Genomic DNA, 72,089 nt, shown 5'->3' with positions numbered 1-72,089 from the left:
TATTCCTGTCTTCCTATGGCTGCAAACGTATGGATTCCACCAAGGAAATTGGCCGCAAAGAGGTAGGTGTTGCCTGTCTGCAAGTCGGTGCTGGATGAAGCTTAATTATTTTTTAATAGCTCGTAATGGGACTTTGTGAAATTACGCAGAGGCGGAATTAAAAACAACCAACACCGAGCAAAAGGTCCGGGGGTGGGTGTTTGGGTGGGAGGAAGGGGAATTATGGGAGGGAAGGATCCTGGCAAGATTTGCTCCACACAGAGGCAATGGCATTTATTGGTTCTTCTTGCAGGAAATGGGTTGCTCAACTCTGACACGCACCGAGTAAAGCAGAAGTTGACAACATAGCTGCATCACAGGCCAACCTGGAGGTTTCGGCTGCTACCTGTGATCAACCGGCCAGCCCTACAGAAATCTCTGAAGCATTCATTAAAAAGCTACGGGGCACCTTCGTTCTAAAATAACGAGAGCCTAAGAAGAGCCTGCAGGATCAGGCCAATAGGCCACCTGGTACAGCATCCTGTTCTCACAGTGGCCAACTAGATGCCCCTGTGGGAAACCAGGAAGCAAGATTTGAGCGTAAGAGCAGCTCTCTCCTCTTCTGCAGTTTCCAGCAACTGGTTGTTGTTGTTGTTTAGTCATTTAGTCGTGTCCGCCTCTTCGTGACCCCCTGGACCAGAGCACGCCAGACCCTCCTGTCTTCCACTGCCTCCCGCAGTTTGGTCAAACTCATGCTGGTAGCTTCGAGAACACCATCCAACCATCTTGTCCTCCGTCGTCCTCTTCTCCTTGTGCCCTCCATCTTTCTCAACATCAGGGTCTTTTCCAGGGAGTCTTCTCTTCTCATGAGGTGGCCAAAATCTTGGACCCTCATCTTCAGGATCTGTCCTTCCAGTGAGCACTCAGGGCTGATTTCCTTCAGAATGGAGAGGTTTGATCTTTTTGCAGTCCATGGGACTCTCCAGAGTCTCCTCCAGCACCACAATTCAAAAGCATCCATTCTTCGGCGATCAGCCTTCTTTATGGTCCAGCTCTCACTTCCATACATCACTACTGGGAAAACCATAGCTTTAACTATCTGGGCCTTTGTCGGCAAGGTGATGTCTCTGCTTTTTAAGATGCTGTCTAATGTTGTCTCCAGCTGTGGAGGCAGAACATAACCATCCCTTAGTAAACTTGAGTATCTGGAGGTCTTACATCAATGCCACTTGTATTTACATAGTTGGTGTATATGGGCCATACCTTATCTAAGTGATGGCGCTTCGCTTGTCCTCTTAAGAACCCTTCTGCGTTGCATTGGGATTGAGTTTTCTCTAAGCATCCAAACTTTCCCTTTCCGTCCAGTCAGAGATGGGGTTTCCAAAACCTGGGCGCCAGAGTGAAACACATGCCAACATTCTACACATCTGGATAGGCTTGCCCAAACAAGCAAACAAACATTTATATCAGGTGCTGAGAAAGTACAGAAAAAGTGCTTGCCAGATGTCAATAAGCAGGGAGTTCCAAAGTGTGGGTGCTGCCACATTAAAAGATTGATTTTTTATTTATTTATTTTTTACAAATGCATGTCTCCTGTAATGGTGCCAGTTCCACAAATTGAAGTGGTCAGCTGGGCTTCAATCTTATAGGGTAAGGTAACCAGAGATAGATTAGATTAGATTAGATGGAAAGATAGATAGATATAGATAGATGATAGATAGATGATAGATAGATAGATGATAGATTGATAGATAGATAGATAGATGATAGATAGATAGATAGATGATAGATAGATAGATAGATAGATAGATAGATAGATAGATAGATAGATGATAGATAGATAGATGATGATAGATAGATAGATGATAGATATAGATAGATAGATAGATATAGATAGATGATAGATAGATAGATAGATAGATAGATAGATAGATAGATGATAGGTAGATAGATAGATAGATAGATATAGATAGATGATGACAGATAGGTGATAGATAGATAGATAGATAGATGATAGATAGATAGATAGATGATAGATAGATAGATAGATAGATAGATGATAGATAGATAGATAGATAGATAGATAGATATAGATAGATGATGATAGATAGGTGATAGATAGATAGATAGATAGATAGATGGATGATAGATAGATAGATAGATAGATAGATGATAGATAGATAGATAGATAGATGATAGATAGATAGATAGAGATAGAGATAGATGATAGAGATAGAGATAGAGATAGAGATAGAGATAGAGGTAGAGGTAGAGATAGAGATAGATAATGATAGATAGATAGATAGATGATAGATAGATAGATGATAGATAGATACAGATAGATGATAGATGATATAGATAGATAAATGATAGATGGATAGGTAGATAGAAATTTGTGAGACATGAGGTTACAGGGAACCAGGCAGAGGGCCTTCTCGGTAGTGGCACCTGCCCTGTGGAACGCACTCCCATCAGATGTCAAGGAAACTATCTGACTTTTAGGGGACATCTGAAGGCAGCCCTGTTGCCTAGGGAAGTTTTTGGTGTTTGATGTTTTGTTTTGTTTTGAATATTCTGTTAGGAGTGGCTGGGGTGACATACTAACAACAACAACAACAACAACAACCAGTTGTGATTGTAATTTATCTTTCACTATTTTTAATGTTGTATTTTACATTGTGACCTGGGTCTGAGAACATGTGTTGAAAGGCATTTAACGATGATGGTGGTGACGATAAACACTTGTGTGATTTCCTTTCCTAGCCGCCGATGAACGTGTGAATTGCAGCAGTTTCTGTTCTCATTTCTGACACTGTTCTCATCATCTGACAGTGCATATCTAAACTACCACAAAAGGTAGAAAGGGTCACTAACATGGATGGCTTCGAAGGAGAATTAGACAAATCCATGGAGGATAATAAGCCTATCAAGGGCTTCTCAACATGATGGTCATTTCTTACCTCCACAACTGGAGGCATTATGCTTCTTCTGATCACCTGTTGTTTGGAATCACAGGCGGGGAGAGGTGAGGTTGCACTCAGGTCCTACTTGAGGGCTTCCCATTAGGGCATCTTGTTGACCCACTAAGAGAACAGGACTCTGGATTAGGTGGACCTTTGACCAGATCCAGCAGAGCTCTTCTTGGTGGGTTACAATAATAAAGATAAGTGGAAATTTTTACTTGATCATTTGAGTGTGTTGGTCTAGGACAGGCATGGCCAAATTTGACCCTCCAGCTGTCTTGGGACTACAACTCCCATCATCCCTGACCACCGGTCCTGTTAGCTAGGGATGATGGGAATTGTAGTCTCAAAACATCTGGAGGGCCAAGTTTGGCCATGCCTGGTCTAGGGGAAGAGAAGTGACAATGATGCCCCATGAACTAGACCTTTCCAAGTCTGTGGCTCCTACAGTGGGCATGGCAGTCTTCACCTGGCATTATAGTCTCTGGTCATGGTCAGTTTAGGAAGGACTCCAGAATGGCATTCCTGAACATTGACTAAAAGCAATGGGGGAGCTCCATAGCTCAGTGGTAGGGCATCTGCTTTGCATCAAGAAAGTCCCAGATTAATCCCCATCATCTCCAGGTAGGTCTGGGAAAGACTCCCTGCCTGCAACCCTGGAGAGCCAAGGCCAGTCAATGTAGACCATGTTAAGCTAGATAGACCAATGATTTGATTAAGTAGAAGGCAGCTTCCTACGTAAGTCTGCCCTTAGAACAGTATTTCCCAAACTCAGGTCTCCAGCTGCTTTTGGACTACAGTTCCCATCATCCCTGACCACTGGTCTTGCTAGCTAGGGATGATGGGAGTTGTAGTCCAAAAACTACTGGAGACCCAATTTTGGGAAACACTGCCTTAGAATAAGAAGGACTGGGATCTTACTGAGTCTATAGCTCAGTGCTTGCTTCACCTGTAGAAGGTCCAAGCTTCAAAACTCTGGCATCTCCAGGTTGGGTTGGGCAGGACAGCCTGTCTGAAACCTGGAGAGCCACTGACTGTTATCGTAGGTGATACTGAGCTTGATAGGCCAAGGGTTTGACTCAGTACTTGTCAACTCTCTATCCTTCCAAGGATCACAGTGGTAGAACACCTGCTTTGCATGCAGAAGGTCCCAGTTTCAGTCTCCGGCATCCTCAGGTAGGGTTGGGAATGTCTGGAGAGCTTCTGCCAGTCCGTTTATAGACTGGGAGCTAGGAGGACCAATGGCCTGACTCTGTCTGTTCCAACGTCTGTGCTGGAACACTGAAGTTTTGAAAGAAGTTCATGCAAGGCCCCAATTTCAATTAAAAAAACCAGTCTGTTGCAAGGATCCCTGTTCCCATTCAGATATTGTTGGATTGCAACCCTTATCAACACCCCTGAACATTGGCCATGCTGACTGCTGGCAGTGTTAGAAACTCAGGTATATAATCTAATCTTCAAACAGCATCTTAATTTTATTGCTATACTGTTTATATTTTAAAGAACAAATCTCAAAGCCGGTTACAGCACATTAAAATGTCAAACAATCCAGAATGAAACAAATTCAAGCTTCAAGAATTATTTCAGATCCTTCTCCAAGGGATCTTTTGCTTTCCCCCATCACCAACCTTGTATCCAGGGACCTCCATGCCTGTTGCAAAATGCACCTGGCGCCGGCTAATTTCTAACAGTGGCTTCTGGGGCTGCTGGAAGTTGGAGTCTAGCAGCATCTGAAGGGCCGCTTATATCCCTCATTTCTAGTATACTCTGCCGGGTTATTTTGACTCCAGAAAGGAAGAACGATGCAGAAATCAAAACCAGCAAATACTTACCTTTCTGGAAGCCGGTGGGTAGTTCCCATCAAATTAAGATTTTCCATTAAACATTGTGATGCAAGGGAACAATTTTGAGGATTAATGGCTAGAGCAAGGCTGAGTTCTTAATGTCAGGTTTTGGCTTCCCTGGGGCTCATTGTTTCCGGATCCCGGCTTGGTTGGTATTGTATAAAAGAGTCTGTGCTTCTTTGTTCCCTCATTTCCTCCTGGCCTCTCTGTCCATTTGGTCCTTTGAGATTTGGGGGTAAGCATTTAACCTATCTATGCATTTATCTTCTCCTCCATGAATTTATCTAACCTTCTCTTAAAGCAATGCAGGTGGTGGACACCCACTGCCTGCTGTGGCAGTGAGTTCCACAGTTTAACCATGCTTGTGTGGATGTGACACAAGCTTTCTTCTTCTTCTTCTTCTTCTTCTTCTTCTTCTTCTTCTTCTTCTTCTTCTTCTTCTTCTTCTTCCAGCAAATTCCTATAATGTCTCTTTCCCCCCTTCCCTGTCCTGCAGGTAAAGACAATTTCCTTTTCGGACAAGATGACTCATCAGTGCAAGCAGCCATGCGCGCCACCCCCATGTTGCGTGAAAGGGACCACTGTCAAGTGCGGAACCGCATCATGTGGCGCAACCAAGTGCGCCACCGACGTGTGCACAGCGCCTTGTCAAACCTCCTGCGGCGACGGCGTCAAGGTGGCCGCTACCAAGTGCGCTGACCCATGCACCAAGTGCGCAGACCCATGCACCAAGTGCGCTGACCCATGCACCAAGTGTGCCTCACCCTGCCAAAGCGTCTGCGGTGGCGTCAAAGCTGCGGCACCCTGCCAGGGCACCGTCTGTGTCACCCCTTGCCAAGGTCAGACCTGCGCCTCTGTCTGTGCCACCCCTTGCCAGGCTCAGACCTGCGTGCCTGTCTGCGCATCACCGTGCCAGGCGCAGACCTGCATCCCTGTCTGCATTCAGCGCTGCCCCTGTGGATGTGGCAGGCTTGTTTTGGTGCCCCAGACCTGTTGCGCAAGTCCCTGCAGCACGGTCTGTGCGGTGCCAGTCCAGGTCCAACCCTGCTGCTCTTCGACCTGCTGCAAGCCGACGTGCTGTTAATGCGCTGCGCATGACCATCGGTGTTTGGATTCGCGATCGATCCGTACATGACCCACACCGTGTTGCATATACCAGATGGTGTGTCCCTTCTCTCAGCTTCAACCTTTCGCTCTATTCCTTCCTGCTTATGACAACACACAGAATTCTGCGCCTTCTCTTGGAAGAGGAAGTATCAATGACACTTGGAGAGAGCAGCTGTGTGAACGGGCTATCGGTGGTGAACCTGGGACTGAGAGCTGAAAGATAAGAAAGGAATTGTCGATGACTCGGCATGCGAAATTCTGACATTTTAACTCCAGTTCTTGAAATCTTAAGTGCTTTAGGCTTGCTGGCATCTTTTGATCTCAGTGGCTCCTGGACAACAACCAGGTATGAAATCTCCTGTGCGGGTGCCATCCGATTTTACATGCCCCTGCATATCAGTTTTCTGAATATAATTAAATCCTATTTGCTGTTGCATGTTGGTCATGAAATGCTAAACACAATTGCGTGTCAGTTCCCACAGGAAAATGCTAAATGCCGTTGTGTGTAAGGTTTCCCAGATGGCCTCTGCAATTGCATTCATTCCATGTAATGTTGAAGTAATAGCTGGTTCATGTACGCTATTTGAGCCATCTTTCTTAATTGCTAGATGCATGGGAACATAAGAACAGAGAAAGCTGTCTTAGACTCTGTCAGACCAGCGTTGTCCAGGTTTCAGGCAGGTAGTCTTTCCCAGTCCTTCTGCATGCAAAGCAGATGCTCTATTACTGAGCTATGTTCTTTCTCCTAAAAAACGAAGTAAGATTCTAACCCACAGGGCTCTGACTAAAGCGCTGATTTAATTGCAAGCTGCCTTACATCAAGTCAGATTGTTGGACTCCATCTGGCTCAGTCTTGTCTACACGGACTGGCAGCAGCTCTCCAGGGATTCAGGGAAAGGAGATTCTCAGCCTTACCCACAGACCGAACCTGATATTTACCGTATTTTTCACTCTATAGGGCACACCGGACAATAGGGCGCACCTAGTTTTTTGGGGGGGAAATAAAGTAAATTTATGGATCCCGCTCGCTGTCTTGGCTTCGTTTTTAGCTGCGGGGCTGCGGCGGGGGAAGCCTGAGCTTTCCCCGACCCCAGCCCCCAGAACGGGTCCGGGAGCGGCGGTGAGGTTGCGTGCAACCTCGCCTTCACTTCCGGAGCTTGCTGCTATCCGCAAGCCTTTGGAGCCCGGCTCCAAAGGCTTGTGGATAGCTGCCTGAAGCCCAGGGTGCACAGCGGGAGTGCTCCCCGGGCTTCAGGCTTCAGACTGCTATCCACAAGCCTTTGGAGCCTGGCGGGAGCTCCTGCCGGGCTCCAAAGGCTTGCGGATAGCTGCCTGAAGCCTAGAGAGCAAGAGGGGTCTGTGAGCACCGACCCCTCTCGCTCTCCAGGCTTCAGCGAAAGCCTGCATTCGCTCCATAGGACGCACACACATTTCCCCATCATTTTTGGAGGGGAAAACGTGCATCCTATAGAGCGAAAAATACGGTATTTATTTATCTTGCATGCAAAGAATTTGCTCCTCTGCTGCCAAATGCCATTACACGTCAAATATCAGATACGGTTAATGATCAGCTGTCGAATTAAACAGGAAAAGCAATAATCTGGGATGAAATATCATGGAATGTCAGATGTGCGGACACCAATATGAAGCATGATCTATGTTGACTGTTGGTCGTCAGCATTCCGAGAAAGTAATGTCAAGATGAGAATTTCTGGGAGGAAAGTTGATCTTGCTGTGCTTGGAAATTCAGTTTCACTCTGCTTGGAGTCTTCCCCTTTGCAAAGCATCTCCCCCCACCCCCACCCCATGTATGTAAAGGTGTATCAAATAAAAAAATCTGTTCTCTGTGGCATTGCATGACTCTCTGGTCTTCCTCCATCTGCCTTAGCAGAGAGATGTCCCGGTAAGTCTCGTCAAAAGTCGCCCTTGGCGAAATCTGAAGCAGGGATGAAGGTTTGGCATCGAAGGCAGAACAGGGGGAACTTTGTGGCTCAGGGGCCACACTCCCTTCTGTGAAACCTTCCAGGGGCCACATCTTGGGTAGGCAAGGCCAGTGAATTAAAGGGGGTGAAGCAACAAAATGATATTATTACCTTTTGTACAGCAGGCTACTTCCTACACACACACACACACACACACACACACAAACACTGAAACTCCCCTCTCTATGTTCTTCTGGCATTGACTAGATGACTCTTGGGGTCTTTTCCAACTCTACAGTTCTATTGTAATAAACAAAATCTGCCCTTATTCCCTTATGGGGGACACAAAAGCCCTTATAGAGTCCTTTGCAAGTTCTCCATCGATCGGAGAAAATAACAGAGGCCAAGCAGAGAATGTTGAGAAGCAAAGCAGCTCGTAAGCCTGATCTTTATTGATCTGTTGCAACAGGGTGCTCCCCTCAAACACAGGAGTAGGAGGAGGACCCAGAACAAAGGTGTGCCCCCCCCATATAGACATTTTAAATTCCCTTCCCTGGAGCTCAGGACCACCCCCCACAAACATCATATCTACATCACAGAAAAGGCGGTCTACAACAGAAATTTGAGTGTGTTGTTGTTTTTCCTGTCTGCCAGATTATCTGATAATGCCTTATCTGATTGCCTTTCTTGGTGGTCTGCCCATTCCTTTGAAATGGTGATTACCCAATTCCTGAGACAATGGGAAGGTTCCCTCACCCGCTCCCTCCTTGCAGAGAAAACATTTGTTCAGTTTGAGGGTCAAAATGGTTTCAGGGTGGTCTTCCTGTGCTGCTCCAGACATGTGGTCCCCATATCTATGTATGTTCTAGCTTGGTACCTTTATGAACCTTTATTATATATATAAGACCTTAATTTTTTTATTTCAATATGATTCTTCCAACTCTACAATTCCGAGACTCTATTGTTCTCCCCGGACAAGGCAAGAAGCACTATCGGAATTGAAGGCTGCATTCCAACAAGCCGAAAACATTCAAGTGGGAGGGTGCAAAGCTGGGTTTGCAGAGGGATGTGGTCTAGGAGAGAGGGCCTGTTAGAGAAGGCATCCCCAAACTTGGCTCTCCAGATGTTTTGGGACTACAATTCCCATTATCCCTGACCACTGGTCCTGTTAGCTAGGGATGATGGGAGTTGTAGTCCCAAAGCATCTGGAGGACCGAGTTTGGGGATGCCTGTGTTGTTAGAGGAACCCCAAGCCTGAGCTCCCCACCCATCCATGATCTAGAGGATTTGGGGGAAATGAGAAGGAATTCAATAAACACTGCTGGCTTTCTCCGGTGGCAATGGATTCCTCACACCCAAAAGGTTACACATAGAATCATATAGGATTGGAAGGGACTGCCCAGGAGTAATCTAGTCCACCTCCAGTGCAGGAATCACAGCTGAAGAATCCCTGACAGATGATCATCCAACCTCTGTTAAAAATTTCCAAAGGAGGGTGGTCCACCACCTTCCAAGGGCGTCCATTCCACGGCTCTTATCACCAGAAAGTTCTTCCAAATGTTTAGTCAGAACTTCCTTTCTTGCAATTTGAATCCATTGGTTTGGGTCCCCCCCAACAGAGTGCATGCAGGAGCCAGGCCCTGGGACCAGTAGGGCTTTGCAGGACTGGGGCCTTCCTAAGTTTGTTCTGGAGAAGCAAGGTGCGGCCGTACAGGTGAGGCTGATTGGTAACTCACAGCACCTGGTGGCAAGAGCTGGGAAGGGATATAAGGTCAGCATTTCCCTTCGGCTCTTTGCCACAGCAACACGTTCCCTGCCTTGCTGCGTTTGGCTCCTTGACTCCTTGCTCCCTTGACCGCTTGCTTCTTGACCCTCAGACCCTTGACTTTGTGACTCCTTTCTTCTCAACCCTTGGACCCTTGACTTTGTGACTCCCTGCTTCCTGACCCTCGGACCCCTAGCTTCTGGACTCTCATTCCTGCTTCCACCCCGCCATCTTGCCCCCGGTCCTGACGTCCTCAGCCGGGACTCCGATCGCCCATAGACCGGACCGTGACACCCTCTCTGGAGCAGCAGAAAACAAGTTTGCTCCATCTTCCATGACAGATCTTCAGATATTTGAAGATGGTTATCATATCCCTTCTCAGTCTTCTTTTCTCATCCCCATGTCCCTCAACTGTTCCTCATAAGGCTTGGTTCTCAGGCCCTTTATCATCTCAGTCACCTTCCTCTGCACACATTTGAAGGTTGTCAATATCCTTCTTGAACTGTGGTTGGTGACCAGAACTGGGCAGAGGTGAATATGAGATATGGTCCTAACCATTGTTTAAGGGTGTGGCACTTTTCACCCATCCTTCCTCTAATGTGCTCATGACGTTCATTGTTCTCACTCCTAACCCCTCATCCAATTAATCCTCAACAAGTCTTGGAAGGTAGGCTAGGCTCAGAGTATGACTGTCTGAAGGTCACCCGGTTGCCTCATGGAAGCGAAGGGATTTGACCTTGAATCTCCTTAGTCCTTGCCCTATACTGTAGTCCTACACCACTGATGGATTGCACCGGTCAGAATACTGTATAAAAACCTTGCACACCCTCACAGTAACCAGCTTCTTCTGCCCCAACATAGCTTCCCACAAACTTCACAACTGATGACGAGCTTCCTCTGTTTGTCATATTCTTGCCACAGGTGCCATCTACTGGCCAGGTGTCCTCTGTGCATGACTGCTTTGCCCAAACACGTTCAAGCAGAAATTGGCACCCAGGAGGACTAGGAACTTGAAAGCTGAGGTGTTTCTGGAAGTTGAATGCTACGACCAATACCATATCCTTCTGCTCATCTGCCTTCCAACAGAATTTATGACATAGTCAGCCTTTTATGTTGAGAAGAACATATGTAGAGTCTGCTGGATCAAGCCGGAGGTCCATTGGTCCAGCAAAAAAATAAACTAAGTTTCTAGCCCTCAATGATCTGAATGAAGGGGTGATTTAATGGGAACTTAGGAAGCTACATTATACCAAGTCAGACCATTGGTCCATCAATTTCTATATTGTCTACACTGACCAGCAGTGGCTCTCCAGACTTTCAGGCACATATCTCTTCTAGCCCTAACTAGGGATGGAACCTGGGACCTTCTGCCCACAAATCAGTGTTATGGCCCTTTCCCAAAAGAACATAGGAAGATATCTTATACGGAGTCAGATCATGGGTCCACATGGCTCAGGATTTTATTTCGCAGGCAAAGCAGGTGTTGACCTACTGAGGTATGGTCCTTCCCTAAAAATGAAATAAGATTCCAGTCCTCATCGTTCTCAACCAAGGGCTGATTTAAATATTGGCTGAGGAAGCTTCCTCATACAGAGTCAGGTGATGGGTCCATGTAGCTCACCACTGTCGCTATCAAGACCTCTGGTCCGTCCTGTTCTGTATTGTCAAAGCTGACCAGCAGAACCTCTTCAGGGTTTCAGATGAGGGACGTTCCCAGCCCTACCTGAAGATGCCAGGGATTCAACTTGGGGCCTTCTGCACTCAAAGCAGGTGTTCTACCTCTGAGCTCCAGACCTTCCCAGGCGTGGATTCACAACCTGATCATTTGAACGAGGACACGCCCTTCTCCAGCACATCTTAGGCCAAATAATTATAGTTCCTCCAACTTTTTATGGACGGAAAATGAGGACACCATCCTAATAGCCACTCTGCTGTCACACTTGCCCCACTGTAGAGTCCTTAAGGGCTCTTCTCCAACTTAATAACACCTTCGCATGAAGACGGAGAAGGAACATATAATTCTGTGTTATTTTTCCATGTGGCTCAATTTTAGTTCCCTGGCTGAGTGTTAAACCTACATTCCTCACTCGCTCTTCTGCGTCTACTCTCTCTCTCTCTCTCTCTCTCTCTCTCTCTCTCTCTGGTTCCCCTGCCGCCCTTTAAATACAGGACGCTTCTGGACGATCACAATGCATGGAGCTTAATCATCTGCTGTGCTTAAAAGCCAGAGGCCCAGAATAGAAAACCCAAAAGAGCTTCATCATCTGAGGGGCATTGGTGTTACTGCCTGTGGATTGTGAAACGACACCTGGACATTGTGGATTCCAGAGCAGAAACCATAGATTCTCTAGATTCAGTTCCAAGCCACCCAGGGGGGTTTGACTTGACGTAATTAGGAGGCAAGATGTGGCCAAATCTGAATGTTGCATGTTTCAGGGTGTGTTTTTGTTTAAGGGCTCATCTAGATTTCAATTAGTGCTGTGATCTGTAGGCACAGATCCGTGCTTTCCAGACATGAGTCTGGAGTGGTTTTATTTAGTCCCACCATTTCCCCTGGGAAAATCTGCTGTTAACTGCTGAATGAGAGCAAGGATCCACCTGCAGAGAACCTGATTGTCATTTGTTTTGAATCAGATGTGGACTGCAGGTGGCTTTTTGTGTAAATACAAGAGCAACATAGAACTACAGTAAGAGGAAACACCCTTCTAAGATGGTGGCCTCTCCTTCCTTGGAGGTTATTAAGGAGAGTCTGGATGGCTGTCTGTCAGGGATTCTTCATCTGCGACTCCTGCAATGCAGGGGGTTGGACTAGATGACCCTCAGGGTCCCTTCCGATTCGAGAGTTCTATGATTCCAATTTGGGCAGGACCAAACATAAAACGCCCATTCAAATCTGCTTGATATCACTTGGAACAGTCATGGTTTTCGCCAAAGTGTCCTGAGTCCTGTGGTTTGGAAAGGATGCTGAGAGTAGTTAGGAGACCCTTAAACCATCATCATAGAATTGTAGAAGATGCCCCAAGGATCATCTGGCCCAAACCTCTGCAATGGAGGAACCTGCCCACAGCTTTTCCTGGGTGGCCTCAAAACACCAACCTTCTGTGGACTATATGGAGTTGGCGGAAATGACCGGCAGAATCCGAAACCAGGGAGAAGAGTTGGTGGAGGAAGATTGGAAGAAATTTAAAGACTATTTACAGAAATATTATAAAATCAACGAATGTTAGAATGATGTTGGATTGAGGTTAAGGGGCTTTTAGTAACAACGGGACGAAGGAATATGGAAAAATGGAATGTTAACAGATGAAAACTTAAAGGCATAATATATTAAGACCAAGATAAGGATAAGGTAGAGGGAAAGGATTTGCTGAATAAATAAATTGAACTGGAATACAAAGAGGGGAGGTGTGGGGAGGTCCGGGAAGCAAGCAAATGCAAGACATATTATGAAAATTGAATTGTTTTTAATTGTTTTTCTTTATTACTTTTGTATTTTTCTTTTTTCTTATGTGAAAATCTTAATAAAATATTATATATAAAAAAACAAACAAACCACCAACCTTCTGGTTAACAGCTAGAAACATTGACCCATTGTGCTACCTCACAGAGCTGCGGTTTCCAGAGTTCCCTGGGATGACAGAATGATTGTTGAACCACTCTGTGTTTGTAGCTCTGGGATGAAAATGGGGGTCTCCGAACAACGCGCAGCACCCTTAATGAATTACAACTGCTATGGCTGTTCTAAGTGGTGCTGTAGTGCTTTTGATGCACAGGGGAAAGGGACCTAGTTTTTATTAACTCATTCATAAGTTAATTATATATACAATGGCAAATGGTTCTTGAATGTAATCTGTTCTGGAAGACCGTTCGACTTCTGAAACTTTCGAAAACGGAGGCACAAAGGGCTGGCTGCAAGTTCAATTGGGAAAAATTTGGAAAACGCACAGCGGAAGCTGTTTGACTTCTGAGGCTCGTTCGAAAATGGAAGCAATTACTTCCGAGTTTTCGGCGTTCGAAAATTGAAACATTCGGCTTTTGATAAGCTCAAAAACCAAGGTACCACTTTGTGTCTGTCTGTCTGTCTGTCTGTCTGTCTGTCTGTGTATAAAACACACACATATAATAATTCTATTTATAATAATTAATAAGCTTTTATTAACTTATTTATTGATACTTTTTCATAGATATACACAAATACACACACATTACAAAGTATCTTTTGATAATATACTAAAAGAGCTACTTAGAAAGGAGAAAAGGAGACAACTAAAAAAGAGAGAAAGGGAGAGAAAAGGGAAAGAAAAACGACATAAAAGAATAAAGGACTTTCGGCTCTCTGTCCTGCAGCTACATATAATATTCATTCCTTAAGAGCCAACCATTCTATCTTGTATAAACCAGTATTCTTTCAATCGTCAAACTCAAAAGTAACACACCCACTTTTTTGCAATCAGATTTCCTCAATATAATGCTTCTTGTATGCTGCAGAAATAATTCCCAAGCATGGTTCATTACATGATTTCATGCGAAGAAGGCACTGATAAAGGTAAAGGGACTCCTGACCATTAGGTCCAGTCGTGACCGACTCTGGGGTTGCGGCGCTCATCTCACTTTACTGGCTGAGGGAGCCGGCGTACAGCTTCCAGGTCATGTGGCCAGCAGGACTAAGCCGCTTCTGGCAAACCAGAGCAGCGCACGGAAACGCCGTTTACCTTCCCGCCGGAGCGGTGCCTATCTATCTACTTGCACTTTGATGTGCTTTCGAACTGCTAGGTGGGCAGGAGCAGGGACCGAGCAATGGGAGCTCACCCCGTCGCGGGGATTTGAACTGCTGACCTTCTGATTGGCAAGTCCTAGGCTCTGTGGTTTAACCCACAGTGCCACCCACATCCCAAGGCACTGATAGTCATGTTCAGATCTCCATATTGCATAGCATAGTTTACTTGTAGCACCCCAACCTCATGGGAGCTGTGTGTTTTCAAAACTAGGGCAAGAGGGAAATGACTTTTTGTGATCATCGCCATCTCTGCAGGTGTTGGATTGCATTACAATATCTCCGTGGCACAGTGGAGCAGGTCTCTGAGGTACTTCCAAAGGCATGTGCCCAAGCATATAGGTTAATATTTTCCACTCCATAATTCCTAGGAATCATTTGTGATCTTGTTGGCAGTGGAGTCACCGGCTTGGTTTTCTTGCACAACCAATGGGTCATTTCTTTTTTTAGGAGCCTTGGGAAGCATATAAAAGTTCTCGCTTCCCTTGGCTCCAGACCACACTTCACTGTATTCCTCCTTTGGTCCTGGTGGGTGCATTGGTAAGTAATTTTCATCCTGGGCTTGCTGCTTCCTTCCTTTTTAGGGCTGTCTGAAGATGCTTCGAAGCTATCTGTGCCTGAAGATGTCCTTCGTCTGACGGGGTAGGACCGTAGCTCACCTGTAGAGCACCTGCTTTCATGCAGAGGGTGCTGGAACCAGCCCTCAGCATCTCCAGATAGGGATGGGAACCATGAGGACTAGCATCTTGTCTCCTTCTGGAAGAAGGGCCATAGCTCAGCAGTACAAACCCTCCAGCATTGCTCAGATGAAAACTGGGACTTCTTCTACATCAGTGCCCAAACCCACATGCCTCCTTTTCTGGGACGCAGACCAGTGGCTGAACAAAGCAAGCAGAGCCAAGGGACCATAATAGATGCTCTTCAGCACCCATGACCCCTTAGCACCCATCGCAGTCATGGTGGCAGTCTCATAGACCTCCACCTCCATCGTTCTGCACAGGCACTGAGGTCCAGCGCCAAAGGCCTTCTGGCAGTTCCCTTGCTGCGAGAAGCCAAGTTACAGGGAACCAGGCAGAGGGCCTTCTCGGTAGTGGCACCCGCCCTGTGGAACGCCCTCCCATCAGATGTCAAAGAGAACAACAACTACCAGACTTTTAGAAGACATCTGAAGGCAGCCCTGTTTAGGGAAGCTTTTAATGTTTAATAGGTTATTGTATTTTAGTGTTTTGTTGGAAGCTGCCCAGAGTGGCTGGGGAAACCCAGCTAGATGGGCGGGGTATAAATAATAAACTATTATATTATTATATTATATAGACAGGCCCCGTTCCCTTAGCTACCCCACCCAACTTTCCTTCTTCATGGGAGACCCATCAACTGAGGAGTGGAGAAACAGTGAAACATTCTCTGAGGGGCATTCAAGTGACCGGGATCTTCATGAAAGCAGGAAGTGGCGCCATATTGAGTGGTGGGAGGGAAGAAAGAGGGAGGCATTGTTCTAAGAAAGGTGTTAGATGCATGGATGTGAATTTTCAGTAACAGGTTGAAACGCTGTACAGAAGGGAATTCCTTGGGAATTTGGGACTCTGTATGAAAAAGTGAGAAGCTGTTATGGTAGACCCTATTTTCCAGGGACATCCCTGATTTAGAGAAGCCGGTTTCTGATCTGATCCTGGAATGTCCCACTTTTCCTTAGGACGTCCCTATTTTCACTGGAGAAATGTTGGAGGGTATGGAGTTATCCGACCCCAAGGTATCTCAAGGCAATCCTGCCCAGTGGTACCTTGGTAGTTGAACACCCTAGTTGTTGAGCAAATTGGCTCGACAACATCGCAAACCCTGAAGTGAGTTTTCCAGTTTGCGAATGTTTTTTGAAAGCCAAACGTCTGACGTGGCTTCTGCGGCTTCCGATTGGCTGCAGGAAGCTCATTCAAGATCTGCTAGGAGGTTTTTGCTATCACAGTAGTTCTTCAGATATTCCTTAAATATAATCCATTCTTGGTTTACTTTTTGCATTGAATATCCTCTTACCCTCCCTCTCATTTTTGCCATTTGCAGATATTCTTACCATTTAACTTGCCATTCTGATTTTGTAGGTATAGTTTCATTCTTCCACCACGTTGCAATTAGAATTCTAGCTGCGGATGTTGCATACATAAAGAGAGATCTTACTTCTTCTTTTTTTTTAATTTCAATTGACAATATCCCTAATAAGAAGGTTGTTTTGTGAATGGGGTTTCTAACATCTCTTTTATGTATTTCATCCCCAAACTTCCTGGTTTTTCCACATTCCCACCACATGTGCGTGTCTTTCTGTTGTCTTCCAGGGTTCGGCTTCCAGGCGCAGCAAAAATATGTCTTGCCATCAGCATCAGTGCAAGCAGGCTTGCCTGCCACCTCCATGTGTGAAGTCGTGTCAACCATGCGCACCTCAACAGTGTGTGAAGACCTGCTGCCCACCGTGTGGCCCTAAATGTGGCCCGGCCTGTGGGTCAGGCTGTGGCCCCAAATGTGGCCCAGCCTGTGGGTCAGGCTGTGGCCCCAAATGTGGCCCGGCCTGTGGGTCAGGCTGTGGCCCCAAATGTGCTCCGGCCTGTGGGTCAGGCTGTGGCCCCAAATGTGCTCCGGCCTGTGGGTCAGGCTGTGGCCCCAAATGTGCTCCAGCCTGTGGGTCAGGCTGTGGCCCCAAATGTGCCCCAACCTGTGCTCCGCCTTGTGCACCCCCCTGCGCTCCCCAATGTGTGAAGAAGTGTGCCACCAAATGCATGGAGCCCTGCACCCCTAAGTGTAAATAACCAACGAGATGCTGGCATCGCCTGAAAGCACAAAAGGCTTTTGTGAAAAGGGCGAACGGCTGGCAGGCCAGGCGCTGGGGACTGTGAAGCTTCATCAAATTTAGTCAGCAATGTAACCCAACTTCGTCGGCTAGTGAAAGCCGAGTTCTGCAACATGAATAAAAACATGTCAAATTAAGCTGATTTGTGTGGTGTTTCTTGCGCAGGATATACAGTATTTTTCGATCCATAAGACACACTTTTTTTCCTCCTAAAAAGTAAGGGGAAATGTCTTATGGAGGGAATGTTGGTCCCTGGAGCCGAATTGCCCAGGGGTGAAAAGCAGATCATGCTTTTTTTTTTTTTTTTTTGAAAGAGGGAAGGGGGTGTTGAAAGGAAGCAGCTGATCGGGCAAGTGATCGGGAGGGAGATAAGGGATGCTACAGATAAAGGAGACTGCCTGGGAGGGGAGAGGTAAAGACACCAGACTTGCAAAGGGGGGAAACAGGAAGACTAAAGCAATAAAGAGAGAAATTAGAAGAAAAGAAGGAGCAAAAAACTGCTCCAGCGGAGGAAAAGACACTAAGGCAAACAAGAGGGAAGGGAGTGTTGAAAGGAAACAGCTGATCGGTGGGATCGGAAGAGAGATAAGGGACGCTAGCGGAGGGGGGAGGTAAAAGCCCATGGATCCTCAGGACTTTTACATTGGGTCACCCCAAATTCACCTCAAATTCACCATCAGATCACATAGTATGTCCATGGCTACATCCTGCACAAAAAAAATCACGCACCCACTGTTTCCCGGGGCTGCAATGGTGCAAAAATGTGGTTACAAAGCATGGATCCACATGGGTCCTCAGGAATTTTACATTGGGTCACCCCAAATTCACCATCAGATCACATGTCTGTGGCTACAGCATGAACCACAAAAACCATACATCCGCTGCTGCGCTCAGAATATTTTTTTTTCTTGTTTTCCTCCTCTAAAAACTAGGTGCGTCTTATGGAGCGAAAAATATGGTAGTACATTTTCATCTGCTTTGCACTCCCCTCCCCTTTTCTGGTAGTTACAACTATGCGCAGGACCTGGCATAGGCAACCTAAGGCCCATGGGCCACAAGCGGCCCACAGGGCCATTTAACCAGCCCATGAGCCGCCCCCGAACTGAGCCACCCGCTCACTGAGTCCCCACGCACTGTGCTAAATTGGCACAGCGCAGCATGGGGACTTGCTTCTGCAGCGCTGAAAAGCGCATCTGTGCGTGGGGACCGAAAATCACATCTACACAGTTGCCGGAAATTGCAGGGTGTGTGTGTGTGTGTGAGAGAGAGAGAGAGCTCATACGCATGTGCAATCCAGCCCACAGAGGGATCTCTGCTGGAGTGGACCGGCCCAGGTGAGGTAAACCTTGCTGACCCCTGCTCAGGACTATTGGTATTTGAGCACTGATATTAAAGACACTTCTGGAGATAGCACAAATTTAACACTCATTCCTGTGCTATTTGATTTCTGGAAAAGATCCATCTGTTGCCTCGTTAACCTGGAAAAATGTGGGTGCAAAGGTGACTGAGAGCAGCCGACAGGACCATATAACACCAGTCCTAAAGGATCTACATTGGCTCCCAGTATGTTTCCTAGCCCAATTCAAAGTGTTGGTGCTGACTTTTAAAGCCCTAAATGGCCTCGGCCCAGTAGACCTAAAGGAGCGTCTCCACCCCCATCGTTCTGCCTGGACATTGAGGTCCAGCTCTGAGGGTCTTCTGATGGTTCCCTCCCTGCAATAAGTGACGTTACAGGGTCTTCTCGGTGGTGGCGCCCGCCCTGTGGAACGCCCTCCCATCAGATGCCAAGGAGATAAGTCATCATACAACCTTTAGAAGAGGTCTGAACAATCTTCTCACTTTCTCTTTTTTCTCTTTGTATTTATTGTTTGTTTGTGTGTTCCTGTTTTTTTTATTTTGTATGGTTTTGTCTTAAAAAGGAACCTAATAAAAAGAATTAAAAAAAAGAAAAGAAGAACAGGTCTGAACGAAGCCCTGTAAAAGGAAATTTTTCCATGTTAGATGTTTTTATTTCTGTTGGCAGCAGCCCAGGGTGGCTGGGGAAACCCAGTCAGATGGGCAGGATATAAATAATAAAATTATTGTTGTTGTTATTGGGGCACAGTTTGGGCGGACACACACCATTTCCCATGTACTGTTTACACAGTACATTTGTTACTGTTCCTGATACTTCTTGCACTCGATTATATGTAACATTCAGACCCAGAGGAGACAGTTTATCATTTTTTCTTCTTTAGTGACAGGGTGAATCATGAACCAAATCCAGTGGGTGTTTTTCTCTCTGAAATGTAAAGCACACTCTGAACATTTTGTTTTCTTTCCTGTTTGATGTGGTCAAAACAAATAAGGGGAGATGAAGGTTCTATGATCCTATTTTCCGGGGTTCAACCAGATGAGCTTTGAGGGGGGGTCCCATCCAACTCTATAATTCTGTGATTCTATGGATCTATGATTTTTTTGGAGGGAAGGGGGAATCCTGATATTTGGGTCTAGGGGGCTTAATTTGCTCAGAATTGAGTGTACAATTCCAGAGCTAATGCTAAACACATTACTTCTGGTAAATGTGCCACCACAGCTGCCAGAGGGCTGTGAAAATTTGTGTCCTGGGCTTTTTAAACTTGTCTACCCATGTACTAAGGGACGTGCTGTGTGTTAAACGACAGAGCCTAGGACTTGCTGATTAGAAGGTCGGCAGTTCGAATCCCTGCGACGGGGTGAGCTCCCGTTGCTCGGTCCCTGCTCCTGCCAACCTTGCAGTTTGAAAGCACGTCAAAGTGCAAGTAGATAAATAGGTACCGCTCTGGCAGGAAGGTAAACGGCATTTCCGTGCACTGCTCTGGTTTGCCAGAAGCGGCTTAGTCCTGCTGGCCACATGACCCGGAAGCTGTACGCCTGCTCCCTCGGCCCATAAAGCGAGATGAGCGCCACAACCCCAGAGTCGGTCATGACTGGACCTAATGGTCAGGGGTCCTTTTTTTACCTTTACCCATGTACTATCTGAAACCAGAGTGGTGCCTTGGGTTGCCAGATGTGAAATATATTGGCATTTTCAGCTCTCCCACCACCACCATAAAGGAAACATTGCAAATTGGTTCTAGCATTATAACCAGGAAAGCTAATACCATGATCGCCGTGTCTGAAAGCCTCCTTAGTCATGCCTCTTAGCTTCAGTGAGTCTACTTTGAGTAGGACTAGCAATGGAGACAACTCCAGTTCCCTTTAGTATTCAAGAATGTAACATACTTTTAATTTATAGTGTTGCTGACAGGGTTACAGTCTGTGGTCCTCCCATAACCTCCAATATTTATCTGATGAAAATAGGGAGGTCCTATGCCATAATAATAATTTTCATATTTATACCCTGCCCTACATCTGACTGGGTTGCCCCAGCCATTCTGAGCGACTAACAACAGATATAGAAACATAATAAAACACTAAATATTAAAAAGCTTCGTTTTTATACAGGGGTGCCTTCAGATGGTTTGGGGGGTCAGATAACTCCATACCCTCCAACATTTCTCCGATGAAAATAGGGACATCCTGAGGAAAAGTGGGACATTCCAAGATCAAATCAGAAACTGGGACAGCGTCTCTAAATCAGTGTCTGTCCCTAGAAAATAGGGACACTTGGATGGTCTGTCCTCAAAAACCTGCTGGATTGCAGATCCCATCATCCCTGACCATTGGTGAAGGCAGTTATGGGAGATGCAGTCAGACAACCACTAGATGGTGCCAGGGTCCGCACCCGTCTTTGCTTTAAGTAGAGCAATTTCTGTGGCAGGATGAGGCAACAGTTTCCTCTGCTGGCAGTTAAAGGAATATCACTCAATGCACCTTAGCATGGCTTGCGTAACCCATGAACTCTGAAAAACAAGCCATACGGAACCCTGAACAATTGGGTAATGTTTCTGGAGGAACTGTTCACAGCGGACACACAAGAATTATAGGTGAGATGCGAAGCCAGAGAAATAAAATGCCTTCTCAGTATTTGTAATGATCTTATCAACCTCCTTCCTTTTTATAGAGTTGTTTTTCTTCAATCCTAAAATAATTGAATGTTGTTGTTGTTGTTTAGTCGTTCAGTCGTGTCCGACTCTTCGTGACCCCCTGGACCAGAGCACCCCAGGCACTTCTGTCTTCCACTGCCTCCCGCAGTTTGGTCAAACTCATGCTGGTCGCTTCGAGAACACTGTCCCACCATCTCGTCCTCTGTTGTCCCCTTCTCCTTGTGCCCTCCATCTTTCCCAACATCAGGGTCTTTTCCAGGGAGTCTTCTCTTCTCATGAGGTGGCCAAAGTCTTGGAGCCTCAGCTTCACGATCTGTCCTTCCAGTGAGCACTCAGGGCTGATTTCCTTCAGAATGGAGAGGTTGCATCTTCTTGCAGTCCATGGGACTCTCAAGAGTCTCCTCCAGCACCAGAATTCAAAAGCATCCATTCTTCAGCAATCAGCCTTCTTTATGGTCCAGCTATCACTTCCATACATCACTACTGGGAAAACCATGGCTTTAACTATATGGACCTTTGTTGGCAAGGTGATGTCTCTGCATTAATGCTCACAAAGACCTTCTGTCTGGAAGAAGAAATCTTTCTCAGCAGAAGGGCCACATTTCCTTCTCTGCAACCTTCCGGGGGCCACAAGCCCATACCCTCCAACATTTCTACAATGAAAATAGGGACATCCCATTCCATAATGATAATTGTCATATTATACCAAGCCCATCTGAGTGGGTTGCCCCAGCTACTCTGGGTGACTAGCGACATATATAAAAACATAATTAAACATTAAAATGCTTCCCTATGCAGGACTGCCTTCAGACGGCTCAGGGGTCAGATAACTCCATACCCTCCAACATTTCTCTGATAAAAATAGGGACATCCTAAGGAAAAGTGGGACATTCCAGGACCAAATCAGAATTTGGAATGGCTCCTCTAAATCAGGGACTGTGCCTGAAAAATAGCAATGGGAAGGGCCGGGGGAGGGGGGAAGTGGGCAGAGCAATGAATTTATTATAATAATAATAATTGTTGTTGTTGTTGTTTAGTCGTTCAGTCGTGTCTGACTCTCCGTGACCCCATGGACCAGAGCACGCCAGGCACTCCTGTCTTCCACTGCCACCTGCAGTTTGGTCAGATTCATGTTTGTAGCTTCGAGAACACTGTCTAACCATCTCGTCCTCTGTGGTCCCCTTCTCCTTGTGCCCTCCATCTTTCCCAACATCAGGGTCTTTTCCAGGGAGTCTTCTCTTCTCATGAGGTGGCCAAAGTATTGGAGCCTCAGCTTCAGGATCTGTCCTTCCAGTGAGCACTCAGGGCTGATTTCCTTCCGAATGGAGAGGTTTGATCTTCTTGCAGTCCATGGGACTCTCAAGAGTCTCCTCCAGCACCATAATTCAAAAGCGTCAATTCTTCGGCGATCAGCCTTCTTTATGGTCCAGCTCTCACTTCCATACATCACTACTGGGAAAACCATAGCTTTTACTATACGGACCTTAATAATAATAATAATAATAATAATAATAATAATAATAATAATAATACCCTGCCCATCTGGCTGGGTTTCACCAGCCACTCTTGGCGGCTCCCAACAAAATTAAAAGCACAATAGAACATTACAAACTTCCCTAAACAGGGCTGCCTTCAGGTGTCTTCTAAAAACCAGAATCAACAGTTCTCAACCTGTGGGTCCCCAGATGTTGTTGGACTACAACTCCCATCATCCCTGAGTTAGCTATTCTGCTTAATGTATGTGTGGGTTTTTGTGTCAGCATCGCTTGTGCAGGTCTAGCTCAGTATTGTTGACACTGACTTGGCAATGGCTCTCCAGGCAGGAAGCATTTTCCAAACTTACCTGCCGATGCTAAAAATATATGGATGCATGAATCTGCCTTATTGCAAGTCAGAGCCTTGGTCCATTTAGTTCAGTATCATCCATCTATACTGCCAGCGCCAGAAGCTGGGCTCTGCCCTCGCCGGTCCTGGAAGGATCCTTTAAAAAAGTCCCATAAACTCAGAGACTTTGCACCTGTTCATTGGGGGATATAGGAAGCCCAGAGCACTTGTTCTTTAGATGTCCCTTTTATGAAGAGGCACGTAGTGAGACCACTGATCCCCTGCTGGTGAGGCTCGCTGACCTCCCAGAAAAGAAAAAAAATTGACCTTTTCCTGTTAGGCAAAGATCATAAGACGACCCGAATGGTCGCCAGTTTCTGTGTACAGATCTGTAGGCGCAGACCATCCCCCGACCCAAACTAGTTCGTTAAGAAAATCCCCAAACTCGGTTCCATGGGTGACTCTGGGTCATCTCTCTGTGGTAGCTTATCTTAAAGTTTTAAGTGTCTATACGCTTATCGCATTTATAAATTTTAAATTTATTGTTGTACATTGTTTTAAATGTTTGTTTTCCTTCTGGGATTGTACCTCCAAGTGTGTTTTATAAGCTGTTCTCCGACCGTAATAAATTATCTCTATACTGCCAGTAACTCACCAGGGTTCCAGGTGGGAGATATCTATGATTACCTCATGGGTGCCAGTCAAGAAAACACTCCTCTTTCTTTCTTTCTTTCTTTCTTTCTTTCTTTCTTTCTTTCTTTCTTTCTTTCTCTCTCTCTCTCTCTCTCTCTCTCTCTCTCTCTCTCTCTCTCGTAGCTGACATGGTCAAAGCAGAAAAGAATACCAGTGCATCTTATTCCAGAGATTATTGAGTTGGAGACTCACCTCTGGAAATCTGCAAACCAAAAACATGCAAATTTAGAGTTCCCACCCAGGCCCACTTTAAATATCTATATCATCTCGCTGGGCAGACCCATGGTGTAGTTATGCGTGAGTTTGTTTTTTAATGCTGAAGGAAACATTCTAATGAGCTAGACTGATTCATAAGCAGTTTATTGCAGAACAATTGCATTTAATTCATACTGAGATCATATTGCATGCAGGCAATATCTGGAGAGTTATGCATGATTTCTCGATGTGGAATGTGTGTAATCCCAAAGAAGCTGCTTTTCCTGGGATGGGTCCACAGCAGCGATGGCGCCAAGACTTGAAACTGGGGTTGGGGCTTGAATTATGAACTTGGCTATTTCCCCAGTAAGTCCATGAAGAGGAGAACCCAATTCTCCACTGGAATTCAGGCCTGGCTCACCTTGGTGGACAAATCTAAGTCCTATTATTATTATTAACCTGCCCTTCATTCTAAGATGAATTAAAACATCTTAGATGTCAAATTAAATTAACATCTTAAATCAAAACACACAGTAACATAGAAACATAATTAAAACATAACATTGAAACTGTCTAAAACAACTTACGATCATAAAAATAATGGGGGTCAAAATTCAGGGTAAAGAGGTGAGTCTTCATTATTTGCTGTATAGAGAAGGTGCCAGACATACCTTTGTGGGAAGGAGTTTCACAACTTAGGGGCTGCCACAGAGAATGCCCTCTCCTAAAACCCCACTATCCCAATACAGTGGAACCTCGGGTTGTAAACGTGATCCGTGCGGGTGGCACGTTCACAACCTGCAGCGTTCACAACCTGCAGCACCGTGTCTGTGCATGCATGGGTTGCGATTCGGCACTTCTGCACATGCGCAAAGCATGATTTAGTGTTTCTGCGCAAGTGCGAGTGCCGAAACCCGGAAGTAACCCATTCCAGTACTTCCGGGTTTGGCGCAGTGCGCAACCCGAAAACGCAGAACCTGAAGCGTCTGTAACCCGAGGTATGACTGTACTATGAGGGTGGAGAAACTGCCAAGAGGGTTACATCTGCTGATCTCAGCACCCAAGAGGGTCTACAGTGGTACCTTGTGTTACAGACGCTTCAGGTTACAGACTCCGCTAACCCAGAAATAGTGCTTCAGGTTAAGAACTTTGCTTCAGGATGAGAACAGAAATCGTGCTCTGGCAGCAGAGCGGCAGCTGGAGGCCCCATTAGCTAAAGTGTTGCTTCAGGTTAAGAACAGTTTCAGGTCAAGAATGGACCTCCAGAACGAATTAAGTACGTAACCAGAGGTACCACTGTATAGGGAAGGATATGCCTTGCAGATATTTGGGACCTGAGTAATTTAGGTCTTTAAACACCGAGGTGAGCACCTTGAATTATCCTTCCGGTAGAGGTGATGGTGTCATTGGCCTTGGCCCAGAAGCTACACCTGCAGGTTCCACAACCTGCTCCAATGAAAACAGCAAAGGAATGACTAAGGGTGCAAATTGTGCAAATTCTGAAGACTTCCCATTGGCCACTGTGAGAACAGGATGCTGGACAAAATGGGCCATTGGCCTGATCCGGCAACTTCTTCTTTTGTTCTTATATATAGACACGCACCAGTGCTTCAAAAGTTCATTTTAGAAAGCAATTAGTTCCTGTTCCTGTTCGCCCTCTTCAAAAAGTTCAAGTCCGTCTCCTTCAAAAAGGAATTCTAGTTAATTTCATGGTTCAAATTACAATTCGTTCACCTGGTTCTTGGCATTTCCCCTCAGCCTTCAGAATTTTAGAAAGCCGCGTCCGACTTAGAAAAAGGAGGTGGGGTTGCGGGCTTCACTCTCCCACCATGCGCGCTGGGGCTGGCTCTCAGCCTCCGCGCGATTGAGGGAATCACCGATCGCGTCACCCCTGGCCAGCCAATTGGCTGGCCTGGGGTGTGTGGCCTGCTCCATTTAATGCAGGGGTGGCCGGGGATCTCCCTCTTTGCCGCTTCCAGTTGCTCCAGTCCCCCCCCCCCCACAAGGTTTTCGTTCCTTGACCTTTCTATAGACCTTGGTTGGTCGCCGTTGAGGGGCCTGGTAGGAATTTTTTCCACTTGGCAAATTGGCACTGGCCATTTGGTTTTTCGCCTACCTTGTAGCAATCGTCACAACTTCCTTGGTATTGGCGGTTAGGCATTGGTATTGGTACTGTTCTGTAGATGGAAGAGGGGAGGAATCGTCATCACCTGCCCCACATATTGAAGAGTAGTCCATTAAAGGACTCCTGGGGGGCGTGGCCCTGTCTGAAGCCAATGGAGATGAGGGCCTAAGGCACACCCCCAAGTGGTGACCCCGGGGGAGTTCCTAGTTGATGTGCATCAGCAGAACTCCCCCTACTGGTGGTTAACCCTTCCCTGTCTTCAAGTGGATGGGCTGAAGCCGGATAGTCTGTTAGGACCAATGCCTAAGCCAATACCGCTCTTCACCTGTAACCAATAAAGTTGTGGACATATTTAGCCCATTAACCTTAAATATCTGTGCCATGTGTCTTTATTTCCACTGGGGGGAGGAGGGAACTCGCCATGCAATCTGTTTTGCTAAAGTATAATACATACCCAAGGCCACATTTTTAAAGCACTGTGGTACCACTTTACACAGTCGTGGCTCCCCCCAAAGAATTCTGGGAGCTGTAGTTTTGTAGGCATGCTGCTGATGGTTATTAGGAGGCCCCCTGCTCATAGCTGCCAATTTTTCCCTTTTCTTGCGAGGAATCCTATTCAGAATAAGGGAATTTCCCTTAAAAAAGGGAAACGTTGACAACTATGCCCCTGCTTCTGCTTCACAGAGCTACAGTTCCAAGAGTTCCCTTTGACAAGGGCTTCATCATAAAACTGCCCTGAGAATTGTAGCTCTGTACGGGGAATAATAACTCTCAGCACCCTTAATAAACTAAAGCTCCCAGAATCCTTGGAAGTCATGGCTGCTTGAAGCTGGCTTCCTCAAGCTTGGCCCGCCAGATGTTATTGGCCTACAACTCCCATGATCCCTAGCTAGCAGGACCAGTGGTCAGGGAAGATGGGAATTGTAGTCTCAAAACATCTGGAGGGCTGAGTTTGAGGAATCCTGGTTTAAAATATCACCATAGTGCTTTAAATGTGTGGTCTGCATGTGATTTAACAGCACACACGCATACACATGAATATAAGCATTTTTTAAAAAGTGATTTCCCCAAGCAATTATGATATTTAAGCTTAAACAACACTATTGCTTTTCAGATTGGTAAAAACACAATGACCAAAGTCAGGCACCCCAACATATAGAATGTATTGAATTAAAACTATAGTTGAATTGAATTAAAAACAACCTGCAAAGGGAGCTGAATTCAAGTCCAGTTCACATGAAAATTATAGGAACTACTTTCACGTATAACTGGGTCCCAGATTAGATCTGGTGGGCATGTACCCCCAAAATCACTAACACACCATTAGCTTGGCAGGATATGGAAGACTTAATTTGATTTTGCACCAAATGATGATGTCAATTACTTTCCAACAACAATAATTAATGATATGACTTTGAGGCTCGTGACTTTGAAAAGCATGACCTCCCATTGGGGGATAGGCCAGATGTTTGCATATTCATTTGCCCCAGAGGGTTGCAAATATATTATGTAAAGAAGTCAGATAAAGCAGATAGGGTCAGGTGACTCAAGATAATGAGACCTCCAAGGCACCCTAATCTGCATCCCTCAGCGATTAATTGCCAGGAGCTGAGACTCCAGATCTCCTATAAAAGCCCTCTCCTTCTGATTGCACTTCATCAACTCGTCTTCTCTGATTTCTACTGCAGTTCGACTGAACTAGGTAAGTCATTAACTTCTGGGGAAACTGATTCTTCTGCTGAGCTCAAACTCCTTGCCATAGAACAGCCTTTCTCAACCTGTGGGTCCCCAGATGTTGTTGGACTACAACTCCCATCACCCCTAGCTAGCAAGGCCAGAGCTCAGGGATGATGGGAGCTGTAGTCCAACAGCATCTGGGGACCCACAGGTTGAGAACCACTGCCATAGGGGGGAAGGGATCTGGTGCCTTTCGGATGTTGCTAGACTTCAGCTCCCATGAGCCACTGCCACTGATCAGGTGTGGTGGGAGATGGAGTCCAGCAACATCTGGAGGTCATCAGGTTATGTGGGGCCAATCCAGAATTTGGTTCTGCTTCTGAATACCAGTTGCTGGAAACTGCAGGGGGAAAGAGGGCTCTGGTACCTAGGTGCTGCTTGTGGGATTCTGACAGGCATCTGGGTAGACAATGCTGGAATAGATGGCCCATTGGTCCAATGCGCCAGGGCTCTTTTGAAGTTCTTATGGAACCTCCAGGCCATTGGCAGTCTATCTAGATTCCTAGGTTTTGGGGGGCAGTTGGTCACTGTGTGGATGCTGGACTAGATGGGCCATTGACCAAGCAAGGCTATTCTTAAATTCCCTGTGTTATTTTACAGTAAGGGGTGTGTGTGTGGAATCTGTGGACCTTCAGATGCTGCTAGACACCAACTCCCATCAGCCCTGGCCAACAAGGGATGATGGGAATTGGAGTCTAGGAACAGCTGGAGTCTGACAACCGTTGGAAGCCACCAGCTCATTCAGGGCCAAGCAAGGCATTCCCTATGTTGTTCTACAAGCAGGGAGCATAGAAGCCAGGACTTGCAAATGTTGCTAGCCTCCAAATCCCATCAGCCCTAGCCAACATGTCCAATGGTCAGTGGTGTCAGGAGTTGGATTTCAGCAACTTTTGGAGACCTGCAGGTTGTGTGTCTCTATTATAGAACTACATGACTGTTTGGCAAATTTGATTTGCCAGATCTCTGCTGGAGATGCCTCCACAACAACTCCCAACATTCAGCTTCACGGGTGCAGTCAGTCACAATCTTTATCCCACCATGGACAACAATGAAGTAGTTCATTTAGGACAGCCTTTCTCAACCGGTTGGTCCCCAGATGTTGTTGAACTACAACTCCCATCACCCCTAGCTAGCAAGGCCAGAGCTCAGGGATGATGGGAGCTGTAGTCCAACAGCATCTGGGGACCCCCTCAGGTTGAGAAAGGCTGATTTAGGAGGACATGAGGATGGGCCAAGGGGACCGGTAGAAGACCAGAGTAGGAGGTGAAGTTCAGGGTGGTTCTGAAAACCTCTTATTGAGAACGGGCACTTTAGCCTTATAGCCCGTCTCACCCCAAATAATGAGAATAATAATCCATGGTGGTGGAAAGTTGTGGAAGAATCTTCCATTGGTCTTTCCAAAATAAATGGCTAGAGAGGGGTTGGAAGGCATGGGATAAATTGATTGGCGTTTGAAGAATATCCTACAGACAAGAGGAAAAAATAATTTCAAGTTGACGAAACGTGTTGCTACTGTTACGGCTTTGCAATTCTTTTCTTCGAAGCTTGTGAAGCTTCGCAACTTGGGAGTGCTAGAGAGCATCTGCGGAGGGTCTTGGGTTCAAGTCCCAGCTTCAACTGGGAAAGACTATTGGTTTGAAATTCCAGTGAGCTTCTGCCAATCTTCATAGACAGTACAGAGCAAGACAGACCAAGGCTCTGACTTGGTATAAGACAGCTTCTGAGGGTTCCTTTATTTTTTATTTCACAAGAGTTGAATATCGCTGAATTGTAAATAAAACCTACAAAGGGAGGTCTACAAAGGGGCTCAATAATAATAATAATAATAATAATAATAATAATAATAATAATAATAATAAATTTTTATACCCCGCCCTTCCCAGTTCAAAAACCGGGCTCAGGGCCGCTAACAACAAATTTAAAACACTTTAAAACACTTAATTATAAAAGCAGCATAAAATACAGTATAAAAACATGAATAACAATAAAATTCAAAAATCAATTCGATAATCCCCAGGGCTAGCAGGCTGAATTGAACCTACTTGAGCCAGCGAGGAGACCAGGGGAGAATTAGCTGTGGGGTCTCAGAGCGGGTGGTCTTCATAAAAGGGGAGGGGGAGGGAAAAGAAGGGAAATAAAAAATCAGGCTGAATTCAAATTAAAAGCCAGGTGGAATAGCTCTGCCTTACAGGCCCGACAGAAGGAGGTTAGATCCTGAAGGGCCCTGGTCTCATGGGACAGAGCATTCCACCATGTCGGAGCCATCACTAAAAAGGACTTGATGAGGCTTAATAAAAATCCCACAAGATTTAGCGACGGCCACCAAATTGGGTGGCTTTAAAAGAGGATTAGAGCAATTCATGGAGGTCCAGGGCATCTGTGACACCATCAGAGGCAGTTAAGCTCCTGAATAGCACTTGCTTGCAACCACAGGAGGAGTTGCTGTTGGGCTTACATTGGGCTCTGTGAGCTTCCCAGTGGGTGATCCAGTTGGCCACTATGAGAAGAACAGGCTGTAGGACTAGATGGACCCCCTTCAACCTGATCCAGTAGGGATCTCCCTACGTTCTTAACAAAATTTCCTCCTTCTCTCTTTCAAAGCGTTGCCTAAGCCCTTCCAGGATGTCCGGCCAGGAACAGCAACAGAAGAAGCACTCCAATGTGCCCCCCGTGGTGGTCCACCACCCACCACCCCAGCAGAAGCCGCCATGCTGTGGCACGGAGACCCATCACGAGACCCATCACGTTCCGAAGCCCACCAGTTGCGGAAAGCCCAAGCCGGACCAGCACCACCACCAGCAGGAGGAACAGAAGCCCAAGCAGAAGAGCTACCACTAATGGAGACCTCTCCATGGCTGCAGGACCAAAGATCCAGTCATTCCTTGCTTGCTTGCAACATCAGCCACCTGCTTACCTATCAGGAATCCTGGCACCTGCTTCCTAAGCTCCTTGCTTCTTTTGCTCTCCCTCTCCCTGGCCTCACTGCTGGCCTCAATAGCTAGGCTCTGCCTTCACCGCCAGAAGCAGTTTGTCAATGAATAATAACCAGCTGCTGGGAATTGCAAGCAGGGAGAGTTGCCATTGCGCTCAAGGCCTTGCCGGTCGGCTCCCCATCTGGCTGACCACTGTGAGAACACGACACTGGACAAAATTGCTATACCCATCAGGGGCCATGCTTACATTCTTATGCCCCATCTCTGTATAAGATGCGAGCAGCCTCGGGTTGCAATTCCAGCTTGGTTTGGATTTTAAAGCCGTCACTTCTTTACTGAAACACGTTTCTCCCGCAAAATCTGCGCTGCTCTGTATTTTGCCATGTGTGCATTGGGGAAAACTGTGCCTAACATGTGAAAATAGCATATAAATATGTGGGCATTAGGGGAAATTGTGAAAAATATTTATTCCGGGGTAAGAAGATGCATGGAGGGACACGGGTGACGCTGTGGGTTAAACCACAGAGCCTAGGACTTGCCGATCAGAAGGTCGGCGGTTCGAATCCCCGCGACGGGGTGAGCTCTCGTTGCGCGGTTCCTGCTCCTGCCAACCTAGCAGTTTGAAAGCATGTCAAAATGCAAGTAGATAAATAGGTACCGCTCCAGTGGGAAGGTAAATGGCGTTTCTGTGCACTGCTCTGGTTCGCTAGAAGTGGCTTAGTCATGCTGGCCATATGACCTGGAAGCTGTACGCCGGCTCCCTCGGCCAATAAAGCGAGATGAGCGCCGGAACCCCAGAGTCGGTCACGACTGGACCTAATGATCAGGGGTCCCTTTACCTTTACCTTTAAGAAGATGCATGGGAAAATGACATACTCATTGAGCATCCCTAGTTGCTGTAGCAACAGGAAGTGGAGAGACTGAGAGACTGGTCTGTCCTTGTCGCAGACCCACTTACTTTGGAAAGTTAGCACAGTGGGACTGACTCTTGAGTAGTCGTGCTCAAGACTGTCCTGTTCTCCAACAGTAGCTAGGAAGCCTATGTGATTGAAGAAGCTCACCCTGATAAGACCCCTTTGGACCTTGCCACGCAGCTCACTTCTCTGATGATATCTCAGGGATCCAGTAATCTTAGTCCCACCTGCAAGGCATTCTGTGCTCCACCTTGTAAGCGATTCCTTTTGTATGACATCTGCCTGATGGGCCATTTTATTTATTTGCCCCCCCCCCCATGCCTCCCGCTTTGGCTGAAATAAAACATTTGCAATTCATTCAGATGTTGTGATCATTGGTTTTTCCTCAAGTATGTTAAGAGATGGTCAGGGGTGTTTTGGTGAAGAAGTAGAAGAGATGTGGGGGACAACGGCCCCAGGTGTGCGGTGGGGAATGAGACCCTCCGGTTCTCTGTGCCTGGTCCTTGGAATGGTCCCCAATCAACCCATTTTTCAGACACACCCCTTGACCTTGCTCTGCACCAACTCCTTGAATATTTCTGCCTGGCTGGGATGTGCCCCTGAAGATGAAACATGCCTCTTGATGGCTTGGAGGGAGGACAGAGACAGGGATATATGAAGCTACCCTGTAGCACCAAGGGAAAACATGAGAGTTGTTGCTCTGCCCATATTTGCCACTGGTCCTTCTGACTGCTGGGATGTGGACCTCAGAAGGTTGGCCAGAAAGAAATGTGGCCTCCAGGTTCTGCCTCACTGTCATAGACTGGCCTGCTTGGGCTACATGGTTGGAGTGGTTTTCTCATAAGGACCTGATGGGCACATGGGGAAAAAATATATGTTTATGCCAGTTTCGTTGAAGGATGAAAAGATCTATTTATAGTTTTCCATCCTTAGTGGGCTATTTGGGGGGGTCCACCCTCCCCAAGAATTCCCACCTTCTTCCCCATTCTGCAGAACATGTGGAACTTCATATGTCTCATGGATGGTGCCATTCAGTGGTGACCATAAGCATGATGACTATGTTCTACCTCACTTTTGGAGGGTAGTATGAATCATTCCCAGAGCTACGGTTCCCAGGGTGGTTTAGCAATCGATCCTGGGGGACTCTGGGAATTATAGCTCTGCTAGGGCAACAGGAATCTCCTTAGAACGCTTGGATCAAGGGCAGCCAAACCTGAAACCTTGGAGAGCTACTGCCAGTTAGTGTAGGCAATATTAACCCAAATGGACCAATGGCCTGACTTAATATAAGGCAATGTCCTATTATCCTATGCTACAAGGAAGGTTCATAGATGAGTGGTGAAACATCTGCTTAACATACAGATTGTCCCAGTTCCAATCTCAGGTAGGGTTGAATGCCTAGAGGGCTGTTGCCAGCCATTGTAGATAATACTGAAGTAGAGGGGCCATGGGTCTGATTCGGTATAAGGGGGCTTCCTTTGCAGCTACATTGTAAGCTGCCCTTTCCCCCACTTTAAAATAAATAATTTGCTTGAGACGGAACATGCGAAGAAACAGGTTTTATTGATGCACACAGATTTGTAACAGAAGCGACCCATCACCAGCAAATCATCAGTCAAACCCTACCCAAAGATTCAGAAGAGGCAATTAATGGTTGGTCTTTTTCTTGAACAGAACAAGAGATCTACCAGCAGCAAAATCATTATGTCAAGTCCGACACCCATCAGGCAGGGCTTCTCAAACTTTTTGGCCCTGGGGCCCACTTCAGAGGGTTGAAAATGAGACCCACCAGTCACAAAATGGCAGTGCAGGGGTGGAGCTGGTCACCAAATGGTGGCAGATGGAAGTGGAGTTTGGCATGACCAGCTGGCAATTCAAAACATGACACTGGATGGACATCTACTCACTCTTGGCTAGTTGATTTGCCACAAGGATTGCCTTGTGTCCAGGATATTATGCTTTCCTCCAACAAATATTGGCTCAGAAGGTCTACTGGGACTCAGCCTTCACATATAAGACATCACTGGCTGATGAAAAAGCGCCGAGGAAGAGGCAGCCAATTGGGTCCCTTCTAAATATTGTGGACTCCAACTCCCATCGACCCCAGCCAGCATCTGGCATGGTCAGGGATGGTGGGAGATGTAGTTCATAACATCATTGGCTACCCCTGCTTTGAGTGCAGAAGGCTTTTATTTTATATTTTCAGTTCCCACCCACCCCAAGTATTTTGTAGTCATCTCCTATCATGTCTCCTCCTATTCTTTCACCCTTAAATTATACCCCACCAAATTGCCAGTTTAATTCATCCCTCTTCCTTTTACATTCAGTTCTTCTCCCTATAACAGTTTCCCTCTCTTAGTTCCTTCTTTTATGTTCCCAGTTTATCATCATCACCTTCACCATCATTTTAAAAACATTAACCTTTAACCTGCCTAATTTCTATCAAAAGCTCCTGTTGCATTTTCGCCTCCCTTTCCCTGGGCTTCTCGGTCTTCTGACCTCCATTCCATGCCACGTGGAGAAGTTTCTGGTACCGCCATCGGTTAAATGAAAGGTCTATAGCACCACTAAGCTGGGAGAATGAGTTGTGACCCCAAGCCCTACCTGAAAGTGGTCTGATGCCACTGATGGTTCCCGGGCCACCGTTTGAGAAGCACTGCCATAAGGGATCAGGTCCTTTCAGAGTAGACAGTAGTCAACAAGATCATGAAACCAGACATTGAACAGCTGAAATATTGAACCCATCACCAGCACAGAATATCAAAGAAATCACCCTGAGGTCAATTCACCACACTGGATTCTAGTATGACAGCAGTTATGGGATAAAATAGCTGTACACTGAACTTTCTGTGGGGAGGAGGTGTTGGTAGCAGAGATGATATTGGGCGTATCCTTATTCACTGCTCACCCGCAGATAGCAGAGAAAGTGGCAAAATAAACGTATTAGAATTGGGGTTGCACCCAGCTAAATCCTACTCATAATAGACCCATTGAAATCAGTGGGTATAACTTGACCACACCCAGTTAATTCAATGGGCTTACTCTGAGTAGGACTTAGCTGGAAAGAACCTTATGAATCCAGAGTTTTGCAAGAAAACCTGAGCTGAGAGAATCTGCTGAAACTTGGCCTCTACCCCACCACAAATTCACCCACCCTCAAACCGGAATAATTCTGAACACACCCATTGCTGTTTTAAAAGGTGTGTAGGGTTGCCATGCGTCCTCTTTTTCCAGGACACGTCCTCTTTTTCATGGCTATGTAAAATGAGTGTCACCATCGTGATCCATAGCTAAAAGCAGAAGTCGGCAAATGTGTCCTCTTTTTTGCTCTTCAAAATATGGCAACCCTAATTATAGAAGGTCAAGGACTGGACACTTTAGAAGAGATGGGAACCACTTGAGACAAATGGCTCTTGGCCAGATCAGCATGCTATGAGACAAAGATTATCATTTGATTGCTTAAATTGGGGTGCTTGCCAAATCTTCCCCATTCAAATTTCTCCCTGGGTTTTGTTGGTCGGACAGTGCAATCTTATACCTCAAGCCCAAGATCCCTATCTCCACACAGGCCAACTTTGATAGGTGTGATGGGCTGCCCACCTGCCAATCATTTGACATCACGATGATCACAATGACATGGAAATGATGTCAGGCCTGTGGCACTTCCCAAGCCGCAACAACTGGCTGGTAGTTGGTGCTGGAGAAGCAGAGCCTTCAGTGCCTCTTGACTCTGAGGTTTAACATTGAAGGCCCCTCACCTGATGGCATATAGGGCATCAGGTGTAGAACAGGTAGTCATGGCTTGGCTGGGATGAGGAGCCCTAGAGCAGCGGTTCTCAACCTGTGGGTCCCCAGGTGTTGTTGGACTACAACTCCCATCATCCCTGAGCTCTCGCCTTGCTAGCTAGGGGTGATGGGAGTTGTAGTTCAACAACATCTGGGGACCCACAGGTTGAGAAAGGCTGCCCTAGAGCACCTGGTTAGGCATGTAGGCTGGAGGTTGCCCTCCCCTCTGGTCCTATTGAGTTCAAGGGGAGGTTACTCCCAGGAATCTGGGCATAGGATCGCAGTGCGAATAACTTCAAGTTGCCATGGAGCCTTGCAACTTTAGTTAGCAACATTAGTTTTAGTTTTCTGCTATGTTGCTTTGACTGTACATTTTATATTTGACTTTCTTAAGATGGTTCAATTTATGTTTTATCAATTTAATATGCTGTAAACCGCTTTAAGATTTCTCATGAAAAATATAAAGCGGTATAGAAATTAATTAAATAAACAAACCAACAGGCTTGTGCTTCAATTTAGCTCCTTTGTCAGGCTAAAAGGCAATGCCCATAAATACAAAGAAGTTTGTCCTTTTCCCCCTTCTTACAGGTCATTGATAAATTCAGGAGCACCTGAGCATTGAACAAAATCTCAGGGCAATAGACAAGAGAAAGAGGAATCCTGATGCAATTTTATGATCTGGTTTTTTTTAAAAAAAAGCACCAGGAAGCTATCAATGAACAGGTGTGCTCCTGGAGCACATCAAAAGCCTTTAGGGAGGGAGGGGAGGCACATACTGAGGCAACCGTGTACTGCTTGCAAAATTCGGTTTTGAGATTCTCCACATTAAGACGGGAGGCAAGCGATGGCAGAGCAAACCCGGGGAATAATACTGAAATGGAATGGGGTTGGGGAGAGAGAGACATGCGAACCTTAGTAGCCTTCGTTAAAGAGATCTAGGCTGTCGCAAGGACATGGCCGCCCACACTGAGAGCAGCACGGGTAACCACAGGGTGGATACCCGCAGGAGATTTGAGGATACTGGTAGCTTGGTTGCAGACAGATCCCTGGCCTGGGGTACACACATTGAGGGGCACATGGATAGCCACAGATGGGTCGGCATGGAGACAAGCATGGGGACAGGCATGGGTTTCTGCAGATAGGATAGCATGGAGAGACGCACTGCGGTCTCACACAGATCTGGCCGCAAGGGCCACACTGAGGCTGGCACGGATACCCACAGATGGGGCGGCACGGAGGGAGACACTGAGGCAAGCAGGGACGCCTGCAGAGTGGATAGCATGGAGAGACGCACTGCGGTCCGCCGTAGATGGGAACGCATTTAGAAGGGCCTATTCCGCAGGACTGAGGGCTGCAGATGGACTTGCAGGGGGTCAGACACCGAGAGTGACAGGACTTCGCGCAGGGGTCAAAATATTTAGAAGGCGGGATGTGGATGGACTGGGCGTGGGATGGCTGGATGCAGTAAGGAGCCTTGGTAGGTAGACATTCAGGGCTCTGCTTGATCAGGACAGTGGTGCCAGTGTCCAGCAAGATGGGCCCAGAGACATCGATGAGTTCTGGATACGAGTGAAGAAATTCCATCTTTCTTTCCTGGGTGGTTGTGGTACAAAGAACCTGAAAGGAAGAAGGAGCTCAGTTTTAGAGACCAATGGAAACGTCCTGTATATAGCCAGACACTGACGCAATCATTTGCAAATCAAACAATCACTCATTTTGTGGTGCAGTTCTACTTTTCTCCAAAGACATGCCCTATGGAAAGAGACTCCTAGGAAAGTCTCTGAAGAGTTGCAGCCTTTTAGCGCAATCCCATAAATGCCTCCTTGGAAGTTATCCAAGTGGACTTATTTGCAGGCGAACGAATATTTGGATTGCAGCCTTTTCTTTTTTAAAAAAAATATTTTTTTTAATTGAATTTATTTACAACATAAACACATAGCAAAGAACAGCAACAAAATAAACCCCTCCCAAACACCACACACAAATAAAATGAAAAAAAACAGAACAAAACAAAGAACAACAAACAAAAGAATACTGAACAATATATGTATACCCTATTTCCATTCTTCTTTTCTTCCATTTGACTTCCTGCATCCTTGACACAATTTTCTTTTTCATTTCTAGTAATCTGTCTCTTTCATACTTTATCATTACTCCTTTTTTAATACTTAAAAACCTACGTATCACAATTTCCGCCCTCCCTTCCCAACAGGTGGGCGGGGTTTGCAACACCGGCCGGGCTTACCTGGCCCAGTGCCTTCTGCCTGGGTTAGGCTGGCTATCGTCCCGTCCCTGGCCTGGGAGGACAATGGATGGCCGGCGGGGGGTGGGGCAAGGGCCAGGGGAAGGAGGCCGCCCCCTTCGGCCAAACCTCACTTTGTTTCTTTTCTTCCAGGTCATCTTGCAAATCATCTTATAGAAGTTAATTGAAACAAGTCCAAGTATTAATTTGGGGACACTGCTTTTTAAGGTATTCTCTACATTTCCCCCATTCTTTTTGAAATTTTTGCTTGGATTGACCCCTAATTGACTCTATTAGTCTGGCCAGCTTGATATACTCCAGTAAATTATCCTGCCATTCTTTTTTTGTTGGTGTAGTGGTTAAGAGCGGTGGACTCATAATCTGGTGAACTGGGTTCGATTCCCTGCTCCTCCACCTGCAGCTGCTGGGTGACCTTGGGCCAGTCACACTTCTCTGAAGTCTCTCAGCCCCACTCACCTCACAGAGTGTTTGTTGTGGGGGAGGAAGGGAAAGGAGATTGTTAGCCGCTTTGAGACTCCTGAAGGGGAGTGAAAGGCGGGATATCAATCCAAACTCTTCTTTTCCAATTTTTGGCAATTAGTGTTCTCACAGCCCCTGTAGCCTTTGCTTTTGGCCCAGTATCAATGAGTTGGTAATTTTCCTATTTTCCTATTCTTCCTCTATCTCCTTAATTGATGCAGGGAGCCCACATGGTTCTAGATGCTGCAGGACTCCTTTGGCACAAGTGATTATCAGCAATGCTGAGAGGTGGAAGCCAACAACCTCTTGGGGAAACTACATCAGCTATCCTCGTTGTAGATCTTAAATTAACATACATAAGAACATATGAAGAATCCTCGTGGATCAGGCCAATGGTCCATCTATCCGAGCATCCTGTCCTCACAGGGACCCACCAGATGCCTGTGAGAAACCTCCAAGGAGGACCCAAACACCAAAGCCCTCTTCCCTCTTGCAGATTCAAGCAACTGGTCATTGTAGTCCACCTTAAGCCTATTATTAGCAAGTTGGTACACAACAGTGTTATTTAGGAGGAAATTGAAAAACTTGCCTGTTTGCTGAGACTTCAGTCCCTGGCAACCCTGAAATTATTAGTTTGAGAGTATATGCTTGCTTTTAGGAGTTTTATACTCTTTTTAGAAGGCTATCTTTCAATTGTATTACTGTTGATATATTGGCTGCCCCGGGCTCCTTTGTAGGAAGGCGCAAGGTATAATCTAAGAAGGAATCGCCAACACTGCCATCATTGCAACCAAGACTTACATATGGAAAGTCCTAATCTCTGCACATCTTGAACGAAGACAAATTAGACAATCTGCATGGCCTGTTAACTCAGTGATAACCATCTGGGCAGATGGGTTTGTGTCACATACAGACATCCCCTGGACATGTTTTCTACCTCTTTTTGAAATCAGAACCAGTGAAGGTGGTGAAGGTCCTGTGTGAATGCTTGGAGGCGGTTGGAGGATGGATGGCAGCTAACAGATTGAGGTTGAATCCTGACAAGACAGAAGTACTGTTTTTGGAGGACAGGAGGTGGGCGGGTGTGGAGGACTCCCTGGTCCTGAATGGGGTAACTGTGCCCCTGAAGGACCAGGTGCGCAGCCTGGGAGTCATTTTGGACTCACAGCTATCCATGGAGGTGCAGGTCAATTATGTGTCCAATTCTGTGTTTCCCAGCTCCATCTGGTATGCAGGCTGAGACCCTATCTGCCTGCGGACTGTCTCGCCAGAGTGGTGCATGCTCTAGTTATCTCCCACTTGGACTACTGCAATACACTCTTGTGGAGCTACCTTTGAAGGGGACTTGGAAACCACAACTAATCCAGAATGTGGCAGCTAGACTGGTGACTGGGAGCGGCCGCCAAGACCACATAACACTGGTCTTGAAAGACCTACATTGGCTCCCAGTACGTTTCCAAGCACAATTCAAAGCGTTGGCGCTGAACTTTAAAGCCCTAAACAGCCTCGGTCCTGTATACCTGAAGGAGCGTCTCCATCCCCATTGTTCAGCCCGGACACTGAGGTCCAACTCCAAGGGCCTTCTGGTGGTCCCCTCATTGTGAGTAGTGAGGTTACAGGGAACCAGACAGGGGGCCTTCTCGGTAGTGGCACCTGCCCTGTGGAACGCCCTGCCTTCAGATGTGAAGGAAATAAGCAGCTATCTTATCTTTAAAAGGCATCTGAAGGCAGCCTTCTTTAGGGAAGTTTTTAATATTTAATGCTGTATTGTTTTTAGCACTCGATTGGGAGCCGTCCAGAGTGGCTGGGGAAACTCGGCCAGATGGGCAGGGTATAAATAATAAATTATTATTATTATTATTATTATTATTATTATTATTATTATTATTATTATTATTTCTGGGTTCACCCAGAATTGGAACGGCACTGAGCTTTGTGTATGTGACATTGACACATGCACCCTGCCCCTGCTATCCAAGATGCCCCTGGCCAGGCCCATAGCATGCACCCCCCCAGGATCCAAAAGCCAAAGGCTGTGGAAGGTGACTAGAGACCACCCCGAACCCAATCATAACTCAAGAATCCATTCCGCGAGTCTCTTCGTCTTGCGGTTTTTTCGTCTTGCGAAGCAAGCCCATTAGCGGCTTAGCGGATTAGCGCTATTAGCGGTTTAGCGGCTATTAGCAGCTATTGAAGGCTTAAGGGATTAGCGGATTAGCTGCTAAAAGGCTATTAGCGGCTTAGCGGGCTTAGGTGGATCAGCTGTTAAGCGGCTTAGCGATCAGCTGTTAAGCGGCTTAGCGGCTTGGGAAAAAGGGGGGGGGGGAGGGAAAAAAACCCTGCAGGAACTTGCAAGACATTTTCGTCTTGCAAAGCAAGCCCATAGCAAATTCGTTTTGCGAAGCACCTCCAAAACGGAAAACCCTTTCGTCTAGTGGGTTTTCTGTCTTGCGAGGCATTCGTCTTGCGGGGCACCACTGTATATAAAACCTGCACAGCCCCATGAAAAGGCAACTAGCAAAGTCCACACTGTAGAAGGAGGGGAAACATACAAAGAGCCTGTTGGATCTGTCATGGTCCAACATCCCATGGGATACAATTCTTAATGAACAAGCAAGCAAACAAACAAACAAACCCCACAACCCCGTGCGCAATCACAATGATGGGCATTGCTGCTCAGCAAGTAATAAATCTCCCCATTATTCCCCCATGTCGCAAAACATTTAGCACATAGGCAGAGGAGGGAGGACACAGTATAGGAAGCTGCCTTGAAATGAATCAGCCCATTGCCCCTTCTAGCTCAGTCTTCTCTACACTGACCGGCAACAGCGTGCCAGGATTTTAGAAGGGGAATCTTCTCCAGCCCTTCAGCAAAGTTGGTGAGAGTGTGGGGCTGATAACGCCAAGGTTGCAGGTTCGATTCCCATAAGGGATAGCTTCGTATTCCTGCATCGCAAGGGATTGGACTAGATCAAGGTTTCCGAAACTTGGGTCTCCAGCTGTTTTTGGACTACAACTCACATCATCCCTAGTTAGCAGGACCAGTGGCCAGGGAAGATGGAAACTGAATAATAATAATAATAATAATAATAATAATAATAATAATTTATTATTTGTACCCCGTCCATCTGGCTGGGTTTCCCTAGCCACTCTGGGCGGCTTCCATAAATACCAAAAATACACTGATATGTCATACATTAAAAACTTCCCTGAACAGGGTTGCCTTAAGATGTCTTCTGAATGTCAGGTAGTTGTTTACCTCTTTGACATCTGATGGGAGGGTGTTCCACAGGGCAGGTGCCACCACTGAGAAGGCCCTCTGCCTGGTTCCCTGTAACTTGGCTTCTCGCAGGGAGGGAACCGCCAGAAGGCCCTTGGAGCTGGACCTCAGTGTCCTGGCTGAACGATGGGGGTGGAGACCCTCCTTCAGGTATGCTGGACTGAGGCCGTTTAGGGCTGGAAAGGTCAGCACCAACACTTTGAATTGCGCTCAGAAACGTACTGGGAGCCAGTGTACATTTGGTCTCGGCAGCTGCTCCCAGTCACCAGTCTAGCTGCTGTATTCTGGATTGGTTGTAGTTTCCGAGTCACCTTCAAAGGTAGCCCCACATAGAGCGCATTGCTGTAGTCCAAGCAGGAGATAACTAGAGCATGCACCACTCTGGTAAGACAGTCTGTGGGCAGGTAGGGTCTCAGCCTGTGTTCCAGGTGGAGCTGGTAGACAGCTGCCCTGGACACAGAAGTAACCTGCGCCTCCATGGACAGCTGTGAGTCCAAAATGACTCCCAGGCTGCGCACCTGGTTCTTCAGGGGCACAGTTACCCCATTCAGGACCAGGGAGTCCTCCACACCCGCCCGCCCCCTGTCCCCCAAAAACAGTACTTCTGTCTTGTCAGGATTCAACCTCAATCCATTAGCCGCCATCCATCCTCCAACTGTAGCCCCCAAACAGCTGGAGACCCAGGTTTGGGGAACCCTGGACTAGAAGATCCTCAGGGATCCTTCCTATGATTCTATGAGATGCAGAAGATTGAACTTGTGACACAAAGCAGAAGCTCTACAACTCTCCCACAGACATAGATTGCCAGGAACTAATCTCATCTGCAGAAAAAACATGTCCCCCTCTTTATTTTCGACTCTCTTGGGCACAGGAATTTAACCTTAATTATTTACAATTTTTGTTCAATCCACAAGAAAGAAGACCCTTTTCGCTGGCTAGGTTCAATTCTAATCCTTCTAACCTCCTTTGGGATAGGTTTGCGGGTATGGCAGAAGGAGGTAGGATCTGCCCATGTGATGCCCACCTGGTGGAAACTCTAGTTCACATGGTCCTTAAATGTAAAATGTATGATGATCTCCGCTAACAATTTCTAGACCATCTATGTATTCCAACATGGAAACCAGAGACTGAGGTTATACACTTCTTATTACAGGGGAGAGACCAGGAGCTCACCAAGACAGTAGCCAAGTTCCTCTATTTGATTTTTTTTGCCACCAAAATACGCCACAGGATCCTGCCCTTGCTGGAGACCCACAGAGATGAAATAGATTCTCGCCTCCTCTTCCCTTTGGCAAATGACTGTACTGTTGAAATGGCGACGAGATCTCACTGGCCAATTTATTCTGAATGTTTGTAAGTGATGCCAATAAAGGTTTGATGATGATGATGATGATGATGATGATGATGATGAACTCTCACACAAATCTAATTACAGAGCTGAATTAATTCAGTCGATTCAATTGCCTCTGCAGAAGGGGGCTGATCTAATGATATCTAGAGGTCCAAAGGATTATCCGCCTAGAAACAAAGGAATCTGCCTTCGACTGAGTCCCTTCGTCCATATAGCTTAGTATTGTCTCCAATGACTAGAAATGGTTCCCCTGGGTTTCTGGCAGGGGACAATTGTCAGCCCAACCCGGAGATACAATTGGGGATTGAACTTCTACATGCCAAGCAGATGTTCTGCCACCAAGCCATGACCCTTCCCTGTTAAAGTTGTTGAAATGTTACTTACCCTGTGCTCCTTCTAGAATAGATGACTTAACAGTCCAGCAGGTTGATAACAACTGGGAAAGGAGACCTTATATACTGCTTCCAAGCCTTGCAGTGATGCCACGTTACGTGGAAAAATAATAGTGTCCTATCCGGCAGTGTTTCCTGCAATTTCCCCCCTCTAACTTGTCATTAAAAAGAATCTTCCTTTCAATGCTGTTGGCTGCTGGCAAATTAGGGAACGCATTCCTTTGGTCCTGAAGTGGGAAGAAGAAGAAAACAACAACAGTTTATCTCGTTGACTTATTAATCCGCTATTATGTTTGCTCAACCTGCCTCACGAAAACTCGACATTCTGGAATTTGTGGAAAGAAGAAGAAGAGTTTGGATTTGATATCCCGCCTTTCACTCCCCTTCAGGAGTCTCAAAGCGGCTAACATTCTCCTTTCCCTTCCTCTCCCACAACAAACACTCTGTGAGGTGAGTGGGGCTGAGAGACTTCAAAGAAGTGTGAGTGGCCCAAGGTCACCCAGCAGCTGCATGTGGAGGAGCGGAGACGCGAACCCGGTTCCCCAGATTACGAGACTACCGCTCTTAACCACTACACCACACTGGCTCTCCCTTCCGTTCTGTGACATTTACCACAAACGTTATAGTGGTCCGGTCCTGAATGTGGGATGTGAGCATGCCTGAGTTATTTTGATGTAGCTCAGTGATTCACACGCAGAACATCCCAGATTCAGTCTCTGGCATTGCCAGGTAGGGTTGGGAGTGCCTTGTCTGAAACACCTGCTAGTCAGTGTGGGCATCATTGAGAAAGATGGACAAAGGGTCTGTTTGCATCTAAGGCAGCTTCCTATATTGCAGCCTAGGGATGGGCTGAGCAGCTAATTTTGTTACCTTTCAGTCTTGCTAGCATCCCATCATAGATCCATCCTGTGGCATGGAATACCATTTCAGTCCATTGTACACTTTTTACGCAGACACTTTTACGTTCGGACTTGTTGATTCATTCACCTGTAAAACAAGCATTCTGTAAGCACTGTTATACGAAAGCATAGCTGTTTGTGCTGCCTTAAGTCTACAGGATCTATGATGCAGTGCAACTATAAGCAATCCATTAAGACTACAGAACGGATGATGCAGTGCAACTATAAGCAATCCATTAAGACTACAGAACTGATGATGCAGTGCGACTATAAGCAATCCGGTAAGACTACAAAACTGATGATGCAGTGCAACTATGAGCTAGACATGTGCTGAAAGAACCATTTCAGATCTTTAACAGAAGGGAGCAATAGATAATATTGAAATAAGGGCACGGACCCAAGAGCTCAGAATTCAAATGAATTCCCTTATGGGTTTTTCTTTTCTTTTAAAAACATTTTTCTATGCTTGTCACACATTAATATATACATAACAATTCATATGCTGATAGAAAAAGTCTTCAACAAAATCCTCTAGCAATTTAGTGCATTCCCCCCCCATATATAATTTTTTTTCTATGCAATTTTACCTAACGTATGGTACTTTTTTGGCAAAGCAATTTCCCCTATTATAATGGATTTTGGGTTCAATTTTCACAAGTATCTGCATTGATATGCACACTTTGCTGTCGGATATGTTCTAGTACACTTTACTTGCCTGGAGAATTTTGCTATATTGTTTTGCAAAGTGCAACTTAGGTGGAGTTGCCAATAGATCAGAACTGAATTTCTTCCCCATCCCCACCAGGGATTGAACCTAGAACCTTCTGTCACTGAGCTACAGATCTTCCCATGCCCCTGATCATGGCCAACTTTAAAATATAGCTGCCATTTTTTAATATTCCCCTAAAATGCTTCTTGGGAGCAACTTATCTGAAGTATGAAAACTGAGTGCATTCCATTCTTAATTGTGTGTGGTCTCTGTCCATTGTCTAGCATTTGCATGCCTAATGAATTGCACGTTATTAGCTTTTTAGCTTCACATCTCATACCCAACTCGCTGTCTTATGCTCTAGGCAGTGAGCATCAAAACCTCGTTGCAAAATGTTTGTGCACACCCTCCAAGTGCCCCTATTTTCCAGGGACAGTTCCGGGTTTACATAAGCCATCCTGGTTTATGATTTAATCCCGGAATGTCCCTATTTTCCTTAGGGCGTCCTTGTTTTCATTGGGGAGATGTTGGAGGGTGTGCTTTGTAGTCTATCTGTTCCAGCGCATTCCATCGTTCAGCTGACCAGCATGCCACAAAAGCATCTTTTAGCATATGTTGTCTTAATTGTCGTTTCCTTAGAACGTTTTGATTGCTAGGTTAATACCCTGCCTTTGGGGACAGGGTGGTTAAAAAAAGAGATAACCCAGGAAATTAAAGTCCTATTTCAACATAGGGAATGAACCTTTCAAGCCTAATTTTCACAAAGAGCAGAAGATGTGGGGAAACCTGTCTGCGGTTTGCACCACTCACAGTGGCAGGTGGTGGTGGGTTATCTAAGGACATTAGAGGAGCCTTGAAGCTGGAGGGCCTTAGTCGTATCGTTCTGTGTCAACAACAGGCTTCTCCAACCCTGGATGCTTGGGGCTGCAACTCCCCTTGGCCCAAGGTTCAGAAAAGGGCAACCAAAATGATGGAGGCGGTGGAATGGCTCCCCGATGAGGAAAGGTTATTTAGAGGCTATTTAGTTCAGGGAAAATGTGAGTAAGAGAAAGAAGCTTATCTCCCTCTCCCATAACACTAGAATCCATGGGCACCCAATGAAACTGAATGTTGGAAGTGGGAAAGGTAATAATAATAATAATAATAATAATAATAATAATAATAATAATAATAATTTATTTATACCCCGCCATATCTGGATGGGTTTCCCTAGCCACTCTGGGTGGCTTTCAACAGAATCTTAAAATACAATAGTCTATTAAACATAAACATAAACAGGGCTGCCTTCAGATGTTTTCTAAAAGTCAGATGTTAATTTCCTTGACATCTGGTGGGAGGGCGTTCCACAGGGCAGGCCCCACTTCTGAGAAGGCCCTCTGCCTGGTTCCCTGTAACTCGGCTTCTTGCAGTGAGGGAACCGCCAAAAGGCAAATGTTTAAAATGTTTTTGTTCTTGTTTAGTTGATTAGTTGTGCCCAACTCTTCGTGACCCCCTGGACCAGAGCACGCCAGGCCCTCCTGTCTTCCACTGCCTCCCTCATGCTGGTAGCTTCGAGAACACTGTGCCACCATCTCGTCCTCTGTCGCCCCTTCTCCTTGCGCCCTCCATCCTTCCCAACATCAGGGTCTTTTCCAGGGAGTCTTCTCTTCTCCTGAGGTGGCCAAAGTCTTGGAGCCTCAGCTTCAGGATCTGTCCTTCCAGGGAGCACTCAGGGCTGATTTCCTTCAGAATGGAGAGGTCTGATCTATGTAACGAGAACTATGGATACAACGGAGTTATAAAAAAGATGCAGTATAAAAGTTTTAATAACAGGTCCCATGGAAGGGAAGGTGGAAATTCCAGAGATTTGGGAGAATCATGTGACTTTGGATGCGTTGTGCTTTGATTGTAAACTTAAATATGTCAAACCAAAAATATACGTATAATAAAAAAAGAACAACAGAAAACTAAGCAAGGAATTGCTTTGTTAGTTCACAGCCTAAGGGGAAAATAATCCTAAGGACTTGGAGAGGAATATATTTATATATAATAAATTTATTTAACACATAAGAAAGAAAGAAAGAAAGAAAGAAAGAAAGAAAGAAAGAAAGAAAGAAGATTGGACAAATTCATGGGAGATAAGGCTTCTGGCCACAATGGCTCTGCTCTGTCTCCATAGTCAAAAGCAGCAGTGAATATCAGTTGCTAGGAATCTTGGGAGAGCATGCCCTCCAACATTCCTCAGATGAAAATGGGACATTTCTCACTCCCCTCCAAATGACCCTCCTTGAATCCCCATTTTTCATTGTCCCCCCTCTGAGCATTTTCTATCAGAAGAAGGGCGATTGCCATCACCATGACACTAATGGGACACAACACACACACCCTCCATCGTCCTCCTGCACTGTCCCTGGAAAACAGGACCCTCGGAGGATATGAGAGAGGAACTACTGAGCTCAGGTCAATTTTGTGGGTTTCCAAGAGGCATCTGAGAGGCCGCAGGGAGAACACAAGATGCTGGATTAGACAGGCCATTGACTTGATCCAGGTCAATGTTTATGTTCTTAGCCGGAGCAGGTATTATGGGACTTGCAATCCAAACATCTGGAGAGACCGGGTTGGGGAAGCCTGATGTGGAAAGAGAACGAGAGCATTAGGGAGAGAAGAAAAGAGGTAATAGGAAATGCCTGGAGACCTTAGATGGAGATAAACCGGAGTATCTGTAATGAGGTCTAAAAGGATGGGGCTGGGTATGGTTATTAAGCCATTATAGCTTTGCTGTCAAACAGCCCTGATATAATTTGAAAGGATGGAAACAGCCTCTCTCTGAAGGTTTCACCTGCCTAGCTGTGCATATGTCACCCTTCAGATGTCCCTTTATTGCCAAAACATCTCTGAGGACCCACAACAACATCCTTCTAGTGGCTTGGTTTCCAGATACAGAGGAACACAACCGTCCCACTGTTCCATGTTCTTTGTTACAAGCTGGCGATGGGCAATCAGTGGCTCCCCAGGCATTGCTAAACTCCAGTTCCCATTCGCTCCAGCCAGAACGATGCTTCTGTAGACCAGTTCCTGGAAATCACAGGAAGGGAGAGTTGGTCTTGTTTTTGAATCCTGCTTGCAGGTTTTACCACAAGCAACTGGCTGGCCATTGTGAGAACTGGACACTGGACTAGGCAGGCCATTAGTCCATAGCTGTCAACGTTTCCTTTTTTTAAAGGGAAATTCCCTTATTCCTAATAGGATTCCTCGCAAGAAAAGGGAAAAGTTGACAGCTATGCATTAGCCTGATCTAGCAGCCGCTTCTTATGTTCTCAGCACCAAAACTCCAGGCAGAAATTCAGCACTGTTGTTGTTTTTTAAAGTCCTTATGAAAATTCATGAACGTTTTAGTGCGTATTTCCCTAATATGCATATTTTGGTTTACCTAATATAGCTGCTGCTTCTTCTTCTTCTTCTTCTTCTTCTTCTTCTTCTTCTTCTTCTTCTTCTTCTTCTTCTTCTTCTTCTTCTTCTTCTTCTTAATGTATTTTACCCAATATTTATATTATCACACACACATTTATATTCTATGTTTACTAATAGGCACTCTTCGCCCTAGTCGTATATGCACTTTTTTGGCTGGAGGACGACATTGCGAAACCCAGAGACATGCACATTTCAAAAGTTTGGCTATGTTTCGACTTCCACCTTGTCACACACAGTGGGAATTAGGTAGTTAAATGGAAACTGAGTCGGTCAGATGGTTTTCCCACCCTGACTAGACACCCTTGTTCAAAGCAGGGTGTGTGACTTCGGCATTTTCACATTTTTCAACCTCACTGAAGTTGGACCAAATGCATTTCATCCTTGATGAGCTGTCACAGGAAATAGTTGTTGCCTTTCTCAAGAGACAATGGAGTGCAACTCAAGGGGTGAAGTCAAACGGCTGCATTAGCAGCACTCAAGTGACCTGCCTGGGGCAGAAGCCTGGTCCGTGTGTCTGGAGGTCCTGGGCTGCCCAGATGACAAGACCGCCTCCCCTTTCAGCCTCACTGATGTGATGGAAAGGAAAGCAGAACAGAATGTTTGACACTAGCAGGAGCTGCCAGGAGAAAAAAATATAAGGCGCTGTCCAAATGACTTAGGGACTCTACTCTGGATTTGTGTAGGGTTTAACTCAGGGCCGGATTTAGGTTTGATGCGTCCCTAAGCTACTGAAGATAATGGGGCCCTTTACATGTCCAGCTGTACTTTGTCAACAACAAACGGTCACTGTTTTTTGTGTTGAATATATGCTACATGGTCACTTATGGACCTAATGGCAACTAAAGGCTTTTGCACATAACAAAATATGTATTTTATCACAGTAATTTTTGAAAAGTCCATGCAGAATGCAAAGTCCATGCAGAATGCAGGCACCCTATATATAGAAATGAGCAAACCAGTGATATTTTAGGGAGCAAGCTAGCAGGCGGGGCCCATGACTTACATCATAGGAGCCTACACAACAGAAAACACTGTTGCTGTATGTAGGCTTTATTTTATTTGTTTTTTATCTTATATTTTGGAAATTTACATCCAGTTCCCCCCCCCTTAATTTTTTTGGGGCCCCCAAAAGAGTGGGGCCCTAAGCTATAGCTATAGCTTGTTTAGCTTATACATAAATCTGGCACTGGGTTTACTACACACACACACACACACTTTTTAAAATTAAGTTTTCTGTTTCCCATTTTAAAATACTCATTTTACATCCTTCTGCTCTTTCCATGGTTCATTTTGCATAAATCCCTGTCTATTTTACAAAAACTATACCATTCAGTATTCCATGATTGCATCCACCAAAACTTATTTACACTGTTGAATTTATCCTAATGCTGCTCACATTTCCACCTGTACACAGTTATTTCCCATATATTCAATCAACGTTTTCCAATCTTCTCTAAACGTATGTTCTTCTTGTTCTCTTATTCTATATGTTAAGTCTGCAAGCTGCACATATTGTGCCAGCTTCAGTTGCCATTCTTCTTTGGCTGGGAATCTCGCTCGCTTTCCATTTTGGGGCTAACAAAACACAGGTCGCAGTAGCAACATACGTAAAAAACCTTTTTTGACACCTGGGAATTTCAGTCTGAATTATCCTCAACAGAAAGGACTCTGGCTTTTGGGGGAAAGTACTTTTAAACATCCCCCCCCATTCATTATGGATTATTTCCCAATACAGTCATACCTTGGGTTGTGAACGTGATCCGTGTGGGAGGCACGTTCGCAACCCGCAGCGCCGTGTCTGCGCGTGCGTGTGACGCGATTCACTGCATCTGAGCATGCGCCTGATATCATTTTGCACTTCTGCGCATGAACGAGTGCTGAAACCCAGAAGTAACCCATTCCAGTGCTTCCAGGTTCGGTGCAGTCCACAACCTAAAAATGCACAACCCACAGCATTCGCAACCCGAGGTATGACTGTACTTTTTTACCCTTCTACAAGTCCACCACATATCTATAGGGTTTCCTCCTTAGGCTTTTCTTCTCCTGAAGATATCCTGCAAGGCAGCGGAGCTTGAGGCTCAAACATTGACAGAAAACAGAAGGTTGGGAAGGGTTCGGGTTAGGCAGGAATGTCCTGTTGGGACACAGGCAGAAAAGCCTTGAGGCAGATGTTGCCCTAGGCAGTTCAGAAACTCATTATCTGTTTAGATAGAAATGCTTTGCCTTTGAATGTTTATACAGGTTCTAAATAACACAGAGGGTGAGTGAGCCACACCACGGGGCTGGCAAATTAAACAGGAGTCAAGGATGCCGATCCCCAAATATCAATAAAACAAACTGACGGAGAGGACTGGTATCTTGGCTTTCCTATTAATATTTATACAGGATGCATTTGTGGCTTCCTCAGCCCCTTTGCATCAGTAGGCACATTCCAGGGAGGTTTCCTCTGATGGTCATGTTGCTGTTGCTACGAAACACAACCATTGCCATCACTGATGCTTTTGAATTCTGGTGCTGGAGGAGACTCTTGAGAGTCCCATGGACTGCAAGAAGATCAAACCGATCCATTCTGAAGGAAATCAGCCCTGAGTGCTCACTGGAAGGACAGATCCTGAAGCTGAGGCTCCAAGACTTTGGCCACCTCATGAGAAGAGAAGACCCCCTGGAAAAGACCCTGATGCTGGGGAAGATGGAGGGCACAAGGAGAAGGGGACGACAGAGGACGAGATGGCTGGACAGTGTTCTCGAAGCTACCAGCATGAGTTTGACCAAACTGTGGGAGGCAGTGGAAGACAGGAGTGCCTGGCGTGCTCTAGTCCAGGGGGTCACGAAGAGGCGGACACAACTAATCAACAACAAATCTAGCTGGTGGCATTTGGTTAGGATTCAAGAACACCAGAAGTTGTGTTATACCGATTCACACCAGCTCAGTATTGTCCACATTGTACGGCAGCGGCTTTTGAGGGTTCCAGCAAGGAGTCTTTCCCCTGTTTTACCTGAGTTAGCTGAGAGTTGAACTTGGGACATTCTTTATGCTCTCAGCTATGATTCTTTATGCTCACAGCTATGGTACTTCCCTGAAGAAGGCCACCTATGAGGTCAGCGGAACCCCCAGGACCAGCACCCTGGCTGGTGCCTCATCCATCCCACCTCTGACACCTCTGATGGCATGGGCTGCAGTGCCAGCTTCTGGCAAGATCTCACCAAATCTTGTAAGATCTTGTGGAGTGCACACAATCATATGGGGTTTTTTGCATGATCTCACAAGATCTCACCAGAACCTGCCCTTTGTCACTGCCACTTCATGGGTACTGCCACATGGCCTAGAAAAGGGATGTGGCGGCCCTGTGGTCACGCAGTGGCCTAGCAGCACATTCTCGTTTCACCTCAGCTGGTACTTCCCTTGAAAATAAAGCAAGACTCTAGTCCTCATGGTTCTGCAGAAAGGGCTGGTTAAATAGGGACGTAGGAAGTGGCCTTGAGTCAGACCATCGGTATCTCTCATGGGTATCTCTCAGCCTTAGTTGAAGATGCTGGAGATTATATCTGGGACATTTCAGTTGCACAAAACAATATCTGTGTTAATATCCCGTATGCGGGAGAAGGAAAGTAGAGCCCATCTGCACTATACATTTAAAGCAGTATCAATCCACTTTGAACAGTCATGGTCTCCTCCCAGAGAATCCTGGGAACTCTGCTATGTTAAGGTGCTGAGATTTGTTAGGAGACCCCACTATTCCAGAGTGGTTTAACAGTCAGTCCCTCTTTCCAGGGAATTCTGGGAACTGTAGCTCTGTCAGGGGAATAAGGGGTGGTCTCCTAACAACTCTCAGTACCCTCAACAAGCTCCAGTTCCCAGGATTCTCTGGGGGGAAGCCATGACTGTTGTGTGATACTGCTTTAAACATATTCTTCTTCTTTGGCAATCCCTCATAAACGAGTAAGATTGACTTCCATGATCATGGTTTTAGAAGTGAGTCCGTAAGTGACTGTGGAGGCCAATTCTGGATCCACACGTCCTTCCACAGTGGAGACATATTGTGGAGTTGAGGCCTACATAACCAAGTCAGTAGTACAATCCCTACATTTTCCTTGCTGGGGAAAAAAATCCATCACTCTGCAGGTGATACCAGGAAGCAGATGATTGATGTTTGTGTGCTCCTAATTAAAGTGAGATGGAGCTGTGGATAATTGGCATTACAACATGATAAAATGTTTCCTAATATAAAATGAGCAGTAAGCGCCTTCAGGGCACCGTCAGCGTCTCTGGGGAGCAAAGCTCATTCCAGTCCCAATAAGTGACATCACTGTGGTTTAAGGATATAATTAAATAGAATGGTAGATATGCCAGGCCAAGCCTCCTGTTGCAGTATATCTTAGGAATGAAACACTCCCGAAGTATTCCTATAAAAATACTCCTTAATACTTCCTTAAGTGCACCCTGAACGCTCCTGAGGTACTCCTTAAAAATCTCACAGATAGTCCTGAGGTATTCTTTGAAAGTCGCTCTGAAATACTCCTCAGATACTCCTTTAAAGTACTCCATAATGCTACTAAGGAATTCTTTGAAGAATACTCCTTAATACTCCCAGGGAACTCTTTAAAATACTCCTTAATACTCCCAAGGAGCTCTTTAAAAATACTCCTTAATACTCCCAAGGAACTCTTTTAAAAATACTCTTTAATACTCCCAAGGAACTCTTTTAAAAATACTCTTTAATACTTCTGAGATGCTATTTAAAATACTCCCAAATACTCCTTAAAATAAAAATAAAAATAAATGTTAGCTTTGGTATCATGCTCCAGAAATACTCAATCAGAGTACAGGCTACTACTCCCCATTTGCGCAGGGATTGCATTCTGACACGCCATACACATCTTGGTAGGGGCAAGTGTAAGCCCATTCTGCCCCACCTCACCCCCATTCCACCCCCTTCCAGGGCCAAAAACGGTGTGCACATTGGCTATCGTGCGCATGCCGAACACTGTATTTGATTTCAGATTTATATTACACCAATATTCCTTATATTTGTTACTCACTTCATGCAAAAGGTAAAGTGACTTAATGAGACAAAATACAGACAGATAACATCAATTAACAGCCACACACACACAATGTGCTATGCAAAATTCTTCAATGTCCTGTTTCAGTAACACAATCGGGAGAAATCTTACTTCACCCTACAAAGAAATGAGCATTATAATAAAGGCTGACTTAAATTTTACCATGTGCTGAAATGACAGGGCTGGGAGAGTTGTTCTTGTGCTTGAAGGTTTCCTACAGGCACCTGGTGGACCACTGGGAGAAGAAGACTAGATGGGCCATTGGTTTGATCCAGAAGGGCTCTTCTCAGGGCTGTCTTACACCTAGGTGCTAGGGGTCCGGGGCACCTGGGCACTGGGCTCTCAGGTGCGTCAGGCCAAGAGTTCAGGGCCCAAGAGTTGAATCTGGGGAAGAGTCCACTCGTCGGCTGGAGCGCTGTGGCGGACTCTTCTGCTGTGGGAGGCTCTGCGCCACGAGTTCGGGGGTGACCAAGCCAGCAAGATGCTGAGGTGGCTGGCCAGCTCCGCCCTCCTGCATGCCTGGGACTGAGCAACCTGGGGGGGGGGGGGGAGTGGCGCCAGGGAGATCTTTGCACCCAGGTGCTGCATAAAACAGCCCTGTCTCTTCTTATGTTCTTACGGAAGATTTGGGTCAATGAAAATGTCTTAGCCTGGTGCCTAAGACCAAACCATGACGGCACCATGCATGCTTCCCTGAGAAGAGTAGGGCACAAAAGGGGGCCACCACTGATAAGTCCAGTTCCATGCTGTAATGGTTCTAGGGGTTGCTCATGCGTAAGCTTGTCCCAACGTCTGGCTGGGTTGCCTGAGTGAACCTTTCCTGTCCAGGCAGCCACTCGCCCGTGACCGTCTCAATCACTGGCAGAATCCGTCAGTGGGCATTTCTTAAACTTCTTCCAGCAAAGAAGTTCTTTGACGCCCAGTCTCTGCCTACTCTCCCTGCGCGGAAGCCTTCTGCGCAAGGTGGGCGTGGGCAGCAGAGGATCCCTTCTCTCCCCGCTGGTCCCCAGCAAGGAGTCATGGGATCGCCTCGCCGATTCCCCCATCTGCCCCCCTTCTCCACTGGAGCTACGCTGATTCTCTCCCCCAGAAGATGGGCTGCCCCTCCCACTCCCAGGACGCTCTCTGGGATCCCTTCGGAGCTTGCTCTCTCCCTCGGACACTGATGGCAGTTCCCTGACACATGCCTCCCTTGGAGGGGACATGTGGAGAAGGGCCTCAGGTGATGAGCACCATATTCAGATCGGTTGATGTGTCGAGAGGCTGTCCTTGAGGTGTCAGGGTCACATAAGGCATTCTGGGTCAAACCCAGCACTTTGAATTGAGTCTGGAAACTAATTGAGCTCCACATCACACCCTCCCACTGTATTTATTTTATTTTATTTTATTAATTAGTACATCTAATTGAAAAAAGAGAGACAGAGAAACCAATACATTAGATATGGTACAGGGTCATGTCCTTGCGATGATTGCTTATCTTCCATTGACATTGCCTTAGCTAGCATTGTTATACATGAATATATGCAGCATTTTAAAGATTCTGATTACTACATTAATATATGCAGTTGCAACATAGGGGGAAGAGATGCATGGTGGGATATTTCCCAGGTCTTTCTCTCTCCAAAAATTAATGAACAGTGAGAATCCCTCTATAGCAGGGGTCACCAATGTTTTAGGCCCATGGGTATATTGGGATTTTTGAGGTGGTCACTTCTCTTCCCAGCCCTCAGATCAGCCCAGCTCTGAGAGTCAGAGAGCAAGGGAAATGTTGATCATTTTAGACTCACAGCTCTCCATGGAAGTGCAGGTCAATTCTGTGTCCAGGGCAGCTGTCTACCAGCTCCATCTGGTACACAGGCTGAGACCCTACCTGCCCATGGACTGTCTCACCAGAGTGGTGCATGCTCTGGTTATCTCCCGCTTGGAATACTGCAATGTGCTCTATGTGCCATTTACCTTCCCGCCAAAGCGGCACCTATTTATCTACTTGCACTTTGACGTGCTTTCGAACTGCTAGGTTGGCAGGAGCAGGGACTGGGAAACGGGAGCTCACCCCGTCGCGGGGATTCGAACCGCCGACCTTCTGATCGGCAAGCCCTAGGCTCTGTGGTTTAACCCACAGCGCCACCCGCATCCCACTTAGAACAGTAGCCATCTAAAAATAGTGCACAGATTAAACAGGGCAGCTAAAGTGATAAATCAGCAAGCTCCAGTGCAGATTGGAACAGATGCGGCTTTCCAAGGAGTAATCATGCAAAGTAAATTAAGGCAATATGAATACGAATTATATTCTGCTGTGAATACAGAATGACTGAACCAAGCACTTTAAAACCTCAGTGAATTAACTAGGTGTATGGAACACACACACACACACACACACACAAATTTCATTTTAAAAAAGAGAGTCTTAATTATATCCTGACTAACTGCGAAACTCTTTTTAATTAGCACTTTAAATGCCTAGTTGGATATATCTGATTTGAGCAAATTTGTACTGCGTAGACTTGGCACACGTGAGTGTTGAGTGAAAGTTCAAAAACAAAAACCTTGCCAGAAATACATAATGTTATTGCTGTTCTTCCATTTCTCTTTTGTCTTTTCTCCCAAGGAAGTCAAAGTGGTGCACATGGTTATCCCCATTTTAACCTTACAGCAACCCTGCAAGGTAGATTAGACTGAGAGTCAGTGCCTGAGCCAAGGCCATGCCAGTGAGGTTCATAGCTGGGTGGGGTTTGGAGCCCTGGCTTCCCAATCTCTGGTCCAACGCACTAACTACTACATTGTTGATCTGTTTATTTGAGTTATATACCAGCCTTCATCAAAAGATCTCCTGTATACCTGAAGGAGCATCTCCACCCCCATCATTCAGCTCGGACACTGAGGTCCAACTCCAAGGGCCTTCTGGTGGTTCCCTCCCTGAGAGAAGTGAGGTTACAGGAACCCAGGCAGAGGGCCTTCTCAGTGGTGGCGCACACCCTGTGGAACGCCCTCCCACCAGATGTCAAAGAGAAGAACAACTACCTGACTTTTAGAAGACATCTGAAGGCAGCCCTGTTTAGGGAAGCTTTTTAAGGTTTAATGTTTTATTATGTTTTTATATGTGCTAGAAGTCACCCAGAGTGGCTGGGGCAACCCAGTCAGATGGGTGGGTTACAAATGATATATAGTGGTACTTCGGGTTACAGATGCTTCAGGTTACATATGCTTCAGGTTACAGACTCTGCTAACCCAGAAATAGTACCTCGGGTTAAGAACTTTGCTTCAGGATGAGAACAGAAATCGTGCGGCGGCAGCAGGAGGCCCCATTAGCTAAAGTGGTACCTCAGGTTAAGAACAGTTTCAGGTTAAGAACAGACCTCTGGAATGAATTAAGTTCTTAACCCAAGGTACCACTGTACTATTGCTATTGCTACTGCTATTCTGTTCTGGGAGGAACAGATCAGTTTATCCCCAGCCCTTGACACGTTTGCAAGTGTTCATTCATAAAGCCATATGGCTCATTTTACCTTTAAGCACCTTTCTTCCTTGCATTGTTTGCTGTATGTGGAACCGGTTACCCAAATGTTGTTGGACTTCAACTCTGGCGTGGGCAATGGGCAAGGGGGATGGGAGCTGGAGTCTAGCACCATCCACAGAGCCACTGGGTTCCCCATCACTGTCCTGGTGGTGTAGTGGTTAAGAGCAGCGGACTAGTAATCTGGTGAACCGGGTTCGCGTCTCCGCTCCTCCACATGCAGCTGCTGGGTGACCTTGGGCCAGTCACACTTCTCTGAAGTCTCTCAGCCCCACTCACCTCACAGAGTGTTTGTTGGGGGGGAGGAAGGGAAAAGGAGATTGTTAGCCGCTTTGAGACCCTTTAGGGTAGTGATAAAGCGGGATATCTTCTTCTTCTTCTTCTTCTTCTTCTTCTTCTTCTTCTTCTTCTTCTTCTTCTTCCTGGACACATGTCCCAACCAATCAGGGATCACTTCCAGAAGTGTAAATCAGAAATGGGAAGCCCATGGTGTTGCATCCCATTATGCTATCAGTGGCATCTTGGAGGAGGCCCACTCAGGTGCTGGGTGGGGAGAGTCTGAGGGCATCTTAATCCATGACTTTTGGGTCAGATGGACAAAGGAGTGGACCTGATATAAAGCAGCTTCTCGTGCTCCTATGCGTGTGAGCCTTGGCTGTCCACTGTGGGAAACAGGATACTGGGCTAGATGGAGCTGCTTCAGCCCTGGAGGTATCCTGTCATTGTCTTCAGATGCAGAGGTTGCTCATCAAATTCCAGTTTCTTAATGAATGACTGAAATGTCTCATCTTCTTTGAGGGCTTTTCGCTTGTTATCACCACCGAGGATGGAATGTGCACCCCATTATCAGCTAACTACCGAGGAATTTAGTATCCTCCCAGATCCCCATCACTGCACATTAGATAAAATCACATAATTGGCTCAATTTGGGAAGCACACCAAAAATGTTGCATTTCCAAGATGTTTTCTGGGTGAACTCAGAAGTTAATTGTGTTTTGCGCTTGTAGTGACAGCATCACAAGAGTGATGGGGTGATAGCTGGAAAGCTCTTGGCCATGCATTAGTCAGGCCTACCATCATAATTTTTGCGAGCATCCTTCTCTTCCTCCCCTGTGTTTCAGAGTTTCAGTGAAAAGCACTTATACTTTAAAATGGGCAATAGGAATGCAGTTATTAGAGTGTTGGACTTGTACCAGGGAGACCAGAGTTTACAGTCCCACGGTTGTGAAGCTCACTGGCTGTGGGGATTAAATGAAGAGGGGAAGAAGCATGTATTCCACATTGAGCTCCTTAGAAGAAAATTCAGGAAAATATGCAACCATCCATTTACCCATTCACCCATCAATTAAGCAAATAAAACCAGGTGTAGGCAGAAATGGAGGAGAACATTAGCAGAGCCATCATGGATCAGACTCAAGGCCCATCCCATCCAGAATTCTTCTTCCCAAAGTGCCCCACGAGGTGCCTTCAAGAAGCCTTCAAGGAGAGCATGAAAGGAATAGCTCTTTCCATGCTGCCCCCCACATTTTTTGAGCACATATGACAGTTGTGACTTGTGTTTTCTTTTTAAATGAAAGAAGTGGGCACACACTGGGAGGAACAAATCACTTTATCCCCAGCCCTAGAGACTTTTGCAAGTGTTCATTCAACAGTCCATCCCATTCCATTTATGGAATAATCTCTGAGATAGATGCACCAGCCCTGAGAGCTAGGTTCTATTTCTGTCAGAGGCTATATGCATCTGAATACCTGCTGCCGAAAACCTCTGTAGGGGAGTGTTGCTGTTGTGCTCAGGCTCTCCTCATGGGCTTCCCATTGGGACATCCGATTGACCACTGGGAGAAGAGGATGCTGGGCCAGATGGTTCTTGAGCCAGACCCAGCTGCAGTGATGGGGGAGTCTTGCAGTGATGGCTGCCAGCTTGGTTGACTTTAATAGAGGATAAGGCTATCAAAGTTCATGGAGGATAAGGCTATTGGATCCTAACCCTGATGTTCTCCAGCCACGGATGGAGGAAGGATACTCTTGAATGCTAGTTATGGGGCATCAGAAGTGGGGAGACTTGTTGTTGTGCTCAGGTCCTGCTCTGGGGCTTATTTTGGTTGGCCACTGTGAGTAGATGACGCTAGACCTCATGGACCTTTGGTCTGATCTATCAGGCTGCTTTTTATGACCATATGGGTGACAAGGAGAGAGGGGCTCTTGCCTCCATGCCCTATCTGTGGGCTTTCTGAAGAATCTGATTGTCCACTGTGAGAACAGTATGCTGGATTAGATCTGTCCCAGCAGAGTTCTTCTTATGTTCTCTCCTTTCAAAACGCTACAATTCCCAGAGTGGTTAAACAACCAATCCCTCTTCAGAGGGAGCTCTGGGAATTGTAGCTTTCTGTGGGAAATAAGGGTGTCCTAACAAATCTCAACACCTTTAACTTCTTCTTCTTTGGCGATCACTCGTAACCGAGTAAGATTGCCTTCCATGAACATGGTTTTAACAATGAGTCTGTAAGTGACTGTGGAGGCCAATTCTGAATCCACACGTCCTTCCACTGTGGGGACATAGATTTCTGGGTGGGAGTTGATCACGGTGTGGATTTACCAAGCATGCCTTCCTCTTAGCATGTTTTTCCCTTTCATCCTCAGTTTGAGTGTCCTCAAAGTCCACGACGCTTTTGGTAAAGGCTGTTCTCCAACTGGAGCACTCGCAGGCCAGTGTTTCCCAATTGTCTGTGCTTATACTACATTTTAAAAGATTTGCCTTGAGAGCATCTTTAAACAGCTTTTGTTGTCCACCGGCACTTCACTTTCCATTTTTTAAGTTCAGAATAGAGTAGTTGCTTTGGAAGACGATCATCAGGCATCTGCACAACATGACCAGTCCAACGAAGTTGATGTTGAAGAATCATTGCTTCAACACTGGTGATCTTTGCTTCTTCCAGTACGCTGGCATTAGTTCACCTGTCTTCCCAAGTAATGTGTAATTTTTTCGGAAACACTGTTGATGGAATCTTTTGAGGAGTTGGAGATGGTGTTTATAAGTGGTCCACATTTCACATGCATCCCAGAATTCTTTGGGAGAAAGCCATGGCTGTTTCAAGTGCCACCCTAGTGCTTTCAAAGTATGGTGTGACTGAAGACTGTCTTTGGATTGGATTCTTCTTATACGACTGAGGTCCCTGCTGTTTGATAGACCACACCCCCTCATACAAACCTTCCTGGGCTTTGACATCTCCAGGGGAGGCCCTTCTCTCAGTCCCACCACGCTCACAGACCCACTTGGTGGGGACGCAGAAGAAGGCCTTCTCAATGGCTGCTCCCAGGATTCGTAACCCTCTCCCTAGAGAAGCCAGATTGGTTCCTTCCTTGTTGTCCTTCCACTGGCAGGGGAAGACTGTTTTATTCCAACAAACTTTGGGGAACAAGTTTCTTCTTATTAAAGGGCTTCTAATAGTACCGTGCTGCTTTTGTTATCTGTGTTTTAATGAATGTGGGTTTTTTAAATAAGGTTCTATTAGAGTTTAATTACTTCCTATCAACCATCTTTTGTACGTCTTCGTTATCTTATCTGTGCTGTTTCAATTTGTGTAAGCCATTTTGAGTCCCAATTTGGCAAAAAGGCAGGATCATCATCATCATCATCTTCCTCCTCCCAGCATGTTTCCCGCAATTCGGCCCGACTGTATTTCCTTTGCCCCATGACATTCCATGGAATTCCTCCCCCTTCCCACAAAAAAGGAAGCTTGTGGCCATGTGGTAGCCCTTAAGATTGGGAGGTTTCCCTGAGTAAATAGCAACCCAAACAAGCAATTTGGAGTTGTGTGGGAGGAACGCATGCTTCACCCCCTCGGGGTGCATCATTTCCGGAACCCAGTTGAACGAAACCATATAAAACCAGCTTGCTCGCTGTTACTCCTGAACTGACTCTCTGTGGCTTTTGGTTGGCGATCCATTTAGGTGAGTCTCTCAGCGCATGGTGTTGATTTGTATCCCCTGCTCCCATGGTTTATGAACTGCGTGAGGCGGCTTGGAGGAAGCGTTTGTGCTGTTGTGCTCGTGTTCTGCTTGCTTGTGGGCTTGAAGGCAGACCGCTGTGAGAACGGGGTGCTGTGCTAGAACCTTGGGCCTGATTCAGTGGTAGGAGTAGTCTGATGTTCGTATGGAACCTCTAGGTCCAGAGGCAGTCTTAGATTTCTAGGTTCTTAGGGGCATTTGGCTGCTGTGAGAAGAAGTTGCTGGGCTAGATCCTTCAGCCTGATCCAGCAGGGCTTCTCTGATGGTCTTATGTACACTGAGGGAGGGCTCTTGCCTTCATGCCATGCCTGTGGCCTTCCTGGAGGAATCTGATTGGCTGCTGGATGGAGAACAGAATGCTGGACTAGATGAGCCTTTGGTCTGGTGCAGCAGGGAATCTTCTTGTGTCCTTGGAGGAGCCGTAGCTGAATAGCAGGGCATAACCCTTTGCATTGCTCCCAGGTTCATCCCCTGACATCTGCAGGCAGGCTCCTCTCTGAAACTCTGGAGATCCAATCGGGATGGACAAGAGTGAACCAGATGGACCAATGGGAAACTCGGTATATAATATGGTTACCAGATGTCCCCGTTTCACGGGGACAGTCCCCGTTTCACGGGGACAGTCCCCGGATTTACAAATCTGTCCCCATACAAAATCCGTCCCCGGATTTCATTTAATGTCCCCCGATTTATATTTTAAGTGTTGTAGATTTATTAGTAGGGAATGAATGTTGCGTGATTGGTTCAACGGCACAAGACACATCATATGGGGACTTCTGGAGAGACAAAATGGCGGGCGCCACGGCAGCGACCAGCTCCTGAAGCCAGCCAGAGACAACTGCGCTACCAGGCTGGCTCTGGGCTGCTGAGACTGCCACTGCCGCTGCCGAGGGGGAACCGGGGATGACTGGCATGTCAACTGGGGGAACCGCTGACCCCCCCCAGCAACCCAAATCGAGCTGGGAGCAAGAGTGCCCAGCCACCCGGCCAACTGCCCACAGAAGAGAAGATATTACTTCTTTTTTTAAAAAAACAAAAACTTTTTTTAATAACTTTTTTCTCTCTTTTAAAAAAATATAGTGTCCCCAGATTCTTTGAAAAAAAATCTGGTAACCTTAGTATATAAGGAATCTTTTAATGCTCCCATTTAAATCAGTCCTTTATTCAGAACCATGAGGACTGGGATCTTATTCTAGGCGTAGAGTAACTGGTTTTAGGTCCCACATACAATCTGAAGCATCTCCAGGTAGGACTGTGAACAACTCCTTGTCTGAAACCCCAGGAAGCTGCTGTCAGTCAGTGTAGGGAAGACTGGTGTTGGTGGCCGGTGCAAGCAGTTTCTTATGGGTGGGTTCCGAGTGACCGTTCTCCAAAATTGCTCAACTAGAAGTCTCACCTTATCTAATCATTTAATTTTCCTTGTCATTTATCACAAGAATGAATAACAACATGACACATATGAATTATTAACTCAAAGCAGTGGAAATAGTAATTCTGTCAAGTCTGCAATGAGATAGGTAGACAGTCAGTCAGAGACAGACAGATAGATTGGTCATCCTTTTGGGTGGAAATTGGGATATACCTCTAATCATGGGTGTGGTTTGGATTAGCGAACCACACTGAGTTTTCTTTCTAAAAAATTAGGTGGGATGCAAGTTTCTAAAGTAAAATACAGTGGTACCTCAGGTTAAGTACTTAATTCGTTCTGGAGGTCCATTCTTAACCTGAAACTGTTCTTAACCTGAAGCATCACTTTAGCTAATGGGGCCTCCCGCTGCTGCCGCGCCACCAGAGCACGATTTCTGTTCTTATCCTGAAGCAAAGTTCTTAACCTGAAGCACTATTTCTGGGTTAGCGGAGTCTGTAACCTGAAGCGTATGTAACCTGAGGTACCACTGTAATGTGATATATAAACTCCTGGGAAGAAAGGGAACTTTGGATCCTTTAAATATGTCCATATTTGAGTCTTGGTGGACCTTGGGAGATGGAAATAGATTTTTTTTTAAGTAAGCAAAGGAGAAAAGGATCTGAAATGAATCTTAGTTCTTCACTGATGAGTGTCTTCTGCCATAGCTGAAGGTAACAGGGACATGTAAAGACCAGGGGCACCAGCTCTTGGGGGCTAAGTCCTTTAGGAGCTCCAAAAAATTTGGGGGTTGAGGGACAGGTCCCCCCAATGTCCAAAAGGGTGAAGCCTGGAGCATGAATCTGTTCTCTCTTGCTTTTCTCCCCACAGACTTTCCTGAGGACCATTGAAGATGGCTTGCCCATTCCAGCAATGCAAGCAGCCCTGCCTCCCGCCCCCAATCTGTGGACAGAAGGGCTCTGCGAAATGTGGAGACGTCTGCCCGTGTTCAGCGCCCTGTGGCCCGAGCATCGTCCAGCAGTCCCCTGGCCAGTCCGTGACCGTCTGCTCCCCACCATGCTCGGGTCCATGCGCTAAGATTGGCGGAGACCCCTGTGCTCCTGTCTGCGCCCCTCCGTGCGCTCCCAAGTGCGGCGATGTATGTGCACCCAAATGTGTGGATCCGTGCGGCCCCTCCGTCTGTGCCCCACCGTGCGCACAGGTGGTGGCTCCATGCGCCACAAAGTGCCCCGATCCATGTCAATCAGTCTGTGCACCGCCACAGTGCATCCCAGTCGCCGTCGGCTCATGCTCTTCAAAGTGTGTCCCGGTGGATCCATGCGCTAAGCAAGGCCCTTGTTGATGATGCTGAGGCTGCCACTGGAAGATCCCCCCAGAACCCAGGAACAGAATTCCAGAGTTGTGTGTGACATCAGTCAGGCTTTGCCACCTGGCCTTTCAAATTGCACCTCATATCTTGTCTCTTGGAAGAGGGAACCCAAAAGCTTGGCCCTTTGCCATATTTAATATTTGCACCTTTTTCTTGGGATGTCTAAGTTACCGGCTGTTCCTCCCACTTGGGCTATTGCATGCACTCAAGGGGGAGGTTTATGTACAGTGCAACTATACACAATGTTCCCTTCCTAGAATTTCAAAACCTGGAGCGTTGCCTCGCAATAAATAAAAAGCTATACTCTGTGGCAAAACCTAGATCTCCAAATTAATATTTTTGTCTCCTTTCTGGTAGAACTGGTAGCAGTTTAATTGATTGATGAGATTCTCTGCTATGAGATGTCATGATGACTCCAAAATTTCCGGGACTTAAAAAAAAAGAAAGAAAAAAGTTAAGAGCATTTGCTGTGATGACTACCCCACAATGTTGTTGTTTAGTTGTTTAGTTGTGTCCGCCTCTTCGTGACCCCATGGACTAGAGCACGCCAGGCCCTCCTGTCTGCCACAGTTTGGTCAAACTCATGCTAGTAGCTTCGAGAACACCGTCCAACCACCTCGTCCTCTGTCATCCCCTTCTCCTTGTGCCCTCCATCTTTCCCAACATCAGGGTCTTTTCCAGGGAGTCTTCTCTTCTCATGAGGTGGCCAAAGTCTTGGAGCCTCAGCTTCAGGATCTGTCCTTCCAGTGAGCACACAGGGCTGATTTCCTTCAGAATGGAGAGGTTGGATCTTCTTGCAGTCCATGGGACTCTCAAGAGTCTCCTCCAGCACCATAATAATAACAACCCACAATGATCAGATCTAAATGTCCTCCTGAAAAACAATCACATTTGAACCAGAAAGGGGTAGGGAGAGACAGTTGTGCTCCATGTTTGGACATGTCAAAATCTACAGACGAGAGGGGTGGGACACAAATATTTATTCAACAACCAACTCTTTAATGGAAGTGTCATGAAACCAGAACACCATTCCTTCTACTGCCAGTGTCCAGGCTGCGCGGATCATTGCTTGTGTGCTCTCAGCATTCCTACCAGTGCACTAGAGATAACTACCAATGCTCTTGTTAAAAACTATGAAACTCACCTTCCACACGAGTCAGCAATGGCCACCAACCTGAATAGCTTTAAAAGAGGATAAGAGAAATACATGGGATCTATCTATGGTTACTGGCCTGGATGGCTCTGTTCTGCCTCTACGGTCCGAGGCAGCGATGCTTTTCGTTTCATTTTTATTTCTCTCTCTAAATATATCTTTATTAATTTAAAATAAATACATTTCTGAGAAATCAGACCTACATACAAGTAAACAAACATGCAATCAAACAAACAAATAACAGGAGAATCAAACAAACCACCACACTATAAGATACAAGAAGATTAATATAACTATCATCATATATACTCCTGATATGGAACACAATTATAAAACTTATAGAGAAGAAATTTAAAACTGACTTCCAATTAATCTCACTGTACTTTATCTATCCAATACTTTATACCACACAGTTACATATTTCGTATATAATTTCTTTTTACTTCCCTGTGAACTTATATTTATACAATACAGGGGTCAGTCTAATTCTGTCAAGATGTTTCCATTTATTCCATAGTTTTCTAAATATTCTTTAAAGATTCCCCAAGCCTTATAGACTTTTTGTTTTGGTTGGCCTTTTACTCTTCGTGTCGCTTTCGCTAGCTGCAGCGATGCTTTTCAGTACCAGTTGCTGGAGGCCTCAGGAGCAGAGAGGGCTCTTGCGCCCGAGTCTTGTGCCAGAGGCATCTGGTTGGCTACTGTAAGAACATGATGCTGGACTAGATGGGCCATAGGCCTGATCCAGCCCGGCTCTTCTAATGTTCTTGTATTCAATGCCCTGCAACATCCCTCGGATGAAAATAGGGATATATCTCACTCCTTCTCCCAGCTAGATCCTCCTTGACCCTCCCATTTTTGCCCCTTACCTCCTCACAAAGCATTTCCTATCAGAAGAGTTTGGAAGAGTTTGGATTTGACATTCCACTTTATCTCTACCCTAAGGAGTCTCAAATCTCCTTTCACAAGCCTATCACAATCTCCTTTCCCTTCCTCCCCCACAACAAACACTCTGTGAGGTGTGTGGGGCTGAGAGACTTCAGAGAAGTGTGACTGGGCCAAGGTCACCCAGCAGCTGCAAGTGGAGGAGCGGAGACGCGAACCCAGTCCCCCAGATTACGAGTCCACCGCTCTTAACCACTACACCACACTGGCTCTTTTTCCACCACCACTGCGCCAACGGGACACAGCACATACGCCCTCCACTATCCTGAGCAGAACCCCTTAAGCCTGATTTTGTTGTATTTTGTTCTTTGGTGAGTTTACAAATTAAATAAATAAAACACACTGATAAATCAATTAGAAAGGAGCAAGATTAGCTGTGGATGCACAAAGCATTTAAGAAGAAACCACCAAGACTCCTTGCACTCCTTTCTTCCCACCCAGGGCGGCCTTGCCCTCCGCCTGCCCCTCAGAGCCGGCGCGGCATGTGGGGCTGGGCCTCAGTGGCGGCGAGCCTCTCCGCCTCCTTGCCCGCTCTCCAACAGCTGCTACAAGCTGCCCAAGGGAGAAGCAGCAGTGGCTACAGAGAGGCAGCAGGATTCTCTCTTGCAGCCACAACCGTTGCTGGGGATAAGAGTGTGATGGCCTGGGACTTGGGCTCGGACCCAGAGGAGTCTCACGTCGGATCCTTTGCCTCAGGCGGCATCTGAACCTAGTCTGGGGCCTGATTCTGAAGAGCCCCAGTCTGCACAGGTTCCCCTGTAACAAGCACCAGCTGGGCCGAGTCAGGGGCCTGAGCCTGCCCTGGCTCCAGATGCGGGGATGACCTCGTTGCCTCCATCTGGGCCATCACTTACAGCTGCTCCACTACCGGTTGGGTCAGGGGGGGCTGAGGCAGCCCCTGGGTCTAGTAACCCACCTACATCTCCCATGCTGCATAGACTGAGGTCTGAGAGAAGGAGAGACCTGAGTACTTGCAGGAGGAGTGCTCGCCTTCGGGCAAAACAGGGAGATGAGTCACTGGGGGATCAGGACCGGCCGTTATCCCGTCAGAGATAAAAGGCTGCTGGACCTCACCCCAGGTTGCAGGAGCAGTGTTGCTTTTTGCAAGGAACCTGCCTTGGCCCTGTCGGACTGACTCCTCACAGAACCCTTGGATTCGGGACTGGACTTGGACCGCGTTACTCAGGTTACCTCTGGGTCCAGCACAAAGAGCTGCTTCATTCCCCTCCCTGAGCTCAGAGGTTGCAGCACCGGCAGGGGAAATAGGGACATTCCAGGATCAAAACAGGAGCCGGGATGGCTTTTGTAATTCCAGGACTGTCCCGGAAAATCTTGACACTTGGAGGGTATGGCATTATTATGGTTTTTATATATGCTGGAAGCTGACCAGAGTGGCTGGGGCAACCCAGTCAGATGGGAGGGGTACAATTATTATTATTATTATTATTATTATTATTATTATTATTATTATTACTTCTGACTGCCTACAGGATATTCCGTACTGTAGGAATATGGACTGTGGAAGGCAAACCACAGAGACTTGTTAGATGCAAGCAAGGAGACTTACCACAGACACTTTAGCCACCTCAAAAGTTAATGTAACACCCCCCCCCAAGACCTCCTCATGCCCTAAGGTAAAGGTAAAGGGACCCCTGGCTATTAGGTCCAGTCGTGGCCGACTCTGGGGTTGCGGCGCTCATCTCGCTTTACTGGCCGAGGGAGCCGGCGTACTGCTTCCGGGTCATGTGGCTGGCATGACTAAGCTGCTTCTGGCAAACAAGAGCAGTGCACTGAAACACCATTTACCTTCCCACCAGAGTGGTACCTATTTATGTACTTGCACTTTGTGCTTTCGAACTACTAGGTTGGCAGGAGCAGGGACCGAGCAACGGGAGCTCACCCCATCACGGGGATTCGAACCGCCGACCTTCTGATCGGCAAGCCCTAGGCTCTGTGGTTTAGACCACAGCGCCACCCGTGTCCCTCATGCCCTCCTTGTGAGCATTCCCACTTTTGAGCAGCACAAGTAAAAACTGTGAATGGCGCAAGACGAAGCCACAAGAGGGATCTCACTCCCAAATTTAAGGGACTCTCCTTCTTCCTAATCACTGTGCTGCCTCAGGGCCAAGAATGACTTTGCTCTTTGTCACTCAAGGTAAAGAACGTGGAAAGGGAAGAGCTCTGGCTTAAGGTGTGGCATGTCTACTAGTCATGCATAAAACCCTCTGGTTTGATCCCTGACATCGTCAGGTAGGGTCAAAATGTCCCTTGCCTGAAATCCTTGAAAGCCACTGCCAGTCAGGGCAGACAATACTAAAGTAGCTAGACCATTGGTCTGCCTTGATAGGAGGCAGCTTCCTGGTTCCTCTTTCAAGCAGCACTTTGTTCAGAACCACGAGGACTGAAATAATGGGGGCTGAGCTGTTTTGGGCCCCCTTGATATTTTTTTGGGAAGCCTAATGTGCTGGGTGCTCTGGCGCATGGGTGTGGAGTGGTGTCTCCACCCCCATCGTTCAGCCCAGACACTGAGGTCCAGCTCCGAGGGCCTTCTGGCGGTTCCCTCCCTGCTAGAAGCCAAGTTACAGGGAACCAGGCAGAGGGCCTTCTCGGTGGTGGCACCCGCCCTGTGGAACGCCCTCCCACCAGATGTCAAAGAGAACAACTACCAGACTTTTAGAAGACATCTGAAGGCAGCCCTGTTTAGGGAAGCTTTTAATGTTCGATGGATTGCTGTATTTTAATATTCTGTTGGAAGCCGCCCAGAGTGGCTGGGGAAACCCAGTCAGATGGGCAGGGTATAAATAAATTGTTGTTGTTGTTGTTATGCCAGCTGCGGGGTGCTCCAGTGATTGGGCCACCTGTCTCTTCCCGACCGCAGAGCATGGTGCAGCATCTGGCCTTCTCCCAAGCACATATTGCATGTTGCACACACGATGACACAAGCCTACATCACGTGTGTGTGATGCCGGCCCCCCTCAATCAATTGGCGCTGCTGCTGAGGGTCATCTAGTTCAACCCCCTGAGATGCGGCAATCTTTTTGCCCAAAGATTGAGGGGCTTGAACCCATAACCTTGAGATTAAGAGTCCCGTGCTCTACTGACTAAGCTACCCCACAGGCTTTCATTTACTAAAGTATTTATGGGCTGCTTTGCATGCAGAAGGTCCCATGTTTAAACCTTGGCATTGCCAGGTCAGGCTGGACAAGACTCCCTGCCTGAAACCTTGCAGAGCCACTGCCAGTCAGTGTGAGCAGCACTGCAGGAGACGGACCAGTGGTCTAACTCTGTATAGACGGAACTTCCTGTGCCTCTATTCAAATCAGAACCATGAGGACTGGGGACTTGCATTCTTTTGAGGGGAAGGAGCATGAGCTCAGCAGACAATGACTTGACTTGGTACAGAGCAGCTTCTCATGAGTGAAGAACCTCAAATGAGGTTGTTTTTTAAAACTACCTTACTGCTCCTCCTAATTCATTGTGTCTCGCTGCAGTCTGATCTATGTTAAGTGTTTTGTCTTGTTTTTAATTCCCAAGGTAGAGTAGCAATTAGCCAGAAAGGGACTGGGTGTGTTTTTGTCATCTTTGCCAAATAACTCTTCTGGGGGTTCATGGACTGATGGGGACGAGGAGAGCACAAAGCAACCGGGACTCGCCTTCGCAGCCCATCTTGTTCCAACATGCCAGAGCAGTTGCAACTATTAGCCCAGGGGGAGGATCAAAAGTTTGCAGCTTCTCCAGACAGATAATTGGAAGGAGCTATTTTTTTAAATTCAGGGGCATAACCTCCCAGGTTACCTAAAGGTGCTTCAATGCTGGAGGGGTGGGGAAAAGGTGACTCTCATGGAGCCTCTGGCTCCAGTGGCAGTATATCTGTGAATAGCAGATCCTAAGAGAGGGTGATCTCCTCCATGTCTTCCTTAGGAGCTATGGGACTGGCACTTCCATGAGGGAGGTTGAGGCTGCAGGTTCAGTTGGCAGGTGCTGTGGGCCGTGCAATAAGCTTGAGGTGTTGGAGGATGGAGGGAAGAAACAAAACGGCCTTATATTGAGCCACACCGCTGGTCCAGCTAACTCAGCATCGTTGACACTGGTTGGCAGCAGCTCTCCAGGGTTCCAGACAGGACTCTTTCCCACTTCTACCTAGAGTTGTTGGGGATAGAGCTGGCAGCCTTCAAGGTTCTGAATAAAGGGTTGGTGCAAAGAGAAAGATCAGAAGTTTCCTTATGAAATTAGAACGTCAGCCCATCTCACTCAATATTGTCTGCACCAATTGGCAGCATCTCTCCAGTGTTCCAGACAGCTGTTTCTCTCAGATTTACCTGGTGTCATAAGCTGGCTGGATGCCCAGGAGTGGTAGGAGGCACAGGCCAGGGAACCCTCAGGGGAAGAAGGCTCAGAGCCAGGGGATTGGTGGTGGGACGATGATGAGTGGTCAGAGGGAGAAGAAGGAGCGGACTGGGAGGAGGAGATGTCAGAAGCAGAAGAGAGGACAGGGTCTGGTGAGCAGGAAGAGGCTGTGGCAGAACACAGTTCAGACTTCGAGGCAGAAGCGGGGGGCTGGAGAGGGGTGGAGCCAGGAGACAGAGGGACAGGAGGCTGAAGAAGCCAGGGAGTCTCCTCCTGCTGCTGAGACCAGCTCCCCTTCACCCTGGTCTCCTAGAACATGCTGAGATATGAAACAGGCAGAGCAGAGGGTGGTTGTGTGCAGGCACAGCCTGGCACTGCGTGGGAAAGACCCTGGAGATGACGAATTCTAGTGGACACTGGGAAAATGGGGACCTTCAGGCATCACAGCTGCTTCAGCAGAGCAAGACCTCCTGGAAAGAGTTGCTGAGATCGCTAGACCTGAACGGTGAATTGTTTCCTTGAATAAAGAGTTATCTTCACTGGCCTTGGGTGATTCATTGTTTTGTTGCTGACCCACGCCTGACTCCAGCCCTGGCACCTGGAGATGCCGCCGATTGAAGCTGGAACCTTTGGTACACAAGGCAGACCGTCTGCCATTGAGATATGTCATAGTTTATACCAGCCTCCTCCAGTTTGATGCTCTCCTGATGAATCTCTCAACATGCTTGACTCTTAGCCATGCTAGTGGGGAGTGATGGACCCCAGAGTTGGTATGTGTATTGTTATGTAGATGGATGAGGGGGAGGAAGTGCCATCACCTCCCCCGGATAGTGAAGGGTAGTCTGATAAAGGATTCTGGGGGGGCGTGGCCCTGTCTGAAGCCTATGGAGGTGAGGGCCCAAGGCACGCCCCCAAGTGGCGACCCTGGGGGAGTTCCTAGTTGATGTGCATCAACAGGGCTCCCCCTGCTGGTGTTAACCCTTCCTGGTCTTCAAGCAAGCAGGCTGAAGCCAGATAGTTGGTTAGGACCAATGCCTAAGCCAATACCGCTCATCACCTGTAACCAATAAAGTTGTGGCCCATTTTAGCCCATTAACCTAAAATACGGTGTCATGTGTCTTTATTCCTACTGGGGGGAGGTGGGAACTTGCCACGCAAGGCAGATGCTCTGCCATTGAGATATGTCATAGTTTATACCAGCCTCCTCCAGTTTGGTGCTCTCCATATGCAGCTCTCAACATCCTTGACTCTTAGCCATGCTAACTGGGAGTGATGGACCCCAGAGTCCAACCACATCTGGATTCTAATTCCAAAATTTATCACCCAACAGAGCAGGGTGAGCAACCTGACTGGCTCCACTTAGATGTTGTTCAACTCCCACCATCATCTATGCCCATTGGCCATGCTCGCTGGGATCTGATGGGAGTTGGAGTCCAACAAACACCTAAAGGTCAAGGATTTTCCATCCTTGTTTTACACCTCTGTAAGTGCACTTAAAATATGGTCCCTGATTGGTTGGGACATGTGTCCAGGACAGGTTTGAGGACTCTGAGGTTCTCCAGATGTTATTGTCCACACAGGTGAGGACAAAGGTGGGGGTAAAGCTTGCATGCAAATTCTGCACCAAAGTTATCATGCATAGACTACAAACATAATGAGTTTAAGCTGAGCCAACAGAGTCAATGAGAAAACATGGAGTCAAATTGAATGCTTATAGTGGTACTTTAATCTCTTGTTAGCTGAGGTACATAAGGAAGCCAAGCATCATTGCAGATGCAACATGGAAGGTGTAGAAAGAAAGACCAGATTCAGAAAACCCTGCTTTGGTAGTTACAGCTCTTTGATAGGCTTATTATTTTATCCAGATGTTTAGTAACCCCCTCCCCCAAGGGGCTTACAAATATCAGTGTTGAGACATTCCCTGCCCTCAGGTTCCCAGTCTAAGAGACATGTCACAAAAGGAAAAGGGTCTGGGAGGGAGAAGGAAAAAACAAGCTCGGGAAGTCAGTTACAGGGATTTTGTAATAAGCAGCAATAACTGGAGGTGGGGAGAATGGAGAAGAGCCAGAAGTTGCTGGTCATTCAGCAGAGCCAATGGAGATGGCCTGGCACTCCCATCTCC

At 46.6% G+C, this 72,089-nt stretch overlaps 2 long non-coding RNA genes across 2 annotated transcripts; one reads left to right on the top strand and one right to left on the bottom strand.

The window, feature by feature from the left end:
- Positions 1-33,159: 33,159 nt before the first annotated feature.
- Positions 33,160-43,462, bottom strand: LOC310666323. The gene is made up of 2 exons (XR_014505879.1): positions 43,139-43,462; positions 33,160-37,018 (listed from the first exon to the last, which is right to left on the bottom strand). It is a non-coding gene; the product is annotated as an uncharacterized lncRNA (long non-coding RNA).
- A 17,023-nt stretch (positions 43,463-60,485) lies between these two features.
- LOC310666270 lies at positions 60,486-63,855 on the top strand. The gene is made up of 2 exons (XR_014505831.1): positions 60,486-60,733; positions 63,027-63,855. It is a non-coding gene; the product is annotated as an uncharacterized lncRNA (long non-coding RNA).
- Positions 63,856-72,089: the final 8,234 nt, after the last annotated feature.

The sequence above is a fragment of the Podarcis tiliguerta genome (assembly GCF_965153285.1).
Source record: "Podarcis tiliguerta genome assembly, chromosome: 16".
NCBI classification, from domain to species: Eukaryota; Metazoa; Chordata; class Lepidosauria; order Squamata; family Lacertidae; genus Podarcis; species Podarcis tiliguerta.
The sequence above is the reverse complement of the archived record's forward strand: the minus strand, read 5'-3'. Positions and strand labels throughout refer to the sequence as shown.